At 40.4% G+C, this 72,089-nt stretch overlaps 1 protein-coding gene across 1 annotated transcript; it reads right to left on the reverse strand.

Annotated features, from left to right (window-relative positions):
* Positions 1-7,859: 7,859 nt before the first annotated feature.
* Positions 7,860-53,290, reverse strand: LOC145163365 (uncharacterized). Its single transcript, XM_079082207.1, has 3 exons — positions 51,702-53,290; positions 8,066-8,121; positions 7,860-7,915 (listed from the first exon to the last, which is right to left on the reverse strand). Exons 1-3 carry the CDS (start codon positions 53,288-53,290, stop codon positions 7,860-7,862), a joined length of 1,701 nt encoding a protein of 566 aa, XP_078938333.1.
* Between the last annotated feature and the right edge of the window lie 18,799 nt (positions 53,291-72,089).

Below are 72,089 nucleotides of genomic sequence, written 5' to 3' on the forward strand. Positions count from 1 at the left end.
ATAGCATAGTTTTTCAGTTGAATTGCATTGTAAGGACAAAGTTTTTCCGTAATAAAATAAAATTTTCTTTTTGTCTTATTTATTTATCCTCGCAATGGCATGTATGAAAAAATTGATGTTTGAATGTTTCTTCTATTAGCAATAATGGATTTGATTCTTAATTGTGTTATTTGTGGAAATGTCGAGAATTTACCAAATAGGGAGAGTTTCTCATCACGCAAGTTTCAATTGGACAGAAACTTGGAATCATGCAACCTGCATTGTGTGATGAATGAGAAACTTCATATTTGAAAATTAGACTAATTCCTTGACAAAGTGTCAAGTGAAGGACTAAGAGATCGAGTACACTAGGTTATGCGTCGATCAAGTCCACCACAAGAGTAATAAAGATATTCGTCCTGATTTACTAAAGTTTAGTAAATATGGTTATACTTATAAGATTAAGTATAATTCTGAGTTGATTGAAAGAGTTTCAATCAATAGCAGAACGAACAAGAAGAATCTAGTAGGCAGAAAGATAAGAGTTTCTCTATTCTAAGAAGAAAGGAGAGTAACTTTTATTGTGTTTTATAATAGGTCTTAATGATTACGAACCATGTCTCAATTGATCCTCTAAGTGAGTCTTAGTGTAATTGCATGTCTAAGAAGAGGAATCGAGAATTGTAGAAATGGTTAAATCAAGAAGTCAATCATACTTCGTTCCAATATCAAGTCTTAGAGTTGTATTCCAAGATTGTGAATTGAGTGACAAGTCTAAAGTAGGTTTATAACACTCAACAAATGTGGAATTGAAAAAGTCTTCTTATTCCTGCACATTTGAGATTGGTAAGTTGCGATGTCTTGGATAAGACAAAGACCAACTAGAACCAATTATGTGAAGTGATAGTCTTGATAAAAACTACACTAACTCTTGAATATTTGTTTTGTCAAGGAATGTTTCTTGACAAGAGAAACTTATATGTCAAGGAGTCAGTGGGAGTCTTAATGGTCTTGAAAGGTTTCAAGAACAAATCAAGAGTTAAACCTAGTTGATCATCACTAGAACACGACTTGAGGTTTATAACCTATCGTGTTGACATTATTTTGTTTCTGTGCCATTCCAATTAAGCTAAATATGTATGTGAGTTCTATGAGTTCTCATTTGAATTCATAAAGACAAAGCACCTTGCTCAATGGAAAGTACATTGATATGTAAAGGTAAACCACTTGGAAGACATGGTGGGCACTCGTGTTACCATGAGGCAAGAAATCAAGATTGAACAAGTTCAGTCCATATGGTTTTGGATTTGTCGCATAACTTCGTTTTGACAAATTCACATGGATAGGAACACATACATCATAAAATCTAAGTGTCATAAGGTTTCCCTCCTTCATGAAAATGATTGTGAGGAAATGCTTTCACTAAGAGAGATTTTAAGAAGATAGCAATTGTGAAAATTGTATTCTCAAATTCGATTATGATTACGACATCCCTTTTCATAGTTCGAATTGTGAGATTTGGCAATTGGTCTGAACATTTGGGACTTAGTAACATAAGTTCTAAATTGTTTAGACACACATGTGAGCTATCTAAGGCAAAGGTGTATGAGCTTAAAAAGCTTAGATAAAGGCTTATCAAAGCATTAGGTATTAGAAATATGAACTTAAGGAATTCAATAAGCATTGTTTTCTGGAAGTTCAATTGTTTTCTAAATACATGTCAAAGCTAGTGGGAGCATAAGTGTTATGATGGTAAGAAAATAATCATCATGTTAGTGGGAGCATGATTATTATGGTAAGTATTGCAAGTTAGCAATATTAATTATAGAAAACAAAGATTCACTTTGCAAAGTTGCAAGGGTTGAAAAGTTGTTTTGCTATAATTAAAGGAGAGAATATTATACTTCGTTTCAAAATATAAAAGCTTAGATCGAGAAATGTTAATAAATTTAGTCAAGGATACATAGGGCATTCTCAAAATTCGATTATGATTACGACATCCCTCTTCATACTTCAAATTGTGGGAACAGGGCACATAAAATATTATGGCAGAAGGCTGATAAAGTATCACGTCTTTATGTGAGACATTATGCATCGTGTCCAATACGCTTCGGGTATAGGATTGATTGCATATGCTATAATATTTGACCATTCTAAAATTTTCCAAATGCCTAGGGCATTAAGAGGGAAAAAGGACTAGAATCGGTTTTGACTAAAATAAATTAATCAACTATCAAAGGACGATCTGAGGTTCACTGAGGATTTGTCGCTTGTGAGTAGTTGGAAGTATAGTACTGGATGGACTATATTGACATTATTATGAATAGATAAGATTCTATTAAGAATGAGTTGTCATATAGCAAATATGGAAATGTTTCCATAAAATGGGAGTTGGAAATTACGAATCTATGTAGATTAGAAACTTTTATGCAAAAGGATGTTCGAAAGAATGTACTTTGAGTGAGAGACATCACATCTATAGAATTGTTTTGTGACAATTTCTGATAGAGTACTTTGTGATTTCATTCGCCAAGTCTTGATGACTTTTGTGCTATGACTTTACGAAAGGATCGTTGCATAAAATGTTAGAATCTGACATATTCTAAAAGTGGCAAGGATTTGGTATTCTTACACTAATGATAAGGATTGGGGATTGTGAAATGAGTTTCATTGGAAAAGTTTTTCAATTGATCTATTTTACAAAGTATGGACCATAGGAAACCAAAGTGTGCATGCTTGGAGCATGGGACAATTGTGGTTATAATTCGAGAAATAAGTTGATTTTCTGAAACAGTAAGCAATGAATAATGAGTAATCAATATGGTGTTTAAATAAAAGTGTTTTATTTACGCTCAAAAGTTTTGGGGCCATATAGGATTAATATTATTATTGTGTTTCACTTTGCATGTTTTGACTTCCAGAATAACTGGGTTATTCGAACCTCCACAGTCGGTCATACGTTGGAAGTAGGTATGAAGGAAGACTGTCATTAATCTGTCTGTAGATTGTCTAAGTGTTTAGACATAGCACAAGTTTGCTGCAGAGTTCATGAGTGCTTTAATAAGATTAAAGTATTGGATTAAACCCACGCTCACTTGAATCACTTCATGGATTTATCACGGGTGATTAGTGAGACGATAATATTGTATATTCGTGAAACCGGGACGTGTGAGTTGTTATTTGCTGGTCGGTTGCACATTGATGATAATTAAACGCACCAGTAACTTGGTGTTATAAAACTTATTGTTGTGTGTAATTCGATTAGTAGGTGCAAGCAAGCATTTGAGTCGAAGTTTATCGATTCCTTTTACCCAAAGTGGGATAAAAGTGATATATGTGGGCCTCTCGATGATTTGGTGATGACACTCTAAGCGCTTGGCCAAGCTGGGACTAAGTTGATGTGTTCAATTGTAGTCTGTTGTCAGTCGTCATAAATCGGAAGTCGGGAAACAGTATAGAGAGAATGATCAAATTCATGTCTTGTGTCTATACGATATCTTGAGAATGGAGGAATATATAATCCCTTATCTAAAGGACATGCGTATCTGATAAGATCAGAGTTGACAGCGGCTTTTGAAAGCTACGATTGCTGATCAGGTTCTGAAGTTATGCAAAATAGTTATTAGACTTATCCAAGTGGGAGACTGTTGGATTAGTGTCTAAGTCCATAACTATTTTGGTATGTACTTGACCCGATTATGAGCATGGTCCTTTTTGGGTTGCCTTCACCATAGCAATATGTAGGATGAATTAAGGAGAGAAAGGTTTAATTATGATTTATTAATATATTATGAGAATAATATATTAAAGGAGAAATCATATTGTTTAATTAATATTAGTCAAAGAATTAATTAAGAATTAATTTAGTGGCTAAAAGAGATTAATTAAACTTAGGGGACTGGATTTGTAATTATAAGATAATTGCAATTGGGCTATGGATTACCAAAATAATATAGGTTGGACGAATTCTATGGGAAGCCCATAAGGAATTCGTCCAAGGGATATGTTAAAGGAGTCCATGGGCTGCTTAGGGCTTAAGCAGCCAGATTAGGGTTTCCTAGTTGTAAACCCTAATAGCCTACATGTATATAAAGGACCCTTAAGCCCCAAAAACGTGGTGAACTATTCCTTTAGGGTTTCCAGCCGTTTTTGGTTCCTCCTCTCTCCTCCCTCTTCATCCAAGTTGCTTAGTGGTGTTTGTGACTCCATTAGAGGTACAACACTTGAGGCACTAAGCTTTCTGAAGCCAATCAAAGCAAGGATTGATTGTTATTGCTATATAACAATCAAAGGTAATTACTAAACCCTTATTTCAGTTCTTATTTGATAGATCTAGGGTTTATAGCTTTGGATATTCAATTGCATGTTCATTAGACAAACTAGATCCAAAAGCTATTAGGGTTTGCATGTACACCATAGGAATGATGTATTGCTCGAAACCCATCATGTAAGTCCCACAAACGTGAACCAACCAGTGATCAAATACAATCAAGATGCAAAAACAGTGAGAATTAGAAGGAGTAGAAGCAAAGAAGTTTCAACAATGCACACGTTGTATTCAGCCGTAAACGTCTAGTACACTTGGAACACACACATACACGTCTTACACATATGACACATCTGACACACTATTTATATGACCACCAGCCGCAAACACGTTCACGGCCGTGAACAGGTTCACGGAGGTGAACCCTACTCGGCCGTAAACACAACCGCAAACACGCATTACATGACCAAAACCCTAGACCTATAATAATAGATGCCTAGCCCAAACCAACAAATTATGACCTAACAGTCTCCCCCTTGGTTTGAGCTAGCATAGTTTTAGTCCTTCTCGATTACCAACACATCTGATCTCCCCATAGCACCCAACCACATCTTCTTATCGATGATCTCCACTATCATGCTAGTGAACTCCCTGGCAGCAGCCTCCATGATCTCCTGATCGCATAAAATCTGATGTGCAGCCAAGGTGTGGATGTCCCTTTCACCAAACTGAAGCAGGTCCTTCTTATCAACGAGACGGAAGCATCCATCTTTGAACTTGATAACATCAGAAGTTATGGCTTCATCGAAAACCCAGTACTGCATGTCGCGTAGCGAACCATCACAAAAGTTCTTGACGATGGGAATCTTTGTCATCTGCTTCGTTGGAGGCCACATTACATTCTTGAAGGGCTTGTTGGTGATCGGGTCAAACATATCTTCGGCTGTCTTCAAGAAAGATTCGGCGGTCTTCATTCCATCAAATCCTTTCCTTACCTGTCTCTCGAAGAAGAGTTTAAAATCAGTTGCACGAGGATCATTGGAAGGGTTAGCGAATGGAGCTTTAGACAGCTCAGCGAGGTCCACCTTGGTGAAAGAAGAAAAATCATTCTCGTCTTTGTAATATTCCACACTATTACTTTTTCGTTTCACCAGCCAGCAATCGAGTTTATCATGAAAACCCCACATATGAATCCCTGACCTGTCACCGTATTTTTGCTTGAACCTCTTCTTGTCGAGCTCAGTCGCTGTTAGTTTAGGCTGGTCTCCATGAAGATTTTGATCATAGTTCTTCATGAAGAGCAACCTTCCCCTTTTCTGTGAAATGACCTATTTCCCAGCGCTTTTGATTATAATTCTTGGATGGGCTTGCTACGGTTCCTTTTCAAAACGGTTAACGATTGTAGTGGTTCTGACTGGAGTCGAATCGACAATGGGATCTTGTTGAGATGTCTGGGCAGGGTCAATGGTAGAGGTCTCAGCTCCGCCTGGTTCTCCGACAGATGATTTGAATTTGTCGCCAAATTCTTCAGCTAATTTGTTCTTATGGTCGAAGTAACAAGCAGTCAAGGATCCAAGGTGAGTCTGTAGGTCAGAGATTTTTTTTGACTTTAGAGTATTATCTGCTTTATGCTCGGAAACTTCGATGTTGAGATTTCCAATCAAAACATCTCTTTCAATGATTTTCTGATTGAGTACCCCAATCTCTGCTCTCAGATCAGCAATCGATGGGTCCGCTCCCCCTACATCTCCTTCTCCAATGGATATGCCTTTAGCTCGGGAAAAGGAATCAAAATCTGGTTGCGCCAACAACCTGGCAAGCCTTTCAGAAGCGACATCATGCGCAGATATTGGTGGAGAGGAACCCCCAAGAGATGAAGAGCTCCCAGTTTCATGAAAAGATCGAATCACACTTGGACCTTCATGGGTTGGTACTTCTTGAGTTGTTTCGGTTGGTATAGCAGCAAAAGTAGGTTGTTGAATTGGTGGAACTTGTTCTCTTACTAGCACTCCCGGCCTGGGATCAGCTCTTCTTCTTTTTAGTGGAGGCTGAGAGGCTTGTGTCATTAAAGGATAACTTTCAAATGGCATAGAGGATGGAGTAACAACTGGAAAGGGGGAATCCTTGAAGTTGTATCCACATTCATTGAAGGATCAGCCATTTGTTTAGAGGTAGGAGGCGTCACATTGAGAACATCACGAACTCCCTCTGTCTCCGTTGCCGGTTGTGCAACATCATGGACATTTGCGAAGAAGTCATCGAGGTCCTCAGTACTTATTCTTATATTTTGATCTTGCTCAGTACCAAAGAATATATCTTCATTATCATAACCAGTAAGATCTTCACCCTGATCCATATCATCTTCACCATCATCTTCATTTACAACATTCTCCATTAAGTTCATCTCAAAATCACTCTCATCATCATCATTAGCATCCTCATCATCATTTTCTTCTTCAACTATTACCGGTACATGCTCTTCGGCAACAATCGACACATGAGCAACAGGTTCCTCTTCGTGTTCAAAAGCAGTAATCACATCATCATCAGTTTCCTCATAAGTTGAGGAGCTTTCAGTCTCAGATGCACTACTGACTTCTGCAAATTGGACAAATTTCACTAAAGGAAATTTCCCTTCGAACATGAACTTTCCTTTTCTGTTTTGCTTTATGAGCCCGAAAGTAGTGGAACCAAGGGACTTCAAATCAAGTATTTCTCCTCTTTTCTCAAGTTTCGGGTATTTGCTGTTGAAGATCATCTGTAGGATCCTCGGAAACATGAGAAATTTTTCTTTCTTCTTTCTTTCCAAGTTGGTTATCATCTCGTTTAGGATGTATCTCGAAAAGTTGAAATCGAGACCCGTAGCGAGAGCAGCAATGGCACCCGTGTTTAGTAACGAGATCTCGTCAGCACCAGCTCTCCTTCCAGAGATGCAGCTCACGAACACATGGACCAGGAACCTCCAATAGGGTGGCAATAACTTCTTGATCGTAGGAGCAAACACACCCTCATAGCCCATCCGATTGATAATCTCCTCAGTCTGGTCCATGGGGATCTCTGTTGGAAATCTAGACTGGTCATTGATCTGTAATACTTCGCGGATGACTTGCTCTGTTACAGTGATCTTCCTTCCATTGACAGTTGCTTCTACGGAGATTGCATCATCATCTTCTTTGCGCACCAAAACTGTGTTCCAGAACTGCTTCACAAGATTTTGATAAATCATTGGACTGGATGTGAGAGAATATGCCAAACAACATTTCTTCAGTCCATGAATCATGGACTTGAAGTCACTGTGTGCAGCTGGTAGATCAACCAAAAAGATGGAAAGGTTATGGATGTCTGCAAACTTCAAATCTGCCATTGTTGACCTGCACCTACCGAGCCAAATAAAAAAAATACATATTTAAGCAATTAAACTTAGTTTTTCTCATTAATCAATTAATTAGGCTTTAATATTGATTTTAATTGAGCAAAAATTGTGTTTATGTCCAAAAGAGGGTTCACGGCCATAAACAGGTTCACGGCCGTGAACGCGTATGCGGCCGTGAACGGTTCAACAGCCGTGAACGCCTCAACAGTGCCGCAAATCAAATTTCATTCAATAAACCCTCTAAACACGATCGATTCCTGTTAAATTTAGTATGAATGATGTCGCCATGAGTGTACCTACACAAATTAGCAAGCAATTTTGACATAAAACACGAAATGAAGATGAATCGAGAAAAGCTATAGAGAGAGAGAAGATGAAGGGTTCATGGCCGTGATCACAAAATGAGGTTGATGAAGGTTAACGACCGAGAACTCAAACCTTTATACCTGAACCCAATTCACGACTCAAAGCCCATGAACCGCAAACCCAAGAAGCATGAAATCTAAGCCCAATATTCCAATTTTTTCAAAAGTAAAACATTTTGAGGACTTAAAAATTAAAATAAAATAAAATAAAATCTAAAAAATTTAAACTAAATTAGTTTTGACTAAATTTTTAATTTTTCAATTTTTTAGAAAAAAATAAAATAAAATAAAATAAAAATTAAAAATAAAATAACATAACACAAATTTCTTTTTCACCATTGCAGATATTCCTTTTGTGATTTTGGTATCAAAGTTTTAGGACAGTCTTAGTCTGTTTTTCAGTACCTCCACCTTTGTGACTAGATCTGGTCAATCGTCGGTATTGTGGTCCACTTAAATACGAAAAATTGTGACAGATGAGGACATAATACAAGTGACAAGGTATTTGACCTTATGATCCTAAATAATATTTCTAGAAGACCATTTAGCTGACGACGACCACAGATATTGTTGTCGACCTAAATTTAGCAATGAGATCTACATACAACCTATTGAATGTTCAATTTTAGGTGTACTAGAACGTGTTTCCCGCTTCCTGACATACTCCGATAATCAAAAACTTCCAGAATACTCCTTACTTTAGGTGAGCAGGCAATTATTAGGAGGGAAGTCAGATTTAGAATGCATATATTGTACACCCAGGTTGGATTTTCCAATCACGCAGAGGGATAAACATATGACTAACTGGATAGAGGGATTGAGAAATAGAATGATGCATATGTTGTGTTCCAGGTCGGATAAGGACTTATCATGCAAAGGAGACAACATATGACTAACAGACAAAAAGAATTGCATATTTGCAGTCCAGGTCGGATCTTCCAATCACGGAGAGGAGGCAACATATGACTAACAGAAAGAAAGACAGAAAATAACCTTCGACAGACATACTTTATCGGAATTCCCCAGTCGCCCTATCAGTACTAGAATTAAGGACATGCGTCAATACATCAAGGAAAAGTTACGCCACAGTTCTAGATACAGATTACTTAAGTGTAGCCCGCAGATTTCATGTATATCTCACTGCTCAATCTACCCAAACATCGTATTGTCAGACCAAACGGGACTATCTAAGTTATATTTGTCAAGTCCTTTCATAGTCCAACTATACCTAGTCTGGTCCATTTAATTTTTTCGTGCCTACCAGTGCATCGAACACAGAGCCCAGACAGTTTAGTGTTGGTACCTTACACAAACCAAAATTGTCTGTTATCACTCGGTTGATATCACTTCCCCACACATCACCTACAAGCAAACTTCATCAAAAACATATTTTTGGATTTTTGGATTTTCTGATTTTTTAATTTTTGTTTTGTTTTTGTTTATTTCTCCCCCTAAATTTGTGCATGGGGAGAATGAAAAGAAAATGCGCAAATTTAAACTACCTAAAAACAAAAATCAGTCTTCAAAACGAACCATTTTAAGAAAACCAACCAGCACATCGAATCGAGCTTTGTTAAATGGTTTTGTGAACAGATCCGCCACATTATTAGCAGTGGGAACCTGTTCTAACCGAATGAGCGAACACTCATAACAATCTCTGATAAAATGAACTTTGATGTCGATGTGCTTGGTTTTGGAGTGTTGGAAAGGAATTTTAGCTATTTGGATTGCAACTTCGTTATCACAGAATATTAGAGTTTCTAGAAAGTTCAAACCGTAATCCATTAATTGATGTTGAATCCAAATGACTTGAGAGCAACAGGCAGAAGCAACAACGTATTCCGCCTCCGCCGTTGAGGTTGAGACTGTCTGTTGTTTCTTACATTGCCATGACACCAGACGGTCACCTAGAAATTGACATCCCCCAAACGTTGATTTCTTGTCAAGTTCACAACCTCCATAATTGCTGTCAGCGAATGCATATAAATCAGAATCAGAATTTTTAGGATACCAAAGACCCAATTTTGGGCTGCCTTTGAGATACCTAAAGATTCTTTTGACAGCAATAAAATGAGAGAGTTTAGGATTAGCCTGGTATCGTGCACATTGACAAGCTGCGAACATGATGTCCGGCCTGCTCGCAGCTAGATACATCAAGGATCCGATCATCGATCTGTACTCAGTCTGATCTACGGATTCACCTTCAGGATCTGGAGACAACAGGGGTCGTTCAGCCATCGGCGTCAAGGCAGCTTTGATGGGTTTTGAGCATTCTAACACTCCTAAGGTGTACATGCAACCCTAGAAACCTTGGATCTATGTTTTACTAAGATACATGCAAATTTGATTTTCCAAGGTTCATAACCTAAATAGCATGGCATGGGAAACTTTGAAACATAAAAGCTAGTAGAAAGAACATACCTTTTTGGTCTTGGATTCCTTGAGAACTTTGTGAGCCTAGCACCTCAAGTGTGATGCCTCAAATGTTTCACACAACACCACAACACTTGGAATAACCTTGAGAGAAGTACACTATCACACAAAACCGGCTAGCCCTCTTGTTCTACACATAGTGCCGATTTTGGTAGCCTATGGGGTCCTTTTATAGTTGTGTCACAAGTAGGGTTACACCATGTAAACCCTAATTGACATGGCTTTTCATATTCCATGATCCATGGGTTTGTAACCTCCATGGAGCATCCATGGAGCACCTTATGGATTTAGCCCAATCCAATAAACTATGGATTGTTAGCCCACTATAAAAGAATGGATGATTTACACAATCAACCCCATATATTTAATTAGTCTCTTTTTTTATCACCAAATTAATTCTAAATTAATTCTTGATCAAAACTAATTAAATAATATTATTAATATATTAGAACTTATAATATATTAATAACCATAAGTGTCATTTCTCTCATTTAGTCTATCGAAGTGTTGCAATGCCATGCAACCCAAATGGACCATGCTAACCGGGTCAAGTACATTCCAGAAATAGTTATGAACTTAGACACCTAATCCAACAGTCTCCCACTTGGATAAGTCTAATAACTATAACTGCAAGAATGACTTCAGGAACCGATCAACAATCGTAGCTCTTTCAAAGTCTCGCGGAACTGAGATGATGATGATACGCCATTTAAGATAAATGATCATATAATCATCTGTTCTAGATATCAGTCGGACAAATACATGGAACAATGTCATACTTATTGTCCAGCAGTTTTTTTCCCAATTTCCGATTTGTTTGACATAGAACTTAATCGAACACATCAATTTAGTTCTGACCGGGCCCGGTACATGGGTCAAAACAAAATCATCAAGGGGCCCATATATCGCTTCTAATCCAAGAAGGAACATATAAACTTCGACTCATATGCTTGTTCTACTACTTGTTAAATTATACACAAAGGCACGTTTTATAACATCGAGTTACCAATGCGGTTTCGTACAATCAATGTATAACCAACTCATAGTCAACAACTCATATCTCTAGGTTTGAAGACTTATATGATATTACCGTCTCATGATCACTCGAGATAAATTCCATGAAGTGATACAAGTGAGCGTGGGTTGAATCCAATACTCATAACTTATGAGCACTCATAAATGTTGTAGCAACTCTTGCTATGTCCAATACTTTAGACATCTACAAGCCAGCTTCATGACAGTCTTGATTCATATCTACTTCCAACATATGACCGACTGTGGAGAATTTAAATAATATGATATACCATAACCTAATTATTCTGGAAGTCAAAACATGCAAAATGAAATGATAGTAAACGATTGACAGAAGATAACAACCCTTATACTTATAAATAAACAACAACTTTTATTTATCATCAAATGTCAATTACACTTTACACATTTCAAAGCTATCTAATTACTAAAACTAATATCATCCTATAGCCCTATGCGCCTCACATGCTGGAGATTCTTAACCCTGCCCAGTCCCTTCGTGAGGGGATCTGCTGGGTTCTCATCCGATGATACCCTCTTTGCCACGAGGAGCCCTTCTTCTATTAGATGTCTGATGAAATGGTATTTTCTGTCGATGTGTTTGGATATTCCGTGATCCCTTGGTTCCTTTGCTAAGGCAACTGCACTTTCACTATCAGAGAAAATCTCCATAGGCTCCTTTATAGCTGGTACAACTACAAGGTCTCCAATAAAGTTCTTTAGCCATATAGCCTCCTTTGCTTCCTCGCTTGCCGCTATGTACTCTGATTCGCAAGTTGAATCAACCACTGTCTCCCGCTTGGAACTTTTCCAAGTAATTGCTCCTCCGTTTAAGGTAAAGACCCAGCCTGACTGAGAGCGGAAATTATCCCTATCATTCTGAAAGCTAGCATCACTATACCCCACTACTCTCAAGTCATCACTCCCACCGAGTGTAAGGACCCACTCCTTAGTCCTCCGCAGGTACTTGAGAATGTTCTTTACCGCTGTCCAGTGAGCCTTGCCAGGGTTCCCCTGATATCTGTTGACTATGCTCAATGCAAAGGCCAATCAAGACGAGTACAAGTCATAGCATACATGATTGAGCCTACAGCGGAAGCATACGGTACTCGACTCATCTAAGCTATCTCAGCCTCTGTACTCGGGCTTTGAGTCTTACTCAGTCTGGCGTTACTCTGGATCGGTAACTCTCCTTTCTTGGAATTCTGCATGCTGAACCTATTCATCACCTTATCCAAGTAGGTACTCTGACTAAGTCCAATTAGTCTCTTACTCCTGTCTCTCAAAATCCTTATCCCTGGGATATAGGCAGCTTCTCCAAGGTCCTTTATAGCGAAACACTTCCCAAGCCTGAGGTATCTCATGGATCAGCCAAATCTGACCACAAGAGCCTGAGGTATCTCATTACCACTACGGGGTTCGTTGTACCATTTACACTGACCATAAGAGCCTGAGGTATCTCATGGATCAGCCAAATCTGAATATGAGGCAGCGTCGGTGGCTTGATGTGGTGAAGGATCATGATTTCGAGATCCTCTACCACCCGGGGAAGACCAATGTCGCGGCTGACGCGCTTAGCCTCAAGGCAGTGCCGATCAGGGATATCTGTATGAGGATGAAGATTGTGACTCCGCTGTTGGAGCGGATTCGGGAGGCCCAGCAGGAGGTCATGAAGGAGGAACACCGTAAGAGCGAGCGTCAAAACTTGTATAGTGGTAAGTATTCCTAACTGTCACGCGGGTGACCCGGGTTCGATCCCCGGCAACGACGCCAAAACTTGGTGGGATGTCAAGTCCACCAAGCAAATTACACCCTTTGTTTGCAAATAAAATGTAATATAATGGTAAAAGGGGGTATCGATCCTCGGGGAAATGGTTGTATTCAATCACCAATGCAATCTAAAAGAGCTAGTGTAAATAAACTAATTAACTACAATTAAACTACAAAGCGGGGTGTTATGATTGCTTGAAAACTAAAAAAACTTGAATAACTAAAAGCTTGCAATTAAGCAAGATAGTGAGATGCTCAAATATTGGAGAGATTTGGTTAACTAAGGCAATTCAACACAATGAACATTTGTGTGTTTATCATTAGGATTCAACATGAAGCTTATCATTCATCCCAAATTGGTTATAGCAATCATCAAGCATGATATGCCAAGATTCCTCTTAGGTAGTATGGAGGTTGGGGAAGCCCAAAACACACCTTCTTAATCAAGATCAAGGGTTTAATTGAAGCAATTGAACCCAATAAGTTAATTAGCCTTAAGAAAGAAGGAATCCCTAATTCCTAGAGGATGTCAATGCTTACACATCCATAAAGGAGCTATGATTCATAAACTAGAGATGATTTTTACCATCATAAAGCCCTTGTTCTAAGTTAATTCAATGATTCAATGCAAACCAAAGAAATAAACTAACAATAGCTCATTCAAGTGTCAAGCTCATGATCAAAGCGTTAAACAAGCATAAGAAATATGATCTAGAACCATAAACATATGATAATTGATAATCTAGCATGAATCCTTCAAAAACCCACAAACATTCAAAGGTTTTAACCAAAGTTAACCAATATAGAGAGTTTAGCCACTCATGGAACCAGAATAACAATCACAAAAGTCTAATTGCATAAAGAAACTACCAATAACTTGGAAAGATGAAAAGAAATGAGTCTTGAGCTTCAAAATCGCCTTCTTTAGCTCTCCAATGGTGTCAAATCGAAGTTATGGCTGCTAGATCTGATCCACCAAGGTAATGGCAAGCCAAATGACCAAAATGCCCAAAACTGGGCAGTTGCGCGGGTACCCGCGCAACGAAAATTCCACCCGCGCAAGTGCTGCTGGAATGCTATTGGTCCTTCATTCCTCCACTCGACCCTTCCACTACCAAAGATTCCTTTGGTCCCCTCCATATACATGTGATTTAAACCAACCAATCATCATTTAGCTACAAAAATGGATGCTCCAAGCCCAAAAATAGAAGTTTATGACCCATCTTCACAAGCCCAAAGTATCCAAGTCGTCAACTCTTTAAGGCCCAAGTCTTCTTTTATGGATTCGCCAAGCCCAACAATGCCTCGAGAGCCCACTAAGCCTAACTCCAGTCAAACCGCAACCGCAATGAGCTCCAAAACCCTGCAAAATACCTTATGCAAAATAAAAAGTCCTCGATACGATCCATGATAAAGAAAATAAAGAATATACAATGCAATACTAATAAAAAGAGCTAAAAATCTAAAATAAACTAATAAAAAAAAGAAAATAAAATAAGCTATCAAGCGTATTGCGGGACAGATTTCCTATTTCGACTATGATAGCCGTGGGTTATTGACGCTACACCGCAGGGTGTGGGTTCCATACCACGGGGGTGTGCGCCAGGTTCTGATGGAGGAGGCGCACAAGTCCCAATTCTCGATTCATCCCGGGGCGACGAAGATCTATAGAGATCTTCGTCCCAATTATTGGTGGCCCTGCATGAAGTGGGATGTAGCCTAGTATGTTGAGAGATGCCTGACCTGTAGGAAGGTCGAGGCCGAGCACTAGTGGCCTCACGGCAAGATGCAGCCGTTGGATATCCCTATGTGGAAATGGGAAGATATTACTATGGATTTCATCACAAAGCTTCCCAGGACCGCGCGAAGGGTAGATTCGATTTGGGTCATCATTGATCGATTGACCAAGAGCGCCCATTTCATTCCGATTCAGGAGAGCATTTCGGCCGAGAAGTTGGCCGATATCCAAATCCGAGAGGTGGTGGCTCGGCACGGGGTGCCAGTTTCGGTGATTTCGGATCGGGACATGCGGTTTACTTTCAGATTCTGGAAGAAGTTTCACGACAAATTGGGTACTCGTCTGCACTTTAGCACTGCCTTTCACCCGCAGACGGATGGTCAGAGTGAGCGGGCCATCCAAAATCTGGAGGATATGCTGCGGGCGTGTGTTTTAGACTTCGGAGGTAGTTGTAATACTTACCTTCCTTTGGCTGAGTTTTCCTATAATAACAGCTATCATGCAAGTATCGATCGTCCTCCCTTTGAGATGTTGTACGGGAGGAAGTGCAGGACCCCGATATGTTGGGGTGAAGTCGGACAGAGGGTCATGGGGAGCACCAAAGTGGTGCTCAAGACGACAGAGAGGATTCAGCAGGTTAGGAGTAGGCTTCAGACTGCTCAGAGTCGGCAGAAAAGTTAAGCCGACAAGCGCCGTTCGGACTTGGTGTTCCAGGTCGGGGATATGGTCCTCCTGAAGGTGTCGCCTTGGAAAGGCGTCATTCGATTCAGGAAGCGGGGCAAGTTGGGCCCCAGGTATATTGGACCTTTCAGGGTTGTCGCCCGGGTGGGCAAGGTGGCGTATAAGCTGGACCTGCCAGCCGAACTCAGACAGATTCATAGCACGTTTCACGTCTCCCAGTTACGGAAGTGCCTGGTGGACGATTCGGTAGTGGTGTCCTTGGAGGATATTCAGGTGGATGACAGTCTGAACTACATCGAGCGGCCAGTGGCGATCCTTGACAGGAAGTCGAAGGATCTGAGGAACAAGAGGGTGGAGCTGGTGAAGGTGCAATGGCAGCACCGCAAGGGGTCGAAATGGACTTGGGAGCCGGAGGAAGAGATGAGGGAGCACTACCCCAAGCTCTTTCCAGATTCAGCAGCAGACTTCGAGGACGAAGTCTAAAATAAGCGAGGGATATTTGTAGCACCCGATTCCTGGTACGTATTTAAATTCAAGAATAATTGCAATTTACTCTGGGACTCGGCGAGTTGGAGGCCCAACTCGTCGAGTAGACTCGACTGTTGATCGGGGGTTTAAGTGACCTACTCGACGAGTCGGAAGACCGACTCGACGAGTAGGAGCTGTCTGGACAAAACCCTAATATTTAGGGTTTGCACCCTATTTAAAGAGCATAACTCGCCCCAAATCAGCCTCCATCGTCCCTCTCACTTCCAGAATACCCTAACTCGAAACCCTAGCTTTGTTTGAGTGTTGTCAAGCCATTTTGTGTATCCTTTTGTGTGTTTGAGGTTGGAGAAGGAGAAGGAAGTTTGGAAGTTCAAGTAGATGCAAGGAGATCAAGACGTTTTACTCCATTCTCAACCCATTTGAGGTAAAAAGATGGAACCTTGACCATCTATCTCTTAGATTTTGTTTTGGGGTTGTTTTTACCCTTTTAATGAGTATAGAGAAGCAAAAATCGAATTTTGTGGACGTGCTTAGAGTTGCACTTCGGATCTGGGGCTATGGGGGTCTTTATGGTATAAAGGCGCCAACTTTGTTGCCATAAACACCCCATGCATCTTGTAGACCTCCTTTTATGGCTTTTTGAGCCAAAGGCCCCATGCATGTGCATCAAGTTTGAAGCTTTACGTATAAATTGGACCCTAGGAGGCGAGATCTATGGTTTTGACGTGTTAAGACTCATTATAATCGACTGTATAATGTTGGACAAAGAGGGACTCGGCGAGTCACTTGGGTGACTCGGCGAGTCGGGACGCTTTTTCCCCAAAAAAGACTTCTGGAAATGGTTTTGGTTGAATGGAAGGAACACTCAGCCTGATAGGGGTTTGGTTTGGAACTAGAAATCATAGGACTCGACGAGTGTATGAACAGGCTCGGCGAGTCCAAGGCAATCCCCCAATCTTTGAAGATGGACTCGACGAGTTGTTCATACAACTCGGCGAGTCATAGACTGGACACATTCTTATGAGGGAGATGAACTCGACACGTTCAAGGTCGAACTCAGCGAGTCGGATGAAGATGGCCCTAATGGTATGATTGAAGAAGAACCCGTCGAGTTCTTGCTAGACTCGACGAGTAGAGACGGGGATTGGTTCGAGTTAGAGGAGTATGGACTCGACGAGTTGGTAGACCAACTCGGCGAGTCAGGTCAACTGGATGTTGACTTTGACCAATGTTGACTTTGACTGAATTGAGTTGGCCCTGGTTTGGGGTGCATGTTCGAATTGATAACTTAGAAAGGTTGTCGTGTAGGGATTGAGGAGTCGAGGGGAGTCGACTTTCACGCCGAGAACATTTCAGACACTACACGACATCGAGGTGAGTTACCTTCCAGTAGAAGTGGGTCTAAGGCACCAAGGTCGGCCCACTCGTAATTGTTTAGTTGTGATGATTGTCTCTCGTGATAATCAGATTGGTTGCTTGCACTTCATATATGTGTATGCTAGTATGCTATGTTATGTGAGATAGTATCAGTAGGAGGGGACTAGTCCCCGATTCGGTCGCTAGGACCAATGGGTAGGTCGGACACCCCAGATATGTCTGACATCACGATTATGATATGATATTATATGCTAGAGGTAGGGTGTGAAATAGTCCCCGAATTCGGTTGAGATAGACCGGAGGTTAGGTCGGCACCCCAGAATAGCCTGACACGGGTAGGTCAGCACCCCAGAATGGCTTGACATGGGTAGGTCAGTACCCCAGAATGGCTTGACATGGGTAGGTCGGGCACCCCAGAATTGCCCGACAATATGTATGTGGTTTTGGTATGTGGTATGATGGGGGAACTCACTAAGCTTTGTGCTTACAGTTTCAGTTTTGGTTTCAGGTACCTCTTCGTCCAAGGGGAAGGAGTCGGCGGTGTAGCAGCGCATCACACACACACACACACATGAATTCCGCATGGAGTTTCTGGGATTGTACTCTGATTTTCATAAGTCTTGATATTGTGATTTTGAAACATAACGTTATGGTTTTTTATAAGTTGATGTAACTTGACAATGTTTTGGCATACTATTTCATGAGGTACTTAATTTAAAAATGAAATTTTTGGCCTTGAAAATTGGGATGTTACAAGTTGGTATCAGAGCCTTGATTTGAGGGATTCGGGCACACTTTCGGGGGTGTCTGGACTCAAACCGAGGGATTAAAAGATTTTTCATAAGGAAAATAGTTTTCTAAAATTTAAGTAAAGAATTTTGAGAAAGAACAAGGTGTGTGATGCGTGCGATCGGCCGAGCTCAAGTAAGTTTTCCCCAAGACACCCATACTTGTTATGTTATGTTATATGATTTATGATTCTGAAAACTGCATGCTAGATTAGGGCTAAGGATCTAGGAGGATGCCTTGTATGCCTGATGTATGATTCTAAGAACTGCATGCTAGAATAGGGCTAAGGATCTAGGAAGGATGCCTTGAATGCCTGTAGTATGAGATGTATGCTAGGACTGTTTAGTCGGCGGTAGGATGTCCTGATCAGGTTATGCTTGTTGTGGTTACTCGATGCACGAATGCTGCTTGCTTTGTGCTATAGGGGTTCTGGCTAACTTTAACTAACTAGTGAGCGGATATATAACAGTATTCGCAAGCGAGTTAGGGAGAGGTGGTAGGGACTCCTAGTGCAGCTGACGGCGGAGAGTAGGTCGGAGAGTGTCTTAGGAAAGCCTAGGATGAGCTTAGTTAGGAAGTGAATTAGTAGAAATAGACTTGGTGAAGTCAAGGCAGTTCTTGAGGAAAGTACAGATAGATATGGAAGGTAGTATGGTCCCGTACTACTGGAAGCAGAGGATCCGTACTCGAATCAAGGAAGGCTGAGACAGAACCGGGAAACTTGGAGAGTGTGCGAGACCTCTTGAGGATATGTATGATCCTGACGTTTATGTGTTCATTTTCAGTATGGCGATTACACAACATGGAGCAGGATCTGGATTAGGATCAGGATCAGGCTCGGGTGCAGAGTCCGAGCAGGTCGATGACGGACTACGCGAGTTCATCGCGTCTGAGATCACTAGAGGTATCCTTGAGTCGACCCCTATCATTTTCGGGTCGATCAAGGAGGGGATTATCGAGTTGATGGAGGAACAACTCCAAGCGTTCAGGAGGGACTCGGCGGCCAGCCAGTCGGGTCCGTGCACACTGTCCTTCAAGGACTTCAGGGGGAGTGGTGCGTCGGACTTTCACGGGGTGAAGGACCCCATTGCTGCCAGGAGATGGATCGCATACATTGAGTCTGCACAGTTGACGAGCTTCTGCCCGGAATGGTCGAAGGTCCGCTTTGCTGCGGGATGTTTGAGGGATAGAGCTAGAGATTGGTGGGAGTCAGTTGGTGACTCGTTGGGAGCCCCAGCCATCGAGGCTATGACTTGGTCAGATTTTGTGACTAGATTCATGTCACACCCCAAAACCGGAACGGCGGAATCGTTCAGGGGTGGAGGACGTCATGTTTAGTATCACGAGATATGTATATGGTAAGCAAGTAATGAACAACCATTTCATTTCCAAAGAAAGTGTTTACAATGTGTGTGTTCACAAAACATAGAATTCATAAACAAATAACAAAACAAAACTTGAAGCTATAATGCTCCATCTTCTGAATTCCCAGCACGAGCACCTATCTAATAGTCTCCTGAGAATACAAGTTATTTGAAAGAGTTGATCAGCAATTAAGCTGGTGAGTTCATAAGATTTTAGTGATGTGAGTAAGTTGTAAAGTGTTGTTAAAAGTGTAGATGTAAAATGTTGTAAGTTGTAAGTTCTGTTTTGAAAAGTTCACCTGTTCCTCTAGAAAATCCTATACTTCCTACTTTGATAGAAGTTTAAGTAAAATAACACTACAACCCTTTCTATGGGTACTAAGTGGGTACAAGTTATATAAGACTCAGAGTAAACAAACAATCGATTATGCGCATCTACCCTAAACTCACAACCAAACGAGGAACATAAATCAAGGCGGATAGCACACATCCCATTGGTTGTTAGATCATCGTCATATATAACCCTGGTGTATTCACTTGTTACTCATGGAGTTAATTGTAATGGTTCCTTTATATCTAATGAAAAGTTCTTTAAGAAAACCCATATTTCTTATAATAAAATGGTGACCACAGTGACCACTTTTATAATAGCGTAGTTTATACTGATATATATAATCTAATATCGAATAGAAAGTTAATTGAGTGAATCTGCCCTAAGCCCACAACCAAACAAGCAACAGGAAGTAAGGCGGAAAGCACACATCCAACTACCTATTGGGTATTAGTTTTATATATAAACATGATGTATAAACTAAGGTATTATAGAGTTACTCACCTAAGGTCCTTTAAATTGTACTAGTTTAATAAAATGGATTAAACCCTTTACTAGGAAGTTTCTAGTTTTGTATACCAAAAGTACTGAAGGTATGTTTTGTACTAGAAAAACTGTGCTTTGACTCTATGTCCTATAACCTGACCCATACCTGGTACCCTTCTGATGACTCAATGTATACTAAGCATACATATATATAGAATCGGGTAGAAAATAGATTGGGTGAATTCGTTCCAAGCCCACAACCAAACAAGGAACAGGAAATGAAGCGGAGAGCACACATCCTATTACCTGTCGGACCCTATTGGCATATATATATATCCTCTTATGTATACATTAAGGAATCATAAGACTAGCATTATGGTCCTATCTTTTACTCGTATCCTTCTACCAAGGCATCTTCTGTTATGTGCTAGACCCGACTGTTCCGTTTGTCGTTTGTAAGAATGTATATTTTCCCTAGTTTATAACTATTTTGACTCGAAAATAGTTTGGGTTGGACTTTCAAGTGATACCGTCACTTTATGAAAGAAAGGGAAGTGTAAGCACACAGTTGTCGTTTATAATGACATGCGGATGTACTAATAACCTAAAAACATATTTGTTTTATTACGGTTATAATGTGAAGGCTAGAACCCTTACTATACGCTCTCCCTGTCAGGAGATTAGGGGGACTAAACACGACCTCTGCAAATTCTTTTAATCCATGTAATTCACATTAAAGTATATGATAATGTATACCTAATATAACTATCACCTTTTGTTTAAAATAATGAGTTAGTGATTCATTGGTATAATTAGATCATGTATGTGTGTTCTCATGCTATAGCAACCTAACTTGTTTGTTTTGTACTGTATCTTGTACGTTCTGTTTGTTTCTAGTAATTGTGTGTTCTCTCCGTATGGTATTGTTTGATTCTCTTCACTATCTGTTCTGTATGGTATTGACTCTTTATGTGCTTCATTATACTAGAAGTAATGAATAGCATTCTCCTAAACTATACCTATTATAGCTTACTAATGTTCTACTTGAACTGTTACTGGAAAGACTCGTTTATCTACTAAGTTATGTTTGTACTTTAAAAACAAAGTTTTGTATAACTAGAAAGTATCATAACTTTAAAAGAGTTTTGAAATGTTTTGACGACTTATAATTGACATAAGTAACATTTTGAAAGATGTTTATAACAAACATTTACACAATTATCATTGTGTTCAACTTGTATTCCCCCCTTAAAACAGTTAAAACAGTTAAAAGATTCATTACGGGGTATGAACTCACCTGATGTGGGTGATTCAAACGGGTGTGCGTGTAAGGATGAGAAGTTCCACGAATGAAGTCCCGAGACACAATAAGTCCTAAATGACATATAAGGACACATATTAACATGAACATAGTGTTTATAAACAACTATATGAAAGGAAACACCTTCCGGGACTAGGAAACACCTTGATCAAGTGTTGGAATCACATGTGATTCAACAAAGGAAAGTGAAATGGCACTAACATGAGTTTACGGTTTAGGGACCAACTCCCTTGGAGTTTACGGTCGTAAACCCATGAGTTTACGGCCGTAAACTCATGGTACTTCTACCATTTTGTGTTTTGAAGTCTTAAAGGTCATAAGGAAGCATCCTAACTTCAAGTCTAAGCCTTAGGAAGTGATTGTGGCAACATTTAACCCCTTTGTAGAGTTTACGGCCCATGGACCATTTCTCCTTGAGTTTATGGCCGTAAACTCTAATGGTCCTTGATGTCTTCGATGTTTAAGGTCCTATACACTTCAAGGAAGGGTTCTGGGTCACTTGCCTTGCATCCTATAAGGTTTATGGCCCTAATGGCCACCAAAAAGGGGTTTACGGTCTTGGGAGTTTACGGCCGTAAACTCCCTTTGATCTTGTGTTCTTGATGTTTTCAAGTCTCTAAGCATGGATACTAACTAGATAAGAAGTATAGGGAAGTGTACTTACGATCTAGAAGCTTGAAATGGTTGATATTGGCCAAGAACACTAGTGTGTGTTCTTGGTGTTCTTGGTGAAACTTGAAGATCTATGAAAAAGAGTGATTTCTATGGATGAAATCATGGAAGGACACTAGATTAAGTGATGTATCAACAAATCTAGGAAGAATACTTACTTATGTGAAGATCGTGGAAGGAAACCTTGATGATACTTGAGAGGATTTGAAGGAAAATCGGCCAAGGAAAGGAAAGAATGGGAAAAATGGCCAAGTATCATATATATAACCTTGAGTTTACGGCCACATGAGTTTACGGTCTTGTGGCCGTGAACTCATTTAGATGAGGTTTAGGTTTGCTTTGCTACACTGTGGTTCTAGCAGGTCTTTTCTGACACTTAATCCTTAAGTGTATTAGGCTCAAAACTCCTTAGAATGACCTTTAACCGAGCTAGAACTCAGTACTAATGAGTTTGACACTCATTTGAATTGATTGACTGGGCTTTAAAATCAAAAAAAATTTCGGGTCGTCACATCATCCCCCCGTTAGATTGAATTTCGCCCCGAAATTAGCTTTCTTAGCCGTACTTACAGGGGTTATGCTCCTCTGATTGGCAGAATACCTACTCGTAGACCTGGCAACTTTGCCCTGGTGTTCCTGATTGGATTCGTACTTGGTCCATCTATTATTACCTCGTGCATACAAGTCGTATATGATTAGGGTTAGTAAGACGGTCGGATGTGCGACTCTGCCGCAGGTCCACAACCAAACAAGGAACAGGAGATAGGGCGGAAACACACATACTAAATCTGCGTGATCATAATCATATACCACCCTCGCGTATACTCTGAATAGTGATAGGTGGGCTGTATTCGTCCTTAGCCTCTGTGCTCGAACTTGGTCTGCTGGACGAGTGGTATTTCGTGACGGTCTGCGGATATCTGACGATAAGGCTTCGGAGGACAAAGTACTCTTCACATGAGTACTTCGGGGTTTAGAATACGAAAGATAAAATCGAGGTTTAGGTCGGACTTTCGATACGAAGGACGAAAGTTTCGAGAACTTGCCGATCGAGGCAATAGAAACATATGAACTCAGTGTGGTGAGGACCACGCCAACTCATGACGAATGAAAACAACGGACTCCTTACTGGACAAAGTTTTGGTCAAATGAAAGAAACGTCTGGTATACGACGATGTATCCCTTGTATGCTCGATATTGTACTCCTAGTATGTTCGACAATGTACTCTTTGTAAATGTTCTCGTGTTTCCTGTTTTCTTTTTGAAGTTAACACTCCTACGTATCGTACCGCTATGTGCGCATACATACACACAAAAGTGCTCTACTAACTGGTGGGGATACTTTATATCATAATCCTCCTTGGTACCACTACCATCGCCTGCCATATACAAGTTATGAATATTTAAGATGAACCGGGCAGTCGACTGAGAAACTCTGCCTCAAATCCTCAACCAATTAAGGAATGGGGACCTAAGTGGAGTCACTCACTCCAAGTCTGCCACATCCTAGTTATGCACAACCCTGATGTATATGGTAAGCCATAATAGCTTCTCTAAACGGATCTTTTAGTTCTCTAGAATACTGTGACCTATTTCAATATGTAGGTTATTATAGTTACTTTTAAGTGTTATCCCCAAATTTTAATCTTATATGAATATAAAATTAATTTTAAAAGTAATTACTATTTCGAAAATGTACCGCTACTCGTCGACGACTCCGGGGTAGATTCTCCTGCGGTGATCATTAGAATGCGTCCATCCACGCCTGAGTTCTTTGTTATCGGGCATTCCCTCTGATAATGTCCAGTCTCACCACAACCCTAGCAGGCTTGGTTTTCTTCAACTCCGGGGACTTGGGAGATCGGTTGAGCCGGTGCCCTGCAGAAACGGACTGTGTGTCCTTTTCTGTGGCAGCTCAGACACTGTATTTCCCGGCATACTCCGGTGTTGTGAAAGTTGCACTTTCCACACTTCGGAAGGTTTCCAGTATATCGACTGGCAGGTGCTGAAGCAGTAGGCGTCGTAGCGGCGAACATAGTACTCGCTCGTTGCTCTTGCGGGGTGTCTTGTGTTGTTCGCTTCTTCTTTCTCTTGTTCCCCGACTTCTGATTACAGTCCTTTTCCCTCGATGGCTCGGGAATAAGGACCTTTACACCATGGCGGACTCCATGGTCGATGAGTCGCTGAGCCAGGCGTTTAGCACTATCGAACGTGGCTGGGTTAGAAGACAACACATTTCCTTAGGTCGGAGCAGTCAGACCCCAAATGTATCTTTCTATCTTCTTGCTCTCCGAGGTAATCATCCCGGGGCATAGAGCTGCTAGCTCGCTGAACCGGTGGTGTAGGTCACTATGTCAGAGCCGACCATAGTGAGACCCCACAGCTCTTGTTCCAGCTTTTGAATTTCGCCTAACGGGCAGTATTCCTCCCGCATTAACTCTTTTAGGTTTTCCCAACTTATTGAGTTAGCCACTGATAGAGTCAGTGATTTAACGTGGCTGTTCCACCATGTTAGGGCCTTGCCAGAGAAGGTGCAGGCAGCAAACTTCACTTTGCTTCCTTCTGGGCATAAACATATTTCGAAGATTGACTCTGTTTTCTCGAACCATTGCATGAGGGCGATGACTCCTTCAGTCCCATTAAAGGACAATGGCTGGCATTTGGTGAAGTCCTTGTAGGAGAACTCTATCGAGCGCCCGAGGACCTCACCTCGAGTAGAATCAGTAGGCATTCCACCTCCATTGGCACTGATGGAGTGATATTGAGCCATGGTTGTTGCCACAGCCGCAGCCACTGCAGCGTTTATAGCTGCCATATCTATTTGCGAAGGAGGCGGCGTTGGAGTTATCGGAGTAGTGCGTCTGTTTGATCTGCGATGAGGCATCTTTGCTAAAAGAATAAAAAGATGAGACAGAATAAGTCTAAAGCAATGGACACAAGCCGAAAGCTGAAAAGACAAGGTTATCCTAGTTCTGGATGTATCGGGTCCTGACTTCCACAGGGTTCTAGAAACAATTCATAAATGAGTCTATACCTAATAAACTCTATGAATTTCAAATAACTATCCTCGAATGAATATCTGTTTCCTGAATAACTGTTACCAGTTGCATGTAAGAAAATAATCTTAACATATAATGTGAGCAGTGTTTCCACTCGCTCATTAAATTAACCAGATTATTATTTATTAGTGTGACGTGTAAGACGTTTTGGTTACTTCGGCTGATCCTTCTTTGCAAACTTCCCATGAACTTGTTCTTGTTCCTCCTGGACTCTTCTGTTGTCTACTATGAGGAAGTGGTTACATCTATCTGGGCTTGTCGTGCGAGAATGAAAGTGACTAAAGAATCTATGAGCTTTAAGGTAACTTTATGGGGTGATCCTTACGGAGTCCTCCTATAATTGTACAAGGTACACAAATTTGTATATAATTGAAGATTAAATAGACCTTCGAATAAGTAATCCTACTCCAAAGCTACACCCTTAAGAGGAATGGATAGCGAAGCGTAGGCCACACATTCTAAGTCTATAAGATCTTGATCATATATAAAACTTTAGGAATATACCTTGTAAGATTATAGACCTATCCGTAAGGGTCCTTAAGTTGTCACATAAGTTATTTATATGACCTAAAATACTCCTATAGTATTCTAACGTAATGTACTTGTTCTGGTGCTCAGGTAAGTTTTAACACTATTGCAACACCGCACCATTCCCAAACACATGTCGGTCACATCTCGAACGAATATAGTTGATCAGGCTATATTGATCATAGCTATGATTACATAACTATTCAGGTTGACGACAGTGCCCAACCTTTAAATACTTTTAGTTCTGTTCTCCTCGTGACACTAGTTCTATTATGCACATGTATAAGCAAGTAGATATATTTTTATAACCTATAGTTATATTCTAAAAATATATCATTATCCAGAGCACTTAAGCCCTATTGTATTTATAGTTATATATCTTTTATCGGTTGATATACTTAGTTCACTATAAACAATGCTCTGATACCAATCTGTCACATCCCAAAACCGGAACGGCGGAATCGTTCAGGGGTGGAGGATGTCATGTTTAGTATCACGAGATATGTATATGGTAAGCAAGTAATGAACAACCATTTCATTTCCAAAGAAAGTGTTTACAATGTGTGTGTTCACAAAACATAGAATTCATAAACAAATAACAAAACAAGACTTGAAGCTATAATGCTCCATCTTCTGAATTCCCAGCACGAGCACCTGTCTAATAGTCTCCTGAGAATACAAGTTATTTGAAAGAGTTGATTAGCAATTAAGCTGGTGAGTTCATAAGATTTTAGTGATGTGAGTAAGTTGTAAAGTGTTGTTAAAAGTGTAGATGTAAAATGTTGTAAGTTGTAAGTTCTGTTTTGAAAAGTTCGCATGTTCCTCTAGAAAATCCTATATTTCCTACTTTGATGGAAGTTTAAGTAAAATGACACTACAACCCTTTCTATGGGTACTAAGTGGGTACAAGTTATATAAGACTCATAGTAAAAAACAATCGATTGTGCGCATCTGCCCTAAACTCACAACCAAACGAGGAACATAAATCAAGGCTGATAGCACACATTCCATTGGTTGTTAGATCTTCGTCATATATAACCCTGGTGTATTCACTTGTTACTCATGGAGTTAATTGTAATGGTTCCTTTATATCTAATGAAAAGTTCTTTAAGAAAACCCATATTTCTTATGTGCTAGACCCGACTGTTCCGTTTGTCGTTTGTAAGAATGTATATTTTCCCTAGTTTATAACTATCTTGACTCAAAAATAGTTTGGGTTGGACTTTCAAGTGATACCGTCACTTTATGAAAGAAAGGGAAGTGTAAGCACACAGTTGTCGTTTATAATGACATGCGGATGTACTAATAACCTAAAAACATATTTGTTTTATTACGGTTATAATGTGAAGGCTAGAACCCTTACTATACGCTCTCCCTGTCAGGAGATTAGGGGGACTAAACACGACCTCTGCAAATTCTTTTAATCCATGTAATTCACATTAAAGTATATGATAATGTATACCCAATATAACTATCACCTTTTGTTTAAAATAATGAGTTAGTGATTCATTGGTATAATTAGATCCTGTATGTGTGTTCTCATGCTATAGCAACATACTTGTTTGTTTTGTACTGTATCTTGTACGTTCTGTTTGTTTCTAGTAATTGTGTGTTCTCTCCGTATGGTATTGTTTGATTCTCTTCACTATCTGTTTTGTATGGTATTGACTCTTTATGTGCTTCATTATACTAGAAGTAATGAATAGCATTCTCCTAAACTATACCTATTATAGCTTACTAATGTTCTACTTGAACTGTTACTGGAAAGACTCGTTTATCTACTAAGTTATGTTTGTACTTTAAAAACAAAGTTTTGTATAACTAGAAAGTAACATAACTTTAAAAGAGTTTTGAAATGTTTTGACGACTTATAATTGACATAAGTAACATTTTGAAAGATGTTTATAACAAACATTTACACAATTATCATTGTGTTCAACTTGTATTCCCCCCCTTAAAACAGTTAAAAGATTCATTACGGGGTATGAACTCACCTGATGTGGGTGATTCAAACGGGTGTGCGTGTAAGGATGAGAAGTTCCACGAATGAAGTCCCGAGACACAATAAGTCCTAAATGACATATAAGGACACATATTGACATGAACATAGTGTTTATAAACAACTATATGAAAGGAAACACCTTCTGGGACTAGGAAACACCTTGATCAAGTGTTGGAATCACATGTGATTCAACAAAGGAAAGTGAAATGGCACTAACATGAGTTTACGGTTTAGGGACCAACTCCCTTGGAGTTTACGGTCGTAAACCCATGAGTTTATGGCCGTAAACTCATGGTACTTCTACCATTTTGTGTTTTGAAGTCTTAAAGGTCATAAGGAAGCATCCTAACTTCAAGTCTAAGCCTTAGGAAGTGATTGTGGCAACATTTCACCCCTTTGTAGAGTTTACGGCCCATGGACCATTTCTCCTTGAGTTTATGGCCGTAAACTCTAATGGTCCTTAATGTTTTCGATGTTTAAGGTCCTATACACTTCAAGGAAGGGTTCTGGGTCACTTGCCTTGCATCCTATAGGGTTTATGGCCCTAATGTCCACCAAAAAGGGGTTTACGGTCTTGGGAGTTTACGGCCGTAAACTCCCTTTGATCTTGTGTTCTTGATGTTTTCAAGTCTCTAAGCATGGATACTAACTAGATAAGAAGTATAGGGAAGTGTACTTACGATCTAGAAGCTTGAAATGGTAGATATTGGCCAAGAACACTAGTGTGTGTTCTTGGTGTTCTTGATGAAACTTGAAGATCTATGAAAAAGAGTGAGTTCTATGGATGAAATCATGGAAGGACACTAGATTAAGTGATGTATCAACAAATCTAGGAAGAATACTTACTTATGTGAAGATCTTGGAAGGAAACCTTGATGATACTTGAGAGGATTTGAAGGAAAATTGGCCAAGGAAAGGAAAGAATGGGAAAAATGGCCAAGTTTCATATATATATATATATATATATATATATATATATATATATATATATATATATATATACCCTTGAGTTTACGGCCACATGAGTTTACGGCCGTAAACTCATGGTCTTGTGGCCGTGAACTCATTTAGATGAGGTTTAGGTTTGCTTTGCTACACTGTGGTTCTAGCAGGTACTTTCTGACACTTAATCCTTAAGTGTATTAGGCTCAAAACTCCTTAGAATGACCTTTAACCGGGCTAGAACTCCGTACTAATGAGTTTGACACTCATTTGAGTTGATTGACTGGGCTTTAAAATCAAAAAAATTTATGGGTCGTCACAATTCAGGGCTGAGTTCACGCCAGCTGTGGAGCTTCAGCAGCTTGCCTGAGAGTTTCTTGATATGAGACAGACACTTGAGACAGTGGCGGAGAGCACCTCCAAGTTCAGAGAGAGGGCCTTGTTGGTACCTCAGTATGTGGGGGGCGAGGAGATGTGGAAGACCCGCTACCATGATATATTGAGGGCTAATATCCGGGAGCATGCCAGCTATTCAACCTGCCCGACCTTGGAGTCCATGATTGCCAGGGCGCGGGAGAGGGAGATTGATTTGGAGCACCTTAAGAAGAGGAAGGCAGAGACTGAGTAGGTTACTGGGGGTTTCGAGGAAGAAAACCAAGGGATCCGATGTTAGGTCGAAGGGCCAGTCGGGCCAGAGCCACTGCAGGAAATGCGGCAGGCCGCGTGAGGGAGCTTGTAGAGCGGGATCGTCAGGCTGCTACAAGTGTGACAAAACGGGGCTCTTTGGCAGGGATTGTACTGCCCCCGCTCCCACAGGTCAAACATCAGACCTGATTTTCTTTCATTGCAATCAGAGGGGCCATAAAAAGGCCAACTGCCCTAGATTGTCAGCAGTGTCAGCAGCAGCGCCAGTGGTGGCGCCGACTCCAGCGACAGCACGAGTTACGGATGGCCGGAAGGTCAAGGCAGAGGCTCCAGTGGTGCGGAGCCGAGCATTTCAGTTGACAACCGAGGAGGCACGCACCGCACCCGATGTGGTGACGGGTATGATTTCTTCCTTATGTTCTTGTTTTATGTCGCTGTGATTTTGATATGTTATATGTATGCTCTGTTTAGGATTGTTCCATGTGAACGGTATCCTAGTTCAGGTGTTGTTTGATTCGGGTGCTACCCGATCATTTGTCTCTCTTGCGCTTAGCAAGAGGTTTTCTGAGTCCTCAAGCATGTTGGATTGCCCTCTAGAGGTCGAGATCGCGGACGAGCGATCAGTGCGTGCATCAGAGGTCTTCAGGGAATGTGTTTTGAGATTGTTCGAGGAGCGTTACCTGGTAGAGTTGGTTCCCATACCTTTGCGGGGGAACAAGGTTATTATAGGTATGGATTGGCTAAGCCCCAATAGGGCGGTGATCGACTGCGCGCAACAGTTGGTGCGGATCAGGACCCCAAGTGGGGGAGAGCTGGTGATTCAGGGCGAGAGGCCACAGCGAGGGCTAGGAGCTACCTTCAGCAGGGTTGCGCAAGATATGTCGCCTATATTATGGATACCCGGGAGGCGGGTAAGGTGACGGTGGGCGATGTGCCAGTAGTACGAGAGTTCGCGTATGTATTCCCAGAGGAGCTGCCTAGGATACCTCCGGAGAGGCAAGTGGAGTTCAGGATCGACCTAGTCCCTGGTGCGGCTCTGATAGCCACGGCACCGTATCGGTTGGCTCCTCCTGAGATGCAGGTGTTGTCTACACAGCTGCAGGAGCTGTTAGACAAGGGATTCATTAGACCGAGCAGTTCACCCTGGGGAGCCCCGATTCTGTTTGTGAAGAAGAAGGACGGTTCGCATCGGATGTTTATAGATTACCGGGAGCTGAATAAGGTAACGGTAAAGAACCGTTACGCACTCCCGAGGATTGATGACCTCTTTGACCAGCTGCAGGGAGCATCTTGGTTCTCCAAGATTGATTTGCGCTCAGGCTATCATCAGATGAGGGTCAGAGAGGAGTATGTGCAGAAGACTGCCTTTCGGACGCGTAATGGTCACTATGAGTTTGTGGTGATGCCCTTCGGGCTCACCAATGCTCGTGTCGCGTTCATGGATCTCATGAACTACGTGTTCAGACCGATGTTGGATCGGTCTGTTATAGTTTTCATCGATGACATCTTGGTTTATTCCAAGACACGAGAGCAACATGAGGAGCACTTGCGAGAGGTTCTGGATACTTCGAGGAGGGAGAGCTTGTATACTAAGTTCTCCAAGTGTGAGTTCTGGTTGTGCGAGGCGCAGTTTCTTGGGCACCTTGTCAACCAGAACAGGATTTCGGTCGACCCGGCCAAGGTGGAGGCAGTGATGAGATGGGAGGTTCCGAGGTCTCCATCTGAGATTCGGAGCTTTTTGGGACTGGCAGGCTATTATCGGAGATTCATTCAGGACTTCTCCAAGATAGTTGTTCCCCTAACCCGTTTGACAAGGAAAGTCGTGGTCTTGCGCTGGGGGCCTGAGCAGCAGGCCGCATTTGAGACGTTGAGACAGAGATTGTGCAAGGAGCCAATCTTAGCCCTGCCGGAGGGCATGGACGATTTTGTAGTATATTGCGATGCGTCCATCTCGGGTTTGGGCGCGGTATTGATGCAGAGAGGGCATGTCATCGCTTATGCTTCGAGGCAACTGAAGCCTCACGAGGCGAACTATCCGACACATGATTTGGAGTTGGGGGCTGTTGTTTTCGCCATCAAGATTTGGTGTCATTACCACTACGGGGTTCGTTGTACCATTTACACGGACCACAAGAGCCTGAGGTATCTCATGGATCAGCCAAATCTGAATATGAGACAACGTCGGTGGCTTGATATGGTGAAGGATCATGATTGCGAGATCCTCTACCACCCGGGGAAGGCCAATATCGTGGCCGACACGCTTAGCCTCAAGGCAGCACCGATCAGGGATATCTGTATGAGGATGACGATTGTGACTTCGCTGTTGGAGCGGATTCGGGAGGCCCAGCAGGAGGCCATGAAGGAGGAACACCGTAAGAGCGAGCGTATTGTGGGACAGATTTCCTCTTTCGACTATGATAGCCGTGGGTTATTGACGCTACACCATAGGATGTGGGTTCCATACCACGGGGGTGTGCACCAGGTTCTGATGGAGGAGGCGCACAAGTCTCGATTCTCGATTCATCCCGGGGCGACGAAGATGTACAGAGATCTTCGTCCCGATTATTGGTGGCCCTGCATGAAGCGGGATGTAGCCTGGTATGTTGAGAGATGCCTGACCTGTAGGACGCTCAAGGCCGAGCACCACAGCCCTCACGGAAAGATGCAGCCGTTGGATATCCCTATGTGGAAATAGGAAGATATTACTATGGATTTCATCACAAAGCTTCACAGGACCGCGCGAGGGGTAGATTCGATTTGGGTCATCGTTGATCGATTGACCAAGAGCGCCCATTTCATTCCGATTCAAGAGAGCATTTCGGACGAGAAGTTGGCCGATATCTACATCCGAGAGGTGGTGGCTCAGCACGGGGTGCCAGTTTCGGTGATTTCGGATCGGGACGTACGGTTTACTTCCAGATTCTGGAAGAAGTTTCACGACGAATTGGGTACTTGTCTGCACTTTAGCACCGCCTTTCACCCGCAGACGGATGGTCAGAGTGAGCAGACCATCCAGACTCTGGAGGATATGCTGCGGGCGTGTGTTTTAGACTTCGGATGTAGTTGGAATACTTACCTTCCTTTGGCTGAGTTTTCCTATAATAACAGCTATCATGCAAGTATCGATCGTCCTCCCTTTGAGATGTTGTACGGGAGGAAGTGCAGGACCCCGATATGTTGGGGTGAAGTCGGACAGAGGGTCATGGGGAGCACCAAAGTGGTGCTCAAGACGACAGAGCGGATTCAGCAGGTTAGGAGTAGGCTTCAGACTGCTCAGAGTCGGCAGAAAAGTTAAGCCGACAAGCGCCGTTCGGACTTGGTGTTCCAGGTCGGGGATATGGTCCTCCTGAAGGTGTCGCCTTGGAAAGGCGTCATTCGATTCAGGAAGCGGGGCAAGTTGGGCCCCAGGTATATTGGACCTTTCAGGGTTGTCGCCCGGGTGGGCAAGGTGGCGTATAAGCTGGACCTGCCATCCGAACTCAGACAGATTCATAGCACGTTTCACGTCTCCCAGTTACGGAAGTGCCTGGTGGACGGTTCGGTAATGGTGCCCTTGGAGGATATTCAGGTGGATGACAGTCTGAACTACATCGAGCGGCCAGTGGCGATCCTGGACAGGAAGTCGAAGGATTTGAGGAACAAGAGGGTGGAGCTGGTGAAGGTGCAATGGCAGCACCGCAAGGGGTCGAAATGGACTTGGGAGCCGGAGGAAGAGATGAGGGAGCACTACCCCGAGCCCTTTCCAGATTCAGTAGCAGACTTCGAGGACGAAGTCTAAAAGAAGCGGGGGATATTTGTAGCACCCGATTCCTGGTACGTATTTAAATTCAAGAATTATTGCAATTTACTCTGGGACTCGGCGAGTTGGAGGCCCAACTCGTCGAGTAGACTCGACTGTTGATCGGGGGTTTAAGTGACCTACTCGATGAGTCGGAAGACCGACTCGACGAGTAGGAGCTGTCTGGACAAAACCCTAATATTTAGGGTTTGCACCCTATTTTAACAACTTAACTCGCCCTAAATCAGCCTCCATCGTCCCTCTCACTTCCAGAATACCCTAACTCGAAACCGTAGCTTTGTTTCAGTGCTCTCAAGCCATTTTGTGTATCCTTTTGTGTGTTTGAGGTTGGAGAAGGAGAAGGAAGTTTGGAAGTTCAAGTAGAAGCAAGGAGATCCAAAAGTTTTACTCCATTCTCACCTCATTTGAGGTAAAAAGTTGGAACCTTGACCATCTATCTCTTAGATTTTGTTTTGGGGTTGTTTTTACCCTTTTAATGAGTATAGAGAAGCAAAAATCGATTTTTGTGGATGTGCTTAGAGTTGCACTTCGGATGTGGGGCTATTGGGGGTCTTTATGGCATAAAGGTGCCAACTTTGTTGCCATAAACACCCCATGCATCTTGTAGACCACCTTTTAAGGCTTTTTGATCCAGAGGCCCCATGCATGTGCATCAAGTTTGAAGCTTTACGTATAAATTGGAGCCTAGGAGGAGAGATCTATGGTTTTGACGTGTTAAGACACATTATAATCGACTATATAATGTTGGACAAAGAGGGACTCGGCGAGTCAATTGGGTGACTCGGCGAGTCGGGACGCTTTTTCCCCAAAAACGACTTCTGGAAATGGTTTTGGTTGAGTGGAAGGAACACTCTGCCTGCTAGGGGTTTGTTTTGGAACTGGAAATCATAGGACTCGGCGAGTGTATGAACAGACTCGGCGAGTCCAAGGCAATCCTCGAATCTTTGAAGATGGACTCGACGAGTTGTTCATACAACTCGGTGAGTCATAGACTGGACACATTCTTATGAGGGAGATGAACTCGACAAGTTCAAGGTCGAACTCGGCGAGTCGGATGAAGATGGCCCCAATGGTATGATTGAAGAAGAACTCGTCGAGTTCTTGCTAGACTCGACGAGTAGAGACGGGGATTGGTTCGAGTTAGAGGAGTATGGACTCGACGAGTTGGTAGACCAACTCGGCGAGTCAGGTCAACTGGATGTTGACTTTGACCAATGTTGACTTTGACTGAATTGAGTTGACCCTGGTTTGGGTTGCATGTTCCAATTGATAACTTAGAAGGGTTGCCGTGTAGGGATTGAGGAGTCGAGGGGAGTCGACTTTCACGTCGAGGACATTTCAGACACTACACGACATCGAGGTGAGTTACCTTCCAGTAGAAGTGGGTCTAAGGCACCAATGCCGGCCCACTGGTAATTGTTTAGTTGTGATGATTGTCTCTCGTGATAATCATCTGGGTTGCTTGCGCTTGATATATGTGTATGCTAGTATGCTATGTTATGTGAGATAGTATCAGTAGGAGGGGACTAGTCCCCGATTCGGTCGCAAGGACCAATGGGTAGGTCGGACACCCTAGATATGTCTGACATTACGATTATGATAAGATATTATATACTAGCGGTAGGGGGTGAAATAGTCCCCGAATTCGGTTGAGATAGACCGGAGGGTAGGTCGGCACCCCAGACTAGCCTGACATGGGTAGGTTAGCACCCCAGAATGGCTTGACATGGGTAGGTCAGCACCCCAGAATGGCTTGACATGGGTAGGTTGGGCACCCTAGAATTGCCCGGCAATATGTATGTGGTTTTGGTATGTAGTATGATGGGGGAACTCACTAAGCTTTGTGCTTACAGTTTCAGTTTTGGTTTCAGGTACCTCTTCGTCCAAGGGGAAGGAGTCGGCGGTGTAGCAGCGCATCACACATACACATGAATTCCGCATGGAGTTTCTAGGATTCTACTCTGATTTTCATAACTCTTGATGTTGTGATTTTGAAACATGACGTTATGGTTTTTTATAAGTTGATGTGACTTGACAATGTTTTGGCATACTATTTCATGAGGTACTTAATTTAAAAATGAAATTTTTGGCCTTGAAAATTGGGATGTTACACTCAGCCAACTTTTCATTAAGGAAAGCGGTTTTGACATCCATTTGCCATATTTCATAATCATGAAATGCAGCAATGGCTAACATAACCCTAATAGACTTAATCTTTGCTACTGGTGAAAATGTCTCATCATAATCAACTCCCGGAGTTTGAGAAAAGCCCTTTGCAACCAGGTGCTCCATATAAGTGTGTACATTACCATCCATGTCGGTCTTCTTCTTGAAGATCCATTTGCACCCGACTGTCTTACGACCTGGTACATTGTCAACCAAGTTCCAAACTTGATTGTCATACATGGAATGTATCTCTCTATCCATAGCCACCTTCCATTTAGCAGCCTCAGGGCCTGCCATGGCTTCCGTGTAGTTGTTAGGTTCATCCAGACTTACCAGTGTGTTATCACTGTCCTTCAAGGACTTCAAGGGGAGTGGTGCGTCGGACTTTCATGTGGTGAAGGACCCCATTGCTACCAGGAGATGGATCGCATACATTGAGTCTGCGCAGTTGACGAGCTTCTGCCCGGAAGGGTCGAAGGTCCGCTTTGCTTCGGGATGTTTGAGGGATAGAGCTAGAGATTGGTGGGAGTCAGTTGGTGACTCGTTGGGAGCCCCAGCCATCGAGGCTATGACTTGGTCAGATTTTGTGACTAGGTTCAGGGCTGAGTTCGCGCCAGCTGTGGAGCTTCAGTAGCTTGCCCGAGAGTTTCTTGATATGAGACAGACGACTGAGACACTGGCGGAGATCACCGCCAAGTTCAGGGAGAGGGCCTTGTTGGTACCTCAGTATGCGGGGGACGAGGAGATGCGGAAGACCCGCTACCATGATATGTTGAGGGCTGATATCCGGGAGCATGTCAGCTATTCAGCCTGCCCGACCTTGGAGTCCATGATTGCCAGGGCGCGGGAGAGGGAGATTGATTTGGAGCACCTTAAGAAGAGGAAGGCAGAGACTGAGCAGGTTATAAGGGTTTCGGGGAAGAAAACCAAGGGATCCGACGTTAGGTCGAAGGGCCAGACGGCTCAGAGCCACTGCAGGAAATGCGGCAGGCCGCATGAGGGACCTTGTAGAGCGGGATCGTCAGGTTGCTACAAGTGTGACAAGACGGGGCACTTTGGCAGGGATTGTACTGCCCCCGCCCCCACAGTTCAAACATCAGACCTGATTTTCTTTCATTGCAATCAGAGGGGCCATAAAAAGGCCAACTGCCCTAGATTGTCAGCAGTGTCAGCAGCAACCCCAGTGGTGACGCCGACTCCAGCGACAGCACGAGTTACAGATGGCCGGAAGGTCAAGGAAGAGGCTCCAGTGGTGCGGAGCCGAGCATTTCAGTTGACAACCGAGGAGGCACGCACCGCACCCGATGTGGTGACGGGTATGATTTCTTCCTTATGTTCTTGTTTTATGTCGCTGTGATTTTGATATGTTATATGTATGCTCTGTTTAGGATTGTTCCATGTGAATGGTATCCCAGTTCAGGTGTTGTTTGATTTGGGTGCTACCCGATCATTTGTCTCTCTTGCGCTTAGCAAGAGGTTTTCTGAGTCCTCAGGCATGTTGGATTGCCCTCTAGAGGTCGAGATCGTGGACGACCGATCAGTGCGAGCATCAGAGGTCTTCAGGTAATGTGTTTTGAGATTGTTCGAGGAGCGTTACCTGGTAGACTTGGTTCCCATACCTTTGCGGGGGAACAAGGTTATTATAGGTATGGATTGGCTAAGCCCCAATACGGCGGTGATCGACTGCGCACAACAGTTGGTGTGGATCAGGACCCGAAGTGGGGGAGAGCTGGTGATTTAGGGCGAGAGGCCACAGCGAGGGCCAGCTTTATGTTCAGCAGCGAGGGCTAGGCGCTACCTTCAGCAGGGTTGCGCAAGATATGTCGCCTATATTATGGATACCCGGGAGGCGGGTAAGGTGACGGTGGGCGATGTGCCAGTAGTACGAGAGTTCGCGTATGTATTCCCAGAGGAGCTGCCTAGGATACCTCCGGAGAGGCAAGTGGAGTTCAGGATCGACCTAGTCCCTGGTGCGGCTCTGATAGCCAAGGCACCGTAAACACCCCATGCATCTTGTAGACCTACTTTTATGGCTTTTTGAGCCAAAGGCCCCATGCATGTGCATCAAGTTTGAAGCTTTACATATAAATTGGACCCTAGGAGGCGAGATCTATGGTTTTGACGCGTTAAGACCCATTATAATCGACTGTATAGTGTTGGACAAAGAGGGACTCGGCGAGTCACTTGGGTGACTCGGCGAGTCGGGACGCTTTTTCCCCAAAAACGACTTCTGGAAATGGTTTTGTTTGAGTGGAAGGAACACTCAGCCTGCTAGGGGTTTGTTTTGGAACTGGAAATCATAGGACTCAGCGAGTATATGAACAGACTCGGCGAGTCCAAGCCAATCCCCCAATGTTTGAAGATGGACTCGACGAGTTGTTCATACAACTCGGCAAGTCATAGACTGGACACATTCTTATGAGGGAGATGAACTCGACAAGTTCAAGGTCGAACTCAGCGAGTCGGATGAAGATGGCCCCAATGGTATGATTGAAGAAGAACCCGTCGAGTTCTTGCTAGACTCGACGAGTAGAGACGGGGATTGGTTCGAGTTAGAGGAGTATGGACTCGACGAGTTGGTAGACCAACTCGGCGAGTCAGGTCAACTGGATGTTGACTTTGACCAATGTTGACTTTGACTGAATTGAGTTGACCCTGGTTTGGGTTGCATGTTCCAATTGATAACTTAGAAGGGTTGCCGTGTAGGGATTGAGGAGTCGAGGGGAGTCGACTTTCACGTCGAGGACATTTCAGACACTACACGACATCGAGGTGAGTTACCTTCCAGTAGAAGTGGGTCTAAGGCACCAATGCCGGCCCACTGGTAATTGTTTAGTTGTGATGATTGTCTCTCGTGATAATCATCTGGGTTGCTTGCGCTTGATATATGTGTATGCTAGTATGCTATGTTATGTGAGATAGTATCAGTAGGAGGGGACTAGTCCCCAATTCGGTCGCAAGGACCAATGGGTAGGTCGGACACCCTAGATATGTCTGACATTACGATTATGATATGATATTATATGCCAGCGGTAGGGGTGAAATAGTCCCCGAATTCGGTTGAGATAGACCTGAGGGTAGGTCGGCACCCCAGAATAGCCTGACACGGGTAGGTGAGCACCCTAGAATGGCTTGACATGGGTAGGTCAGCACCCCAGAATGGCTTGACATGGGTAGGTCGGGCACCCCAGAATTGCCCGGCAATATGTATGTGGTTTTGGTATGTGGTATGATGGGGGAACTCACTAAGCTTTGTCCTTACAATTTCAGTTTTGGTTTCAGGTACCTCTTTTTCCAAGGGGAAGGAGCCGGCAGTGTAGCAGCGCATCACACACACACATGAATTCTGCATGGAGTTACTGGGATTCTACTCTGATTTTCATAACTCTTGATATTGTGATTTTGAAACATGACGTACGGTTTTTTATAAGTTGATGTAACTTGAAAATTTTTTGGCATACTATTTCATGAGGTACTTAATTTAAAAATGAAATTTTTGGCCTTGAAAATTGGGATGTTACACTCAGCCAACTTTCCATTAAGGAAAGCGGTTTTGACATCCATTTGCCATATTTCATAATCATGAAATGCAGCAATGGCTAACATAACCCTAATAGACTTAATCTTTGCTACTGGTGAAAGGGTCTCATCATAGTCAACTCCCGGAGTTTGAGAAAAGCCCTTTGCAACCAGTCGCGCCTTATAAGTGTGTACATTACCATCTATGTCGGTCTTCTTCTTGAAGATCCATTTGCACCCGTCTGTGTTACGACCTGGTACATTGTCAACCAAGTTCCAAACTTGATTGTCATACATGGACTGTATCTCTCTGTACATAGCCTCCTTCCATTTAGCAGCCTCAGGGCCTGTCATGGCTTCCGCGTAGCTGGTAGGTTCATCCAGACTTACCAGTGTGTTATCACTGATAAGTGTATCACCTTCCGCAGTAATATGGAAACCATAGTAATGCTCAGGTGCATTCCTAACTTTCGTGGAACGCGTCAGAGGTACAAACTCGTCATTCGGATCAACAGGAGTTTCTTCCTCAGGTTGATTGCTAGGGTTAGAGGTTCCTTCACCAATTGACTCTTGAATTTCTTCAAGGTCAATTTGCCTCCCACTGTTTCCTTGGCTTATGAACTCTATCTCTCTCTCTCTCTCGAAAGACTCCTCTCCTTGCTACAAAGTCCACATTATCATTGGGTCTGTAGAAGAGGTAACCAAAGGATTTCTGTGGGTAGCCGATGAAAATACACCTCTCACTTCGAGGTTCGAGCTTATCGTGAGTCTCGCGCCTCATGAAAGCCTGGCAACCTCAAATCTTGATGTGATCCAGATTGGGAACTTTTCCAGTCCACATCTCATGAGGTGTTTTGGCAACCTTCTTTGTAGGGACTAGATTAAGGATATGGACAACAGTCTTTAAGGCGTACCCCCAAAATGAGATTGGTACCGAAGCTCGACTCATCATGGAACGAACCATATCCAACAAGGTTCGATTACGCCTCTCAGCCACACCATTAAGTTGTGGTGTTCTGGGAGGTGTCAATTGTGAGACAATCCCACATTCCTTAAGATAGTCAAGGAACTCTGTACTAAGATACTCACCACCTCGATCGGATCAAAGCATCTTAATGTTCCTGGCCAACTGATTCTCCACTTCCTGTTTAAACTCCTTGAATTTTTCAAAGGTTTCTGACTTATGTTTGATTAAGTAGACATATCCATATCTACTATAATCATCAGTAAAAGTCACATAGAAGTGGTTAGCATCCCTTGTGGCGGTTCTGAAGGGTCCACACACATCCGTATGTATCAGATCCAATAAACCCTCACCCCTAGCACAAGTACCAGTGAAGGGTGACTTTGTCATTTTCCCAAGCAAACAAGATTCACAACTATCATATGACTTTAGGTCAAATGACTCCAAGACTCCATCCTTTTGGAGTTGGCCTATGCGTTTCTTACTTACATGTCCCAGACGACAATTCCATAATGATGCTTTATCCAAGCTAGTGGAAGAATCGATACACAACACACTATTTCCTAGGTTATCTACAACCGACACAGTTTCATACACACCTTTAAAATAAAGAACATTATTAAATAAAGCACTAATACCACCACATTCATTATCAAACGAAAAGGTAAAACCTTGTTTATACAAACCATGAAAGGAAATAATATTTCTCGCCATTTCAGACGAGTAACAACATTTATTCAAATATAATGTTAACCCACTACTTAGCAATAAAGAATAAACTCCAACCTTGGTGACAGGTGTAACTTTCCTATTCCCCATGATCAAGTTTATCTTCCCATGCTCCACATTCTCACTTCTTCTTAGTCCTTGCAAATCAGAACATATGTGAATACCACAACCTGTATCAAGGACCTAAGAATTAGAATAGGGTGAGTTATTAGACAATATAGTGCAAATACCTGCATGGTTGGGTTTCACTTTCCCATCCTTAACATCTTGCAAGTACTTTGGGCAGTTTCGCTTCCAATGCGCCTTTTCATGGCAATAAAAGCATTCGGCCTTATTAGGGTTGGCAGAAGGAGTGACAGAACCTTTCTTGGTTCCACTTGAAGAGGAGCCATCAAGGGACTTTCCCTTGGTACCCTTCGAAGGGCTCTTCCTCTTCTTCCATTTACCTTTCCCGATAGCCAGAACAGGGGCGTTGGTAGGAGTAGAAGTAGTAACAACCGATTTACCTTTAAGACCACTTTCGGCGGTCTTCAGAAGTCCTTGAAGTTTGCTGAGTGTAACTTCCTCCTTATTCATGTGATATGTCATTCGGAATTGATCATAACACGAAGGTAAGGAGTGCAAAATGATGTCAATTGCCAACTCCTCAGGGAAGTTCACATTCAATTTCAGCAAACGGTCCACGAATCTTTGCATTTTCTGCATGTGGCCCGTGATGGGTTCACCATCCTTCATCCGGGTTGTTATCATGGAGGAGATGTAACGCCCGGAGATTCGGGCTAGTCAATTTAGAGACAATAAGCATCAAAAATGAGTTTTGATGGAAGATTATTTAGAAGGAGTAATCTTAACCAAATGGTAGTGTATGTTACAAGGGTTTCGTACATATAAAGAACGCCGAAATCCGAGTTATAACGAAGAAGTTATGGCCCGTCGAAGTTTTTCGGCAAAACCGGCATGGCACCGGGAGACGTAAATAGTGAATTTATGATGGAGGAATATTTAGTCTTAGAAATATAAGAAAAAATTGTAGTATACATTAAACCGAGAACATACAAAAAAAGAACGCCCAAATCTGACTTCGTATGAAGAAGTTATGAATTTTCTAAGATTTGGCATAGCAGTGCACGGCCCGAAACTCGAATTTTAGATCGAGCTGTTTTTGGCCTACGCGACCTAAATGAGAATTGAAGATCTCATTAATAGGAACTCAACGGTAAAAAGACAGACGAAAACGGAGTCCGTATGTTGAAGTTATGAATTTTACGCGGACATTTAACAGTATAATCTCCTCGTACTGTTAAATTTAAGATCGGTCGAGAATTAGCCGACGGAGTCAAAATGAAAGTTGTAGATCTTATTTTTAACAACGCGTGGATATAAAGAACGTCGAGAACGGAGCTCGTATGTGAAAGTTACGGGGTTTAGAAGTCGGCAGGGTGCTGCTGCAAAAAGGGTGACGTGGCACAATCTTGGCCATTGCTTTCTCCCCAAGGCTTGCCACTAGATGGTGACATGTGGCACTAATTTCAGCCATATTTCACCCTATAAATACAACCCCTTCCACCCTCATTTCTTCACACCTCCACCCTTCTCTCTCTACTCTCTCTCTCTCTCTCTAAACCTCCCAAAACTCCCCTAGCGCTAGAAGAAAGCCCCAGAGCGCTCGACGACTCTGAGAAGAAGAGCTTTCGGCTCGGAAGTTATGCCCCTGCAGAGCGCGGCTTCTAGCCAAACCCCCTCGTAGGTAAGATACGTCTACCTAATTTTTAATATAGCTTTTATTTATATATAGTAACGTTATTAGGACCTTATAATAATTATATGAGCTATTATTACGGGTTATATAAGTGTCGTTATAATATCTTTTTAACCACTCGCGGTACGGGGAATCCGGTTTGAAGGGCCGCCTGGGTTGTTGGATTTCAGAAGTGTTATATGCCAAAATGATCCTGTCCTCGAGTGTTTCATGTCTGGCCCCTGTCTGTACATGGTGGGTGAAGAGTATTGTTTAACGCTTATATAATAGTAATAATAGTTAGACTATTAATTAGTCTCGTTGAACATTAGACTAAACTCTAGTGGAAATGATACTAGGTTTTGTCAATGGAAATTCGTTTTAAAGTAAACGAAGTGTTGTCCGAGTACCGAGTCACCACCATTACAGGTGAGTGCATATTTACTTTCATCTTACACATAGATATGAAGTATTTTATATAAATTGCGTGCTATGTGTGCATATTATTTGAATACTTGCTTTCTATGCTGGATGAACGATTTTATACATGTTTTAAATAATTTAAGCTGTATATGTATTTTATATCTATGAATATGTTGGGTAAAACATGGGTAGATGAATGATGAGAGATGAAAGATGATATGAGTGAACATTGGCAGCTATAGACTTAGTGCCTAACAAATAACATCGGCAGCTGTGGACTTAGTGCCTATCGAATAAACATTGGTAGCTATGGACTTAGTACCTGTTAGATAAACGTTGGTAGCTATGGACTTAGTACCTGTTAAATAAACGTTGGTAGCTATGGATTTAGTACCTATTAGCTGAACACCGGTAGCTATGGATTTAGTACCCGATGAATGAACTTTAGCAGCTATGGAATTAGTTCTTTACGAACAAGCATTGGCAGCTATGGACTTAGTGCCTATCATATAAACCCTGGAAGCAATGGGCTTCGAAATGAATGAATGCAGGATAGATGATTCTTAGGGTAGATCCTTAAGAGTAAGGAAGATAATGGGGATGGGTAATTGGGTTGATTGTTTGATGTTTAAACATAATAATTGAATTATTGTGGGTTGAAAACCCTATGTACTCACCAGGTTTCCCAACCTGACCCACTCAAGCTTATTTGTATCACAGGTGTCGATATGAAGCTACTTTACACTAAGGGATTTAAAAGAGATGTAGATCACTAGTGTAAATGAATGTAAGTTCTGTTTATGCTTATGTTTATGTATTAACGATGACATCCCAAATGTTTTAAAATGGATAAAAATACATTTCTTCGGAAATGCTTTGATAACGTATTTATCATGTTTTTCTGGGAACAAATTCCGCAACATTTTTATTAAAAGAGGTACTCTGATTTTTATAAAGCATAAACAAAATCGGTCTTTTCTGGCCGTGAAAAATGGGGATGTCACAGTTGGTATCAGAGCATTAGTTTAAGCGAACTAGGAATATGGATTTATTTCTAGACTTAAACTTAGAATGCTAAGTGATGATCGTGAGGAGTGTGTCTAATAAAATTTAGGTAATACACCTGAATAGACACAATCACTAGCTAATTTAGGGAAAATGCCTAACATGATTTTATGTGCTAAATGATTTGTGATGCTAAATGTATGATCGGATCTATGGTCTGTTTCCGACCGGATCTGGAAAACTTTATGTGTTCAGATTTCTAAACGTTTAAATACGGTATTAGAACTGGCATGTAACTTTTTGGAGTGGTGGGGAGGTTTACACGTCGATCGTAAATAAAATCTTTCCTATCTTAATTCTCGTCATTTCACGCCAAATGCCTAATTTGGTGAATAAGATCGAAATGGCAAGAACCCGAAGCGGAGCTGGAAACACGAACGGAAACAGGAATCAACCCCCAGTGATTGAGCAAATACCTGTTGTGGTAGCCGCTCCTGAGCCAATCACTATGGCCGGAGTACAAGCGATGATCCAAATGATGTTGAATCGTCAAATGGAGGAGACCAGACGCTTACTTCAACAGAACCGAGAGGAAGCTACAATACCGATCGTACAACCTGAACTGGTCCCCGAGCAATCGGAGGAAGGGAACTACACTCGTCATGTGAGTCAAGCTGGGACTAAAGGAGAACGAATAAATGGTCGAGAGAGGGGAAACGACAAGGATCGGCGAATGTATAAGAACTTCTTGAGTGCAAAACCACCGAGTCTCTCAGGAAGCCCGAAGCCTATAGAGATTATGGACCGGATCTCCGAAATGGAGATGGTGTTTGAGAGCTGCGACTGTAGCAACAAGCAGAAAACCGTCTTTGCGGTCAGACAACTGAAGACCGGAGTCTTGAGCTGGTGGAAGTTATTGGCAGATACGATGCCCAAAGGAGAAGCAAGCAAGATGTCTTGGGAAGATTTCCTAGTGCAACTAAAAATGCAGTACTGCTCTGAGCAGGATCTACTAGAGATCAACAACGAGTTTCAGAACCTAAAGAAAGGAAGAATGAGCGTTACCGAGTACGCTGCAAGTTTTACGGAGAAAATGAAGCTTGTTCCTTACTTAGTTCCAACTGAACTCTCCAAGGTCAACAAGTTCCCCCATGGATTACCAGCGGACTTTGGTCCAATGGTCAAGCAAGCAACCACTTTGAAAGCCGCCATCTGGGCAGCCAAGAATGTTGAGACGCAAATAAGGGAAAAGGGTCTGGAAAAAGCTGAAGTTGGCGAGAAGAGAAAGCTTGAAGAATCCTCAAGACCTCATAAGAAAGGAAAGTTCCCGAAGTCTAACCCGGATAACCAAAGTTATGGAGCCAAGTGGTGTGAAAAGTGTAAGAAGAAGCACTTCGGAAGATGCGATGGAGAAGTAACCTGTTACAAGTATGGGAGGAATCGGTCACTATTCCAAGGATTGTACACAAAATGATAAGGTATGCTACGGATGCGGAAGCAAGGGGCACAAGTCTAGAGACTACCCAAAGAAAAATGAAGCAGCAAGGCCAGAGGCACCGCCAAAGCCAATGGCATTCCACATGATCCTCGACGAAGCAGAAAACAATGCAAGGAATCAAGGATGAGGAATTCATACCCGAAGATCAAGTTATGAAGTAGCCAAGGGGATAGAATCATATGATGTAGCCTATTAGAGGCATATTCTAGGGTGAACTTGAACACCTATGTAATAGTTTCAAGAAATAATAATAAAACCTTCGTTTTGTTATCTGGTGTGTTAAACTGTTATGTGATTTTCTTGTATGGTGACTTGGAAAACTGCGAGACAATACTTGGGACGAGTATGAGTAGGTGTGAATGGTAGTAGAGGCCTATACTACCGGAAGCACAAGACTCACACTTGGATCAGGGAAAGTCACAAGGTTACCAAGAAGCTAGTAATTGATACCGTTTTATTCAAATATGTCGTTACCATCGTTTTGGTAATGATTGAGAAGATGATTATTATTCCGACCCGAGAGGTCATATCATATCGAGTCCGACTAAGATGAGTATGTTACGTGGTTCAGAGAACCAAGTTTGATGTAGCATCCGACTTAACCTAGAAGATTGAAATCGAAGCGATCAATAGAAGTATCGTGCTCGTTGTTAAAGAATTTGGTAGCTAGAAATGCTACATGTTAAAATGTGATTATATCACATTAGAACATGAAGGAAAGTATATCCAATTCCGGAATTTGACTCTAAAAGACTTGAGTCTGAGCGTTGCAACATACGATGAAAGTTCATTAGAACGTGACCCATAGTTCTATCGTAGAAATCAAATAAAGTTATCTTATGTTTGTTAAGAAGAAGAAGGAGTCTCTGATAAAGAGCGAGTTTGTGACATGAAGGTCATGATTGAAAGTGTAACAAGACATAGAGAACGGGTGCAAGATCAAGCACCGCTTGCAGTCAAGAAGACCAGGAGTTAGATACGCATTCGAAGAAACATAGAAGTTACAGTTATTACCTAGGATGAAGATATAACGTATGGAGTCATTATACAGCCCTGTTTCGTTGATGATTATGGGACGTAATCATCCTAAGGGGGAGATAATTGAAACGCCCGCAGATTCGGGCTAGTCAATTTAGAGACAATAAGCATCAAAAATGAGTTTTGATGGAAGATTATTTAGAAGGAGTAATCTTAACCAAATGGTAGTATATGTTACAAGGGTTCCGTACATATAAAGAACGCCGAAATCCGAGTTATAACGAAGAAGTTATGGCCCGTCGAAGTTTTTCGGCAAAACCGGCATGGCACCGGGAGACGTAAATAGTGAATTTACGATGGAGGAATATTTAGTCTTAGAAATATAAGAAAAATTTATAGTATACATTAAGCCGAGAACATACAAAAAAAAGAACGCCCAAATCTGACTTCGTATGAAGAAGTTATGAATTTTCTAAGATTTGGCATAGCAGTGCACGACCCGAAACTCGAATTTTAGATCGAGCGGTTTTTGGCCTACGCGACCTAAATGAGAATTGAAGATCTCATTAATAGGAACCCAACGGTAAAAAGAGAGACGAAAACGGAGTCCGTATGTTGAAGTTATGAATTTTACGCGGACATTTAACAGTATAATCTCCTCGTACTGTTAAATTTAAGATCGGTCGAGAATTAGCCGACGGAGTCAAAATGAAAGTTGTAGATCTTATTTTTAACAACGTGTGGATATAAAGAACGTCGAGAACGGAGCTCGTATGCGAAAGTTACGGGGTTTAGAAGTCGGCAGGGTGCTGCTGCAAAAAGGGTGACGTGGCACAATCTTGGCCATTGCTTTCTCCCCAAGGCTTGCCAGTAGATGGTGACATGTGACACTAATTTCAGCCATATTTAACCCTATAAATACAACCCCTTCCACCCTCATTTCTTCACACCTCCACCCTTCTCTCTCTACTCTCTCTCTCTAAACCTCCCAAAACTCCCCTAGCGCTAGAAGAAAGCCCCGGAGCGCTCGACGGCTCTGAGAAGAAGAGCTTTCGGCTCGGAAGTTCTGCCCCTGCAGAGCGCGGCTTCTAGCCAAACCCCCTCGTAGGTAAGATACGCCTACCTAATTTTTAATATAGCTTTTATTTAAATATAGTAACGTTATTAGGACCTTATAATAATTATTTGAGCTATTATTACGGGTTATATAAGTGTGGTTATAATATCTTTTTAACCACTCGCGGTACGGGGAATCCGGTTTGAAGGGCCGCCTGGGTTGTTGGATTTCAGAAGTGTTATATGCCAAAATGATCATGCCCTCGAGTGTTTCATGTCTGGCCCCTATCTGTACATAGTGGGTGAAGAGTATTGTTTAACGCTTATATAATAGTAATAATAGTTAGACTATTAATTAGTCTCGTTGAACATTAGACTAAACTCTAGTGGAAATGATACTAGGTTTTGTCAACGGAAATTCATTTTAAAGTAAACGAAGTGTTGTCCGAGTACCGAGTCACCACCATTACAGGTGAGTGCATATTTACTTTCATCTTACACATAGATATGAAGTATTTTATATAAATTACGTGCTATGTGTGCATATTATTTGAATACTTGCTTTCTATGCTGGATGAACGATTTTATACATGTTTTAAATAATTTAAGCTGTATATGTATTTTATATCTACGAATATGTTGGGTAAAACATGGGTAGATGAATGATGAGAGATGAAAGATGATATGAGTGAACATTGGCAGCTATAGACTTAGTGCCTAACAAATAACATCGGCAGCTGTGGACTTAGTGCCTATCGAATAAACATTGGTAGCTATGGACTTAGTACCTGTTAGATAAACGTTGGTAGCTATGGACTTAGTACCTGTTAAATAAACGTTGGTAGCTATGGATTTAGTACCTATTAGCTGAACACCGGTAGCTATGGATTTAGTACCCGATGAATGAACTTTCGCAGCTATGGAATTAGTGCTTTACGAACAAGCATTGGCAGCTATGGACTTAGTGCCTATCATATAAACCCTGGAAGCAATGGGCTTCGAAATGAATGAATGCAGGATAGATGATTCTTAGGGTAGATCCTTAAGAGTAAGGAAGATAATGGGGATGGGTAATTGGGTTGATTGTTTGATGTTTAAACATAATAATTGAATTATTGTGGGTTGAAAACCCTATGTACTCACCAGGTTTCCCAACCTGACCCACTCAAGCTTATTTTTATCACAGGTGTCGATATGAAGCTACTTTACACTGAGGGATTTAAAAGAGATGTAGATCACTAGTGTAAATGAATGTAAGTTCTGTTTATGCTTATGTTTATGTATTAACAATGACATCCCAAATGTTTTAAAATGGATAAAAATACATTTCTTCGGAAATGCTTTGATAACGTATTTATCATGTTTTTTTGGGAATAAATTCCGCAACATTTTTATTAAAAGAGGTACTCTGATTTTTATAAAGCATAAACAAAATCGGTCTTTTCTGGCCATGAAAAATGGGGATGTCACAGGAGATGATTTCATATCGCTCTTGACGAGCACTTTGATGGTATATATCCATCAAATCCTGGTGCATCTCAAAAGGATAAAAGTCCTCATAGGACTTTTGGAGCTCGGTTGTCATTGTGGCCAACATGATACATGCCACTTTAGTGGCATCTCTCTCATGTGCTCGGAATTCAGCGACCTCCTCTGGAGTAGCAGACGACTCATCAAGTTCCTTAAGCTCCTTGTCGAGGACATATTCCTTATCCTCATATCGAGTGATCATCCTGATGTTCCTGATCCAATCCATAAAGTTGGATCCATCGAAGATGACTCTCCCACAAAGGTTCATGAGAGAGAAGGATCTGGTAGGGTTTGAGCCAGAAGCAGCATTGTTGGAAAACATCTGAAAAAGAAGAAGGACAAGTTTAGATTAGATATAAAGATAGTCCTTAATAAGACACCCAAATGTAATATTAAGGCTAGGACCCAAGACAATATTTTATAACTTAGAAGAGGGATGCCGTAATCAGCTATAAAATATTTGAAGGTAGGTGAATGATGATTCACCAATTTCCACCATGAAAAACGAAATAAATTATTAGGTTTTAATTGGTTTTGAAACTCCTAGATTCTTTGAGATTCATTGAACTTTTCAATGCATGTTTCAATCTCGATTGTGCCCTTCAGGTTTTGTGACTAGGATGTCGAGGATCACAAAACAAGGTGTGAATTAACCATGCAAAATACTTGGTACTCTTAATGTTTATCACCTAACCGATGTGCCGGTTACCACACACGCTCCACCGATATATGATAAACCTTAAGCCACCCTTTGCCTACCTTGTTAAGTCCAGGTTAGTGTGCCGGTTAACCACACACGCTCCACTAACGACTTAAGCAAAGTGCAAAGTGTAATTTCATGGGTTAGCACCTTTTTCACATTTTCCTAAAGTAACTAAGATTGAGAATTTATAAAACATTTAGTTACTTTATAATCATCATACTTTTAATGAGGATTTAAAGTCATTGTCTTACCCATTTGGCTAACGACCCTCCACCAGTCAAGGAAGCGGTGGGTGAGAGTGGACACCCATTAAGCTGCCATTTTATAGGCAATAACCTTATACCCCCCTTATAGACCGGCTTCGTGAATGAGGCCTACTAACGGTAAAACGACTTGTTCTTATACATACATATATACATATATATATACATACATATATATATATATATATATATATATATATATTAATAACTTATAATATTATAAAGTATAAGGGTTGAATTTTAACTTTTAAAATTCTAGGGGTTGGAACTAAAGTTTTTAAGATGACTTTACATGTTCCAAAACTTGAGGGCAAGTTTTGTAACTTTCAAAACTTTTCAACTTTCATAACTTATGAGTTAATGGTTTATTAAAATGAGAGGCTTTTCATTTTATGCAACCTATGTGTTCATTTAATGGACTTTAAAAGAAAGACTTTTGGTAATTCATAACTTGAGGACAAATTATGGATTCCATTAAAACACATAATGATCAAGAATTGAGTAACAACCAATTTGCAAATAATTCATATGATCTTCTAAACTCATAAGTGTATGAATATTCATATCAACAATTTCAAGAATCATAACTAACACATACAAAACTTGAAATTTTGATAATAGCCATTGTAAATGGATTAGCATAACCATTACACCAACTAAAACAAGTTTTATAAGACCAAAACAGTTTAGGGTAATGTTTCTAGTCTATTTCCAGCAGCAAAACTCAAAAATCTGCATTCAGGCGCTCCTACTCGTCGAGTGCAAGAACCTACTCGACGAGTAGGACGAATTATCACATGGACTCGTCGAGTACCCCCCCCCCCCATGGATTCGGCGAGTTCATGTCGCAGAATGCAGAAAACCTGAGTTTTTCAACAATTTGCATCAAGTATCAAGAAAACAAGCCTAGGCTCTGATACCACTGATGGGTTTTGAGCATTCTAATACTCCTAAGGTGTACATTTAACCCTAGAAACCTTGGATCTATGTTTTACTAAGATACATGCAAATTTGATTTTCCAAGGTTCATAACCTAACTAGCATGGCATGGGGAACTTTGAAACATAAAAGCTAGTAGAAAGAACATACCTTTTTGTTGCTTGGATTCCTTGAGAACTTTGTGAGCCTACCACCTCAACACTTGGAATAACCTTGAGAGAAGTCCACTATCACTCAAAATCGGCTAGCCCTCTTGTTCTACACATAGTGCTGATTTTGGTAGCCTATGGGGTCCTTTTATAGTTGTGTCACAAGTAGGGTTACACCATGTAAACCCTAATTGACATGGCTTTTGATATTCCATGATCCATGGGTTTGTAACCTCCATGGAGCATCCATGGAGCACCTTATGGATTTAGCCCAATCCAATAAACTATGGATCATTAGCCCACTATAAAAGAATGGATGATTTACACAATCAACCCCATATATTTAACTAGTCTCCTTTTTGATCACCAAATTAATTCTAAATTAATTCTTGATCAAAACTAATTAGGTAATATTATTAATATATTAGAACTTATAATATATTAATAACCATAAGTGTCATTTCTCTCATTTAGTTTATCCAAGTGTTGCAATGCCATGCAACCCAAATGGACCATGCCAACCAGGTCAAGTACATTCTAGAAATAGTTATGAACTTAGACACCTAATCCAACAAGCTTTTGAGTCTTTAAACCCGAACCTCTCAAGCATGTCTTCAACATATTTTCCTTGGTGTAGCAGAATTCCGGTTGAACTTTGATGTACTTGCAAACCCAAAAACATCGTCATTTCCCCCGGGGAACTCATCTCGAACCTCTTCTTCATAATCGTCTTGAATTCCTTGCAGAGCTTATGGCTCGTTGAATCGAAGATGATGTCATCGACATAGATCTGAACAAGGATTATGTCTCTATCAACATGCTTTATAAAGAGCGTCTGATCGATCGTGCCTCTGGTGTAACCATGTTCGAGCAAATGATATGTTAGGGTTGCATACCAGGCCCGATGAGCTTGATGTAACCTATACAGAGCCTTATCCAATTGGTTGACGTGATTTGGAAACTTTGAGTTGACGAAACCGGGAGGCTGATCAACGTAAATCTCCTCTTTCACAGCTCCATAAAGAAAGGCAGTCTTAACGTCCATATGATATACAGTGAACCCCATGTAGGATGCATACGCCAGGAAGATACGGATAGCTTCAAGACATGCTACATGAGCATACACCTTAGTGTAGTCAAGTCCTTCAATTTGCCGAAAGCCACGAACAACCAAATGTGCTTTGTTCCGCACTATGACCCCACAATCATCCTTTTTGTTGCGAAACACCCAGCGGATATCCTGTGACTTCTTTCCTTTGGGTAGTTCAACCGGCTTCCAAACCCCTAATTTCTCGAATTGATTCAACTCTTCATGAATTTCATCAACCCAACTAGGCTCATTCAACGCCATTTCGACATTCTTTGGCTCTATCTGAGAGATGAAGCAAGAGTAGAGGCATGTGTTTACGTCACCACTCTGACTTCTCGTTCGAACACCATCGCCTAGTTCACCAATAACGTTCTCTATAGGATGATCGCGTTGCAGTCTGGAAGGAATTTCGTTGCTGATATCATTAAGCGTGACAGGAAGGTTGTTGATATTGATGAATCCATCATTTGCTGAATCATTCTCCTCGGAGGATCTGGAATTGTGAGAGGAGCTAGCCACATACTCATTTGCAATTGGCTCTGGAAAGAGAAGCTCCATGAAAGTTTGAGTGGCAGCGGAAGTATCTCTGGTCATGAAGTCTCTTTTAGCTAGAGTGAGTGTAGTGGCTTCAGCATCAGGATTGATTCTATGAGTTGGGGAATCTGAAGGAGAACTTGGAACAACTTGATTCACCGAAGGAGACATAGAAGACACCAATGGTGGACTGTAGACAACCTCTTCCTCTTCATCCTCAAGAACAACCTTCGAACCAGAGCAGGAACCTGACACATCATCTGAAAACACTCTGAACGATTTGAATAAAGAAGCGTAATCAAACAACCAGTCGGGATCGACTCTGGCGTCTGTCTCGTTCTCCTCCAACCAGCGAACATCAAAAGATTCAACAATTTGCTTTGTCTTTTTGTTGTAAACACGGTAAGCTGTACGCGCTGCATATCCCACAAAGTAACATTCATCGACTTTAGATTTAAATTTGGGGTTGGATTTAAGGTGAAGAAGGGTGCAAGAACATCCAAAGATACGGAAGTGAGCAACTGATGGCTTGTGATTGTATATAATTTCGTATGGGGTCTTCATCTGAGCTTTGTTGATCAGCACACGATTCTGAACGTAGCAGGCAGTGTTGATCGCCTCTGCCCAAAAGAAAACCGGTAGTTTAGAATCACACACCATCGTCCTTGCGGCGTCCATTAATGTTCAGTTCTGCCGTTCCGCAACACCATTTTGTTAAGGTGTCCGAACGGCACTATACTGACGCACTATCCCTTTTTCTGCGCAAAAGTGATGCAGAATAGCGTTCTTGAATTCTGTACCATTATCCATTCTGAGCGCTTTCACCTTCTCATTAGTCTGATTCTCAATCATTACCACGAACTTCTTGATCAAGTATGAGATCCCACTCTTGTTGGATAAGAAGAAGACCCATGTGAAACGCGAGTAGTCATCTATCACAACCAAGCAGTAGGATTTTTTGTTGATGCTGAGGACATTGACAGGACCAAACAAATCCATGTGGAATAATTGGAGAATCTTGTTGATTGAATTAACCACCTTTGGCAAATGGGGCTTTCTATGATGTTTACCCTGAGCACAAGCCACGCATTTTTCAAAAGTTATGAAGTCTTTAACTGGAAGGTCACGTCCGATCTCGTTCTTTACAAGACGATTGAGGTTCTTGGCGTTTGCATGCCCGAGACGACGATGCCAAAGCATTGCATTATGTTCTGAGACTTTAGAGAAGAGGCATGTGACTTGTTCCGGGATACTATGATTCATGTAGATGATGTAAGCGTTCCCGTCTCTTTTTTATTTCACCAATATCCAGTCTTCATGGATGATGATATCGGGTTTCAAGATAACGCATTCTTTATCAGTGAAGTGGGTAGAGTAGCCTTTGTCACATATTTGAGAGACAATCAATAAACTATGCTTCAGCTCGGGAGCAAAGTTGACGTTCTCAAAGCTTAGCACTCCATTGGTGACAGTTCCTCTCTGTGTGATCTTCCCGCCTTCACCTCCCGCGAAGGAAACATACCCCCCCCCCATTAAATGTTTGAATGTCGTGCAGTTGGGAGATGTCTCTGGTCACGTTCCTGGAACAACCGTTGTCGACGTACCAAGGTCTGACGACATTCCCCCGCAACTGTTTCTACACAATTTGCGGGATTAATGAGATTTAGGAACCCAGGTCATAACAACACTGGGTTTTCCCTTGACATTAACAACATATTTTTCTTTTTCAATTTTTTATTTTAATTCACTACCAGAAGCACCATTTGAAGATTGAGATGATTGGATGTTTTGATTTTTGGGCACCCATTGGTATTTAGGTTTTGAAATATTCACATGTGATTTTGAAATGTTTTTCTTTTGTTTTGAGCGTTTGGATTTCCGGCTAGGATTAGTCGAGGATCCAGACGCTGTCTTTGAAAATATCGATCTTGGCTTGGCCGCATTCGATTTCGTCAAAGCACTTCTGGCTGTTTTATTGAAAACTTGTTTATCTTTTTTAAGTTCAACCCTTTTTCCTGTCCTTATGAACATTCCAATCCTCATCACGAAGACGAGATCTCGAGGACTTTCTCGTGAGAGACCTTCCTCGTGACTCATTTTCTCTTCTTGGTGTAGAAAAATGAACAAATGCCTGATTAGGACAATTGCGAGCTATATAACCAGCGATTCCACAGTTAAAACATGTTTGCTTTTTGTTGCAAAAACTGGTACCGCTCTTTTCTGGTTTATTTTTCTTATCAACTCCCTTACTCTTTCCACATGTACAAGTGCATGATTCAGGTTGTGTGACAGGTGTAGGTGTAGTGTGTGTGCTAGTAACAAAAACATCAGAATTATTAGACACATCACCACAAGCAACATCTGAAGCATTAGAATTACACACAAAATCATCACCAGTCAAATCATCAGTTTTTGAAAGAAGAACAATATTGTCTGAAACAGAAAAATTATTTTTCAAAACAGAATTATTATTAGCACTACTCACTCCAGACTCCTTCTTTCCTTGACTTAGAGATGAATCTGCATGGGAAGTAGAAATGTTAGTATCTTTTTTCCTAGAACAACTCTCCGTCACGGGTATAGCAGGTTTGCCATACATAAGAAATGGTTCTCTGTCTATCTCTTCTTGGGTCAAAGGGATAGCAGTGTAATTATGATTAAATGGAGGAGGGACACGCTCATACCCTATGCCTACTTGTTTCTTGTCATGCCATTTCATTTGTTTCTCTATCATGGTTGCAACTTTCTCACTTGACACATCATATTTTTTGAAATTAAAATCAGCATTTTCAAAACGAGTTTTTAATGTGTCGAGTTCCTCAGTTACAGTGGCAAGTTGTTTCTTAATGTAATTGAGTTCTCACACTTGTTACTGTACTCCTCCTGCAATTTCCTAAAGTCCTTAATCTTGGCCTCTAGTTATTCTTTTAATGGTTTCTGGCCTTTCCTAAGGTTGTACCTCTCATATTTAAGGTCCTCGTTCTCCCTTTTTATCAATTCAATTTGCTCACGTAAAAATTTAACAGTGGTTTCACAAGATTTAGAGCATGAAACTTTGAGTTTTCTTAATTGACTAAAATTAAAGATTTGTAAAGAAAAGCAACCGTAAACGATGAGGTATTATAACCAAGAAAGTTCACGGTCGTACAGAGTTCACAAACGTACACAGAAAATGGTTCACGGTCAGTTTACGGGTCACGGTCAATTCACAATCAATAACAGTTCACGATCCATGAGTGATTCATGGTCAAGCAATGGATCACGGTCCAGCAATGATTCACGGTCAAAAAGATGATCACGTTCAATGTATATGAATGGTTCACGACCGTACACAGAGTTCACGACCGTAAACACTTCAACAAGTAAAACCGTAAACACCCAGAAACAGATGAAAACATATGATTTTAAGCTGATTTCGATTCCTTTGGCCTTGAATCTTCACGATCTAATGCAGAAAACACACAAACCACTTGAATAATGACTAAAACGATGAATCCTTCAACCGAAAACACAACTTGAATATGTTTTGACACCGGTATGGCTATGATACCAATTGTAAGTCCCACAAACGTGAACCAACCAGCGATCAAACACAATCAAGATGCAAAAACAGTAAGAATTAGAAGGAGTAGAAGCAAAGAAGTTCCAACAATGCACACGTTGTATTCAGCCGTAAACGTCTAGTATACTTGGAACACACACATACACGTCTTACACATCTGACACATCTAACACGCTATTTATATGACCACCTGCCGCAAACACGTTCACGGACGTGAACAGGTTCATGGTCGTGAACCCTACTCGGCCGTAAACACAACCGCAAACACGCATTACATGACCAAAACCCTATCAGACCTATACAGATAGATGCCTAGCCCAAACCAACAAATTATGACCTAACAGTGAAACCTATATTGATGTTAGTTAACTATTAAGATAATACGTTAGGCTACATGCCACAAAGATTAAATAGTTTTAGAATGCTTAATTTGACTCTATTGTGCAACTCTTGTCTGAGTCCAACCGTTGTAGTGTTGGATCTTTCAGTTGAAAGATTGTTTCATGTTTGTTGCATGTGATTGTATTCGTAAAATAGTTAGTTTACATTGGTAGAACTTTCCTCTGCAGCTAATAGCAGGGTTCTAACGACATAGGAAAAGTGTTAGAATGTGCTAGTATAGGCACTCACATAAGAGAGAGATCCTAGAAGGAGAATCTAGGAAAGGTAGTGGTATGTACTCGATCAGGTGTGGGTATATGTGATTTGAACGATTGGTAGTGGTAGTGTGAAGCGACTTAGGAACTTTGAAACAATTCTTAGGACACATACGAATAGGTATGGAAGGTAGTATGGGCACGTACTAATGAAAGCACAGGATCCATACGGGGAACAAGAAGAGTCAAAAGGGTTTCTTACGAGCTGGTAGACGGTAGAAAGGGGGGGTTTCTAAGGAAGTTACCATTTGATAAATACGTAATAATATAAACACTATGGATATGAGATGACATTTATGTTTGTGTTCAACAACATGACGACGACTCGATGGGAAGGAGAGTATTCTAAGATTGGTGCGGACAACGTAGAACTACGTGATTGGATCTCCACTGAGGTTTTTCAGATCTTACCGTATAAGTTTCCTTGTATCATTGGACGGATCAACGGCAAGATGATTGTCAAGATTAAGGAGTGGGATGCAGTCATTTGGACTTCATATAATATTGTTGAGGTGACTCAACAAGGATATCTTGATGTGGAGAAACGACTGGGAAAGAGGAAGCGGCCATATGATTCAACTTTACTGGCAATAAGCGAAGAGTTCAATGTTGCTAACTTGGGCACGAGGAGTCGAGGGGACTTTGATATATGCGGAAAGTGTGGAGGAACCCATGGTTTTTCCTGCCACAAGTTCAAATGCTTCAAGTATGGAGAAAGAGGGCATGTCAACTGTGATTTTAAGAAGACTCAGATGTGTTTTAACTGTCACCAGCCGAGCCACCTCAAACCGACTGTCTTGAGTGGGTGGCGAAGGGAGTGCATGCCCCAACACCCATTTTCTGGCAAGAGGTGAAGTTCGAGCATTAAGAAACCATTGGTATGTATTTTTATCTATGACTCTGTCATTTCGTGTTTATCTAGAATCAATGTCTTCCTGGTCAGTGATGTACCAACTTACGTTGTATCTTTTATGGGAGCTTTAGAATAGAATTAGTGTCTCTGACGCCTTTCAATTTCAATATCCATTCAGGCCTTGGAAACAGTTGTAGTTAGGTCTGATCAGGTACATGTCTGCATGAGCGGGTCGATTCTAAGGTTTTGAGGGTTTTGCTTGAAGTAGTGTTATTTTGAGTCACGAGGCTCAAGAAGGAAGCGATTGAGATACTTGACTCGAGAATTGCGACATGGGGATGAGTGTTCGGCCGATGGCTTATGATGTTATTTTCTATAATGGGGATTACGTCCTTCCCGCTTTCTGTGTTTGGAGGAAAGAGTGAGCAGGCATATGATTTCACTTGGGATGTACATGGGACTAGATAGTTGTTGTTCCTGCGATATGTGTGGTAATACACAAGAGGATTCTTGTGGTATGGTTTGCTTGAGATATTTCATTTGTGGGCAAGAGAGTCTTTATTATTGTGAATGAAAAAAGGTGATATCAGGGGTCTGCTTCCTTTGAAATCAGTTAGGTCACATAGTCACTGATTGTTTCATATAATCAGGAAAAATGAATCGAGACCGACAACTTTTGTTGTCTCAATGTATCCCTATTGAGAGAATGAAGCCTCTTATATTCATGATGATTCTTTCGATGTGTTGCTTGATGAAAAATTGTTGGTGAAATGAGTGGTTAGCTCATTGGTTACGAGCTAGAGATTTGGTATAATGATAGTACTGTCGAATCTATTGTTGGCGAATCTGCATGGGAAACGTAATGGTCGAAGTGTTTGTACTCGGGAAAGTTCTGAGGTCTCCATATGAGATTCAGAGTCTCCTTGAGTTGGGCTAGTGTTTATCTGAAGGATCATCTTACATTGTGTAATACATTCCAAGCTTCAAAGTTGGTATGTATCTTTTTTGATCCGGTTTGAGGCATGGTTGTATACAACATCAACTAATGGTAGTTCGAAACCTAAGTATGGGAGAACTGAGTAGTCTCATTGAGGGATCAACAAACTCTTTGACTTTTTGATTTTTGTGGTCAGAAAGTTTTCATGTTGTGTTTCTCAAGGATCCATCAGATTCCTTCATGGTTATGTAGAATTGAAGGATTAGGCAGATCATGAGATTAGAGCAATTTACCTTTAGGTTTATGTCTTCAGGGATGCGTATGTTATCCTCACATTGAAAGATGTAGGGCGATGAGCTCATTGTAACTACTAGTCCCTTTTGGGAACGTTGAAGCTTAGTTCGAGAGGCGTTTGGGCCACTCAGATTGAGTATCGGTTGTTGAGGGTTTGGTCAGCTCATTGTTTAGATCACAATCTATAGTCAAGGATGAGCAGTTGTTAATCTGTCAATCACCTTCAGAGTTTGGTATGTGTATATTTTCATGGGATTGTTCAGGAGTGTGTTGGATCATTGGATATGTTTTCGATCCATTTATGATTGTGGGTTATTTCGTGTAGCGTCAGTAATTGAGGTTTTTTGAAGGTTTTGCGCAGTAACAGTTAAGATTGCAATAGATGCGTCAACCTTTCGTCAAGATCTGTACATGTGTGCCCTCAATTGTTGGTTGTGGAATTATTGGTCATAGCAGACTCGAGTTTGGCAGCTGTCCTTGGTTATTAGAAGTTCGGATGTCGGAGTGGCATTGTTTAGTTTTCAGATGTTACCTTGGAGCTACACATAATCCAATTTTGGGCAGGTCACCCCGAAGTTTCATAGTCAAGGAATGAAGATTATAAGAAGTCCGGCTCATTATTAGGAATGAAGATTATACAACGAATTTTGTTCAACAGTCAACTTGTGACCAAGGAGGAAGATGTCGTGGATTCAATGTTATCTCTTCTGGAAGGTTTGAAGCATCAATGGTGGCATAGGATAGGGTCCACGATTTTTTTCAGGTCGGGAGTTGTGTTGAGAACCTCCATTCCTGTTCTTGTCTGATGAAGGCTTTAAGGTTCGAATCACGATCCAAGCACATGTGGGGTCTAGTAGACTAGGGGACCATCTCATGTCAGTTTTTGCTTGTTATATCTATAGTTTTGTTAAAAGACCATAAGGGAGCCTAAGGAAACTGCGGGAGTGTTGTAAGATTACGATTTGTCTTGTAACATTCACTTGGGATGAAATAGGCCTTTGTTGGGGTACATATTTGTATAGATTGGATGATGAAAAATATACATTGATGGGTTTTGTAAGTTATAATTCAATGCATGAGGCGAAATAATTTAACTCTTAAGTTCACATAAAATCTACTTTGGATCTAAGTTTTCTCTATTGATAGCAATAAACTATGATCATCAAGAACCCTAATGGTAACCTATTATAATTGATATATATATATATATATATATATATATATATATATATATAGGATTAGGGTTACATACCTATTGATTATTGTCGCAAATAATCACACCAATATCCTTCTTGAAAACCTTGGAAAGCAAGCACCAAAAGTTTAGTGCCTCTAATGGTTTGTACCCAAAACCCTAGAATGATAAGGAGAGAGAGGGATGAGAAGGAAATTTCGTTCCTAAGCCTTATAATAAAGGTATGATTGAAATTTGTTGGTGTTGGGTCCTATTTTTAGTTTAGGTAACTAGCAGGCAAAGCAAGATTTGAATTAATTAAATAATATATTTAATCTCAATTCAAATCCTTTCATTATCTGCATACAGGATCTTCCAGAAACCCTAGAAGAGCCTCCAAAACCGTCCACCCGTGGATGGTTCTAAAATTGCCTTCCTTTTTCAATTATTGAACAATTACAATTCACCTTTTGCACCTTTAATTAATTCAAATTAATCTCAAATTAATTCATGGTAATTCTGATTAATAATTAATTAATTCTAATTAATTTCTTATTAAATTATTAACCATATAAATTAATTAATCAATTATTTAACTACTGATCTCATGTTAATTTATTAACCACATAATAAATTAACATATCGATTATCTATTTCCAATTAATATATTAATCACATAATATATTAACAAATCATTTCTCTCTCTCTCTCTCTCTCTCTCCTAATATCATTTCTAGCTATTTCTGGTTATAAGGCCAACCCAAAAAGGAATTTGCTTCTATTTTCAAGTCTATACCAATTTTGTTATGAGCTTAGACACCTTAATCCAACAGTCTCCCACTTGGATGAGTCTATAACTACAATTGCAAGTATAACCAAACAATAAAGAATGCTTTCCAAAGCCACTGCCCAACTCTGATTTATTCAGACATTGGCCCTAAGATAAGTGATCAAATATTCCTTCATTCTAGATTATGTTTCTCGATTTCCTGATTTATGGCGAGTGAAACCAGACTACTAATTTAACACATCAATTCAGTTCGGGCTCGGCCAAGCACTTCAAATGTTGACAACAAATCATCGAGGGGCCCAAAGATATCACTTTTCCCGTTAGGCCAAAAGGAACGAATAAACTTCGACTTATATGCTTGTATCTTTTACTCACAAAATCATGCATGACACTACGTTTTATGACATCACATTACTGATGTGTTTTCACAATACCAGTGCACAAACGACTTGTAAATTACAACTCATATATCTCCGTTTTAAAAATAAAAGATATTATCAGCTCATAATTACTCGTGATAGAATCTATGAAGTAATTCTCTCAACGTGGGTTTATCTAATACTCAAAATCCCCATTTTTCTAAGTACTCATGAACATTGTAGCAATCTTATTTTAATATCTAATCCCCATAGAGATTATTTTATTGTTCGAAATTCCATAGTAGCTCATAGTTTTGATGCCAGTGAATCCAGACTACTAAATTAACACATCAATTCAGTTTGGTCTCGACCAAGCACTTCAGATGCCGAAACAAATCATCGAGGGGCCCAAAGATATCACTTTTCCCGTTAGGCCAAAAGGAACGAATAAACTTCGACTTATATGCTTGTATCTTTTACTCACAAAATCATGCATGACACTACGTTTTATGACATCACATTACCGATGCGTTTTCACAATACCAGTGCACAACCGACTTGTAAATTACAACTCATATATCTCCGTTTTAAAAATAAAAGATATTATCAGCTCATAATTGCTCGTGATAGAATCTATGAAGTAATTCTCTCAACGTGGGTTTATCCAATACTCAAAATCCCCATTTTTCTAAGTACTCATGAACATTGTTGCAATCTTATTTCAATATCTAATCCCCATAGACAATCTACAATTTAACTCATGATAGTCTTAAATCACCACCTACTTCCAAAACTATGAGCTACTATGGAATTTCGAATAATAAAATCATTCAGGAAGTAAAACATGCAAAGTGAAACACAATAATAAACTAATTAACTATGGTCTCAAATCTATTAAATATAAATAATCTCTATTATTTAATCACCATAATAATTATGACTTATTCATTGTATAATGTTTCGAGTAATCAACTAACCACTTGAATTAAACATCAGTCATGCCATCTTATGAACATGCATACTATGCCTTTCTATGGTCCTTCGTTTGTGAACAGATCAACTAGACACTATTCCAATGATGCTTATTTCACAATCCCAAATTCTTATCAGTATCCACGATGTGATGGAATTCCAACTTAACATGCATTAATCTCCTATGATATCACGATTCAAAAGTCTCAAAGACTGAGTCTTTGATATTACAGAATATCCCCTTGGAACTTTGTTACTATAAACAATTCCATGGTAATGAAGGTTCAAATTTAAGGTACACTACTTGAACACTTCTCTTTCATTAAAGTTTCCAACTCACATGTAGATTTTTCAACCATCTCCCATTATTAAACATATCCATATTCCCATATGACCATCAATTCTGATCAAGAAACACCTCAATCCAGAAGCATGTGACTATGGTCTGTCCAAATTAATATCATACTTCTAACTATCCACAAGCAACCAGTCTTTCGGTATAACCTTAGATTGTTCTTGATAGTTGTTTAACAACTTTAGTCACAGAATATTCTAGTCCTTCTTCTCACAACGCTCTGAGCATTTGAAAAATTAGAATAAGTGAATATTATAGTGTATGTAATCGATCCTATATCTGAACCATATGGGGCTCGACTCATTATATCTTATATAAGGATTTGATATCTGCTCAAAACTAACTCCAACGAATCATGGTTAGTCAACTCAAAACACTTTTCAATCAAAGGTTGGATCATATCAACAAAATTAGTACAATGAACATCACTTGGATACCGCATTGCTTCATATATATTGAATTTGATGACCTCCCCATCAAATTCCATAGATAATGTACCATTGTAGACATCAATTTTTGTTTTTTCTTTTTTTAAAAATGGTCTACCTAAAAGTATGGAACTCGAGGTTTGGTCGTCATCTCCCATATCAAGCACATAAAAATCAGCAGGATATACAAGTTCATTGGCTTGCACTAAAACGTCCTCCAATACACCTTTTGGGTGTACTAAAGAGTGATCGGCAAGTTGAATTACGACTCGTGTTTTTGTTAAAGGTCCAACTCCCATTGTTTTATAGCTTGAATAAAGTAAAACATTAATTGATGCTCCAAGATCAAGCATGGCACATGGAACAAAAGGTTACCCATTTTACAAGGAACCGTGAATACACCCGACAGACACATGGCACAAAAAGGTTACCCATTTTTTGTAACACGGCAGACACGTTTTCCCCTACTTTCACCGTTTGATTTCCTTTGAGCTTTTTCTCAGATGTGAAAAGTTCCTTAAGGAACTTAACATATCTAGGAGTTTGTGTAATAGCATCTAAAAGAGGTATATTGATTTCAACCTTCCGGAACATTGCCATTATCTCGTCATCTTCCCGTTCTCTTTTCATGCTTGTTAACCTTGAAGGAAATGGTGTTGGAGTGGCTTTCACTTCGGTGTCTATTGGCTTCTTTGATTTTGAAGTCTCTTTCCTTTCATCTTCTTTGACAGCTTTCTCCACTTTAATTTCAATTTCTTCCTCTTCTTTATTTGGCTTTCTTGGGCCTTCATATCTTTTTCCACCTCTCAAAGTGATGGCACATGCGTTGTGCTTCAGATTCTTCTTGGTTTGAGATGGTAGCTTGCCTTGTGATTCCATTCTACTCACAGATTGAGCAAGTTGTGACACTTGTTGCTCCAAGATTTTTATGCTAGCTTTAGTTTCTTGTTGGAAGCTTTGAGTGCTAGTAGCAAGGCTTTTGACAATATCTTCCATGACATGCTTGATGAACCCGCTTGTGGAGGTGGTTGTTGTTGTGGCCTTGGCTGGAATTTTCAGGTTGAAAAGGCGGCCTTTGTTGATGTTGAGGAAATGGTGGTCTTTGTTGGTAACTCCCATGTTGATTTCCTCGCCAACCTTGATTGTTGTTCCATCTTTGATCACCCCGTGGATGCTCATATCCTCTTTTATTTGACCCCGAATACCTTCCCAAGGCATTTGCTTCTTCATAATCCTCTTCTTGAAGTTGAGGGCACATGTCGGTTGGGTGCCCCCCTTGAGTGCAAATACCACAAGGGCGGGGTGTGGGCTGCACACCCTTGTCCGTAGCTAACATCATTACCATTTTTGTAAGCTCGGACAATTGAGCTTCAATTTGAGGAGTTTGGACTTTTTTTACACCTCGGGGTGCACCTGTGTACCATTCTTCATCATGACTTGAATGCTTAGAATCTTTAGCCATGATCTTAATTAAGTTGCGGATTTCGGTTGGAGTCTTTTCTGGTAAAGATCGGCCACTTGAGGCATTAAGAAGCCTTCTTTCCATTTGAGTCATGCCTTCAATGAAGTATTAGAGGAGCTGGTATTCGGTGATTCCATGCTTTGGATAATGGGCACAAAGTTTCTTGAATCTCTCCCAATATGTGTGAAAGGCTTCTCTTTTATGCTTCTTGATTCCAATGATTTCCCTCCGTAGGGATGAAGCTTTCATCTCGGGAAAATATTTTTCCAAAAACAATCATGCAAGATCTACCCATGTAGTAACCGTCCCTGGTGGGAGGTCATAAAGCCAGTCTTTTGATGCATCTTGCACCACGAAGGGGAATGCCCTAAGCTTGATTTGGTCTTACGTGACATTGTGTGGTTTCATACCCACACACACAACATTCAGTGACGAACTTGTGAGGATCTTCATTTTCCAAGCCTCTAAAGGTTGGGAGTAAGTGGATGAGCCCAAATTTTAGTTCTAGGTTACCGGCTGTCGGATATGTGATGCAAAGAGGTTGTTGAGTAACCTCTTGCCTCGCCCATTGGCGAAGGGTTTGCTTGGGTGGTTGATTTGGTGGATCTTGATTCCCTACATGGTTCTATCCCATTGTGTGAGTAGGGATTGAAGTTTCTGCGGATGTGGAGTTTGGGATGTTATAAGTATGTGAAGAGGGTGGAGTGGTACTTTTGGGTGAGGATGGTTGAGGTGAGAGTGATAGAGTTTCTGTTTCGGATGCGGATACACTTGAGAGGGGTATATCCTCCAAAATGTTAATGACTGGAGGGGTAGATGATGAAGAACTCCTGGAAACCGGTCGCTTCTTACGAAGCTTGGCTTGCTTCCGTAACCTCTTTGCAATCTTTTCTATCTCCGAGTCAATTGGCAGTGGTGTACCTGTACGGAAAGTTCTAGGCATAAACAAATAGTAACACCGTGTCCCAGCAAGGACGCCAATTTGTTAGGCGTGTCAAACCCAACAAATAAAGGGGTACAAAACGACTCTAAGAACACTGTTACTTTGCACTAAAAATGTAATACAAGATAAGCAGGATCGATCCACAGAGACACGGAACAAGTGCTTATACCCTTTTTGCATAAGGTACAAATGTGTTCACAAGAGTGGGGGCTTATATGCACTGATTTGAGCAAAAGACTACAATAATAAATGAATAATTGATTAAGTGAGATAAATTCAAGATTTGTAAGTACTCCAACTCTATGCAAGATAAATTAGTAATGTGATTCCAAAAGTGAAATGATATTTGTTGAATTTTATCTAAGTTGGTACTTGGAAATGCTAATAAGCTCTAGCACTTCCCATTCACCACATTGATTAATCAAAATAAGCTCTTTGATTAATCCTAACCTTACTAGTCTAATCTAAACAAGCTCTTAGAGTTAGGTTGAAAGATTGCATTAAAATTTATGTGAATGTTCCTAACAACATTCAATACTCCTGATAAGCTCGGGAGCATAAGAATGTGTGAATAAGATTTACACCAAAATAATTCAATAGAAATCTATTTAGTGCTTGTTACTAGTCCAATTTACAAAACAATTACGGATTTTGCAATTAGATAACTTGAATGACCTAATCCTAATTCAAATGGCCAATAAGAATCACAATTAAATCAAACATTCAATTATAGTAAAACCAAATTCACTAGATATAAAATCAAAACAAACATCAAGTCACATGATTGAAATCATTCCCAAATGTCAAGACATAAAGTTGGAGAGTCTAGGGTTCTAGCCACACATGACTAGAACAAGAACACAAATCTAGAAAATGAAGTTAAAGTTCTTACAAATCGAAATCCAAACGAAATCCAAGTGTTTCCAAGTATTAATTGATTTCAAAAACTTCCAGAAAATCGCCCCAAAGCTCCCAAATTCGACCAAAGAAACCGGTTGCACACTTTTAAGAAAGATGAAAAACTACTTTTTAACCCACAACCACGTTTACACGGCCCGTGTAAATTAACACTTTCGTTTACACGGCCCGTGTAATTGCAAAAGTAGACTGCTTAGATTGGCTGGGTCTTCAAAGTGCGTTGTTCAAGTATCCTCGTTTACACGGGCCGTGTAAACGCAAGGCTTCCATTTATAGGACCGTGTAATCCCCTGAAAAGCCAAGATCTTCAATTCTTCGATATCTTCATCCCCGGTGCTCCGTAAGTCCCGAAATTTTGTCCACATCTCTTATTTACCTCCTCAAGCAAGATCCTACCTCCAAAAGTCCCTGAAATATTACAAAAGCGTGTGAATGAAATAGCCTCATGAAAAATCCCGAAAAACATGCAAAATGCATGAGTTTAAGCCTGGATGCAATGCAATTTTATGAAACAAAGCCACAAAACGGGTGCATGAAATGCACCTAACAATTATTAACCCATAAATTTAAATTCAGGCTAGGATCCATATTTTTTATTCGAACTTTGAAAAGGGATGTCGTAATCAAATTTGAATCTATTTTAGGTCGGTAAGGCTTTTACTAATTTTAATCGTATGAAACTCCTAGATCTTTTGAGATTCATTGAATCTTATTAGGGGCATGTTTAATCTCAGATTATGCTCTCACTTTTGTGACTGGGATGTCGAGGATCGCAAACGATATGTGAATAACCATGCAAACCCACTTGGCAACCTCGAGGTCTTTTATCATCTGAAATTGATGTGCCGGTTAACCATACACGCTCCATCAACAATGATAATTTTCAAGATGATCCATCATATCTCTTTATAGTCCCTATTAGTGTGCCGGTTAACCACACACATTTCACTAACGACATATAAAGCATGATGTGCGTTTTCATGGATTAGCACATTTTTCACATTTTTCCTATAGTAAGTAGAGTGAGATTTTTAACGGTATATAATTATACTTTTAATGAGGTTATTTCCTATCGAACATGTTCTGCTAACGACCCTCTACCAAGCAAGGGAGCGATGGGTGAGAGTGGACACGCATTCAACGATCATTTTATAGGGCGTTTCCTTATACCCCCTTATAGTATGGCTTCGTAAGTGAGGCGTACTTGCAATTTCGACTGACTTAATCTTATACATATAGTAATTAACTTTTAATAATATATATAAGGTGTATTTTAAAAATTTTCAAAATACAAGGTTTAAATATTAATTATCTAAATTAAACTTTTAATTTAATTAAATTTAAACCAATTATGATTTAATCTTTATGTTTTAGTTAACCTTAAATTAAATTAATTTAAATCATTTATGATTTAATCTTTATCGTTTAATTAAACGTTTAATTAAATCAATTTATATCATTTAGGGATTAAATAATTATTTTCTGTTAAACAATTCAAATTCAATCCTAATCCAAAACCCTTCTAATTTTTTAAAATTAGGGTTTGGGTTATCCATTTTTGATTATTCTATTTTAAGGCTTTTAAAACAATAATTAAGGAAACTAGACAACCCTAATGAAAGCTAGCCATTTTCGAAATTTAAAGGGTGGGGGCTAGAGTTTCAAAAACCCTAGCCATTTTCGAAAAAAAAAAAGAATCATTTAGGGTTTAATTTCTATAAACCTTAATTTTGATATATTCACTATTAAGCACAATCAACTAGAAAACTGTGACTCTGATACCACTGATAGGTTTTGTACGTTATAATTCAAGGCATGATGCGAAATAACTTAACTCTTAAGTTCACATGCAACCAACTTTGGATCTAAGTTTTCTATATTGATAGCAATAAACTATGAACATCAAGAACCCTAATGGTAACCTTTTATAATCGAAATATATAGGATTAGGGTTAAATACTCTTGATTATTGTAGCACATAATCAAACCAATATCCTTCTTGAAAACCTTGGAAAGCAAGCACCAAAAGTTTAGTGCCTCTAATGGTTTGTACCCAAAGCCCTAGAAACCCTAGAATGATGATGAGAGAGAGGGAGGAGAAGGAAATTTCATTCCTAAGCATTATAATAAAGGTATGAAAGAAATTTGTTGGTCTTGGGGTCCTATTTATAGTTTAGGTAACTTGAAAGCAAAACAAGATTTGAATTAATTAAATAATAGATTTAATTCCAATTTAAATCATTTCCTTATCTGCATCTAGGATGCTTCCAGAAACCCTAGAGGAGCCTTCAAAACTGTCCACCCTTAAATGGTTCTAGAACTATCTTCTTTTGTTCAACTATTGAACAATTATAATTCACCCCTTGCACCGTTAATTAATTTCAATTAATTCCTGATAATTTTGGTTAATAATTAATTAATTCTAATTGATTTCTTATTAATTTATTAACCATATAAATTAACAAATATATTATTTAACTATTGATATCATGTTAATTTATTAATCACATAAACAATTAACAGATCAATTAATAATTTCCAATTAATATATTATTCACATTATATTAATAAATCATTTCTCTCTCTCCCCCCCCCCCCCCTCTCCCTCTCTCTCTTTATCTCTCTCTCTCTCTCTCTATCTCTTTCTCTCTCTTTCTCACTCTCTCCTAATATCATTTCTAGCTATTTCTGGTTATGAGGGTAGCCCAAAAATGACTTTTCTTCTATTTGCAAGTCTATACCAATTTAGTTATGAGCTTAGACACCTTAATGCAACAATTACAGTTACATTTTATTTGTTAAATGTAGACAGTTAATCTTGTCTAAGCAAGTGTAAATAATACAACTTAGATAAACTAATCTATCAGAGTTTGTTTATTTAGTTAATTTGAAGATATGATGATGGTTCTGAAGACTAATATTGAAGATATATGTTACTGCTCTACCATCTATTGAAGTTCAGATGTCGAAGACTGAAGACCAGATCTGAGCTGCCTTAGCTGATTAGATCTATAACATTTTTGAAGCCTCTGCTAAAGTTTTGGTACTGTTTAAGATCATCCCCTGATGACCAAAAAACAATGAAGGTACTATCAGCACCAAAGGCACTGAAAGTATTATTAGCACGAAGAGCACCATTCACTGAAGACCTGATCTGCTGGTACTAATGATTGATCAGTGTGTAGATACACTAATGTTCTTACATCGATGACACACTGATGATATGATATGTTTATGACCTGATACGTTGATGGTTATACACTATCTGCTGAAGCTCAAGCTGATCAGCGGATGGCATTTTGACGTTGACACTGATTCCCTTATCATCATATATCGTGATGGTCCCGATGTCCAAATCTGGATCATATCATATTTACTTGGTGAAGAAGTATTATGGAGATATGATTTGATTTGTTCCTTATTTACCATGTCTATATTTATCTTAGAGGATTCAATCCCTACAACTCAGGGATTTGATTTAAACAGAAGATTCGAAGAATCAATAGAACTCCAAGGTTTATACTAGTATTTATAATAGCCTCTCTCATTAGTTGAGTGTTGATGATTTGTATTGTATTCTGAGTGAGTGTGTTTCTATAGATAGATCGAATAGTTGTTGGTGAGTTCTTAGAGAAAGTTCAGAATATTTGTTATTTATGAATCATTGTACTCATTCTCTTTGTGAGAACCTTTTTTAGTGAAAACTCGATAAATAAAATTGGTTTTTATTTGTCAAATACTTGTGTTATTATTCCGTATTTGTATTAGATTCGTACATAAGTGTTAGGGGTTGGGACCTAACAACTGGTATAAGAGCAGGTTAAAACATCTATTGTAACAGCCGATTCTTACAAGTATTATTCTTTTGTTTATATTCAAATTTACAAAATTTTGTCCTATGCTAAGCATAAGATTAGTCCCCTACGCTGAACGTAGGTGGGAAATTGGATGTGGGGATTTAATGACCTATGTTGAGCGTAGGAAACACTACGATGAGCGTAGGTGCACTGAAAAAAAAACCTTAACGCTAAGGGTTATGAGCCCTATTTAAAGGCTCTAACTCGTTGAGATCCTCTCCATGTTCAGCCTCCACCCTCTTAAGAAACTACATCGAAACCCTAGCCATCTTGTGTGAGTTTTGAGATCTGAGAGTGTCTTTTGTGCATCACTGAAGGAGGAGTTTCATTGGGGACGCACTTGGGAGCTCCAAGCTTTGTATATATGGAATTTTCAGTCCATAAACCTCATCCGGAAGGTATAAAGTTTCTATCTTGATGGTTTTTCATGTTGGATCTAGTTACTCTTAAGATTTATATGCTTTTCTCCCCATAACCTTGGTCTATGTGAGTATGAGCTACTCCAGACAATTTGAGTGTCCTTTTTAGAAGTTTTTGGGGTTGTAAAGTCACAAAATGAGAGCTTGGTCACTCTCATCTAGGGGTGTTCAAAATATCCAAAAACCGCAAAACCGAACCGCAAAACCGAAAATCCGTACTGATTTTTAGGTTAACCGAACCGATTTTTTTTAACATTTTCGGTTTGGTTAACCGAACCGCTAAAATATTCGGTTTTTTTGTTCGGTTACAGTTCATGCCCAAAAAACCGAATTTTTATTGTCTTAATAATTATTCAAAATAAGATATGCAATTTGCAATAGAATAACATATTATTGTTCAATATAACATGTCCAAATTGCAACAAAAAATAAATTCAAAATAAAAAATGACATTATCAATCTGTTAGACCAATAACATATCAAATTTTATTAATAAAACTAATGTTAGGAATCACTTTAAACAACAACGTTTATCTGATATTGCAGTGTCCATCTGAAATTATGACGATTACCGTAACAAATATATAATTTTGATGATCTTTGATTAAACTTTATACTTATATTCATTTTTTTTTCTTGAAGATTGTATCAAATTATTATCCTTGTTTTGAATATTAATTGTTGAGTTTTTTAGTTTCGGAATACATTTATTAATTCATAGACGGTTAATAGGTTAACCGAATAACCTAACCGGAAAAACAGGTTAACCGAGTTTTTCGGTTTAGGTTTAGGTTTAAGAAATTAATAAACGAATCGTTTCGGTTAACTTTTCAAAATATTATTACGATTCGGTTAACCATCCATGAACATGGTCACTCTCATCCCTCCATGCATGAGTCCTGGAGCAATAGATAGCTTTGTGTACCTAGGGCTTAGGTTGATGCTCTTTGTAAGCATGCAAATGGATAAAGTCAGAGACTTTGCACATTAAGACACCCATCTAGTGTAGATCTGAACTTTAGGGGGGGGTAAGCTTCTATTTTAAGAACTTAATGAAAAGTTGGATATCAGGTGACTATACTGAGTGTAGCACTGAAAATGCCAGTTTTCTGCCTTGAACTCTACTTTGAGCGTAGAGGAGTATGCTACGCTGAGCGTAGCTCAACTAGAGGTTGACCGTTAAATTTTTGACCAAGTTTGAGTTTAGGACAATTAGTGGATTTTGGGTGGTAGGTTAAGAATCTGGTTCCTAATTGTTGTATAGGTGACCTATAGTACCAGTTTTGGATTTGAGAGAACTGTGTTGTTGTCTACTAGTCTGGAAGGTGAGTTTTCTCACTATACCTTGTACTACAGTATGTGTCCTTTTTTGTAGGATGTTGTT

Source organism: Lactuca virosa, chromosome 3, assembly GCF_052849685.1.
Source record: "Lactuca virosa cultivar CGN04683 chromosome 3, Lactuca_virosa_CGN04683_v6, whole genome shotgun sequence".
NCBI classification, from domain to species: Eukaryota; Viridiplantae; Streptophyta; class Magnoliopsida; order Asterales; family Asteraceae; genus Lactuca; species Lactuca virosa.

Coding starts and splice junctions, on each gene's coding strand:
- LOC145163365 (XM_079082207.1), bottom strand. CDS start 53,290: ATGAAGACCCCATACGAAATTATATACAATCACAAGCCATCAGTTGCT. Junction 8,122..51,701: donor GTTGAAGACATGCTTGAGAG/GTTCGGGTTTAA, acceptor TATTGGGCTTAG/ATTTCATGCTTCTTGGGTTT. Junction 7,916..8,065: donor GAGTCGTGAATTGGGTTCAG/GTATAAAGGTTT, acceptor TAATTTGTGTAG/GTACACTCATGGCGACATCA.